At 37.9% G+C, this 72,089-nt stretch overlaps 4 protein-coding genes across 13 annotated transcripts in view; 1 reads left to right on the top strand and 3 right to left on the bottom strand.

The window, feature by feature from the left end:
• Window positions 1-23,437, bottom strand: part of LOC111870414 (SCY1-like protein 2) — a 27,082-nt gene extending 3,645 nt beyond the window's left edge. Inside the window, exons 1-16 of one of the 5 annotated variants that reach the window (XM_033753872.1) lie at window positions 23,202-23,437; window positions 22,588-22,730; window positions 21,489-21,647; window positions 20,369-20,514; window positions 18,859-19,063; window positions 18,631-18,775; window positions 17,340-17,489; window positions 15,519-15,737; window positions 13,316-13,432; window positions 11,712-11,854; window positions 9,633-9,792; window positions 7,971-8,207; window positions 6,794-6,926; window positions 5,678-5,897; window positions 4,455-4,661; window positions 1-2,378 (exon numbers count right to left, since the gene is read on the bottom strand). The exon at window positions 1-2,378 is cut by the window's left edge and continues 3,645 nt beyond it. In XM_033753872.1, coding sequence (XP_033609763.1) covers window positions 1,880-2,378; window positions 4,455-4,661; window positions 5,678-5,897; window positions 6,794-6,926; window positions 7,971-8,207; window positions 9,633-9,792; window positions 11,712-11,854; window positions 13,316-13,432; window positions 15,519-15,737; window positions 17,340-17,489; window positions 18,631-18,775; window positions 18,859-19,063; window positions 20,369-20,495 — 2,562 coding nt within the window. In that variant the 5' untranslated portion in view covers window positions 20,496-20,514; window positions 21,489-21,647; window positions 22,588-22,730; window positions 23,202-23,437 and the 3' untranslated portion in view covers window positions 1-1,879. The remainder of the gene's footprint in view (window positions 2,379-4,454; window positions 4,662-5,677; window positions 5,898-6,793; window positions 6,927-7,970; window positions 8,208-9,632; window positions 9,793-11,711; window positions 11,855-13,315; window positions 13,433-15,518; window positions 15,738-17,339; window positions 17,490-18,630; window positions 18,776-18,858; window positions 19,064-20,368; window positions 20,515-21,488; window positions 21,648-22,587; window positions 22,731-23,201) is intronic. The other 4 variants (XM_033753877.1, XM_023862698.2, XM_033753874.1 and 1 more) reach the window with 4 other exon arrangements.
• Window positions 23,438-26,166: 2,729 nt separating this feature from the next.
• On the bottom strand, window positions 26,167-32,194 carry LOC111870519 (uncharacterized protein C1orf131). 3 transcript variants are annotated; one of them, XM_023862885.2, is made up of 3 exons: window positions 32,106-32,194; window positions 30,225-30,725; window positions 26,167-26,268 (listed from the first exon to the last, which is right to left on the bottom strand). In XM_023862885.2, the coding sequence occupies exons 2-3, from the start codon at window positions 30,699-30,701 to the stop codon at window positions 26,239-26,241; spliced, it is 507 nt and encodes a 168-aa protein (XP_023718653.1). In that variant the 5' UTR covers window positions 30,702-30,725; window positions 32,106-32,194; the 3' UTR covers window positions 26,167-26,238. The 3 variants fall into 3 exon arrangements, with proteins under 3 accessions (XP_023718653.1, XP_023718644.1, XP_023718660.1); XM_023862876.2 differs by lacking the exon at window positions 32,106-32,194 and adding an exon at window positions 31,807-31,975; XM_023862892.2 differs by lacking the exon at window positions 32,106-32,194 and adding an exon at window positions 31,435-31,757.
• Window positions 32,195-36,064: 3,870 nt separating this feature from the next.
• LOC111870432 (sec1 family domain-containing protein 2) lies at window positions 36,065-64,432 on the bottom strand. 4 transcript variants are annotated; one of them, XM_023862742.2, is made up of 13 exons: window positions 64,315-64,432; window positions 58,534-58,757; window positions 55,985-56,227; window positions 54,979-55,125; window positions 53,759-53,974; window positions 53,480-53,652; window positions 50,206-50,278; window positions 47,543-47,740; window positions 46,597-46,725; window positions 46,149-46,344; window positions 44,751-44,850; window positions 43,691-43,846; window positions 36,065-36,373 (listed from the first exon to the last, which is right to left on the bottom strand). In XM_023862742.2, the coding sequence occupies exons 2-13, from the start codon at window positions 58,708-58,710 to the stop codon at window positions 36,148-36,150; spliced, it is 2,034 nt and encodes a 677-aa protein (XP_023718510.1). In that variant the 5' UTR covers window positions 58,711-58,757; window positions 64,315-64,432; the 3' UTR covers window positions 36,065-36,147. The 4 variants fall into 4 exon arrangements, with proteins under 4 accessions (XP_023718510.1, XP_023718503.1, XP_023718517.1 ...); XM_023862735.2 differs by lacking the exon at window positions 64,315-64,432 and adding an exon at window positions 60,404-60,672; XM_023862749.2 differs by lacking the exon at window positions 64,315-64,432 and adding an exon at window positions 60,404-60,672 and having other exon boundaries at window positions 53,759-53,971.
• On the top strand, window positions 60,781-63,238 carry LOC111870457 (40S ribosomal protein S23). Its single transcript, XM_023862769.1, has 4 exons — window positions 60,781-60,873; window positions 62,091-62,250; window positions 62,699-62,883; window positions 63,108-63,238. The coding sequence occupies exons 1-4, from the start codon at window positions 60,870-60,872 to the stop codon at window positions 63,188-63,190; spliced, it is 432 nt and encodes a 143-aa protein (XP_023718537.1). The 5' UTR covers window positions 60,781-60,869; the 3' UTR covers window positions 63,191-63,238.
• Window positions 64,433-72,089: the final 7,657 nt, after the last annotated feature.

Genomic DNA, 72,089 nt, shown 5'->3' with positions numbered 1-72,089 from the left:
TACCTTTAACAGTATTCCTGCACAACCAATATAGTTTATTTTTAAATCCTTTTGTGCTCTCCAAGAGCCAATCTGAAGTAATGTACCACACAACAATCCACGCTATCAACAGGATTCAAAACTGAAGTAAACCTTCTCGTTTTATGTTATCTGGAATGTACAATTACCTAAATCTGAACCTGCACATATATAAAAGATTATAATTGCACAAATACACTTTGAATTATTTAATTATCCCTCCCCCGCAAATTCCAGACAAAAAATATCAGACGTCACCATGGCGAGACCAGAGAAAACCCTCACTGGTGACATCAAACCCATTCAATATGCCAGCCATCATTTTTCCAGATATAAAAATCTTTCACTGATTGGTTATTAAAACCACACATAAATATAAAATTTCAGCAGGGCTGAATATTTTCAAAGTACAAGGCATTACACTTGTAACGCTATGAAAATGACTAATCAAGATAGGTTCACTGAGGAATGTGATGGGCTTACGGCAGCATTTATACAGTGAATACTATGTATAACTATTCTTAGTCATGCAGATTCTGAAAGAAAACAAACCTCACCGTAGTACAGACTTTCTGCCTCTTCAAAACTATATTTGAAAATTATACAGAAATATGGTCAAAAATATTGTGACATGTAGACCCACTGCCAGGCAATGACCATGAAATAAGCAGCCATAAAACAGCCACTGATAGGTAATGACTGCAACAGACATGCAACAATGGAAGGGCAGCTGGGGGCAGTGTTCTCTGCGTGGTCCGTACCGAGATTGTATCAGCTGCTGTTAGAAGAGAGTCTTGAGATTGCAGTGAGAAGAGGAGGAGGTTGGTGTGAGATGGCCGCCAACCCGAGAGTTAGTTAATGGAGTGGAATCAGCTGGCTGGTGAGTGAGTTAGAGGACTGCTGCATTTCAGTCTTTGTGCGCTGTTTCTGTTAGAAACTGGTAGCTAAGGGATAAGGACAGTTCAGGAATCCACAGGAAGTGGGAATGTCTGCCATTGGAAGCTGTGACCAGCAAACTGATGAAGACAAAGCAGGATGGGAAAACTTTAGTGTGTGCTGTAGTAAATTGCAGAGTGTGAATTAGCAATAGCACTACAGTTACTTGTAGTTACAAGTTGTCTGTACTCATATAAGTGTTCAATAAATCCAATTACCAATCCAAACTCTGTCTGCTGTCACACTTGTATACAAGTGGAAAAAATAATGGCAGACATGTACATCTAATTTGCACATAAACGTTTCAATAAGCCAAATATTATATGGCAATGCTGAATGACCAGAGTTAAATTACTTCATTTTTGATCAAAGATTTGGCTAGATCAATGTTTTTATTAATCACATCACATTACAAAATTTCAAACACCCATTAGTATGCCACAGTCAGAATAGCTATGTCTGAGAAACATTGGCAGACATTAGGTCATCACAAATTTTTATCTCAACAACGTTTCTGATCTTTGAAACAAAGAGAGCTTCTGCTTATGACTATGTGTGAAACCTGTTCACAGTATGGATGTTTATGTGTAGAACATATCCAATCCATCGATTAGCTCTGAGATAGCACAAAAGGATCAATGATAAATTATGTTAAAATGGAATACTGCAATTTATCACTACAGTATTAAATTAAAATACAAGTGGTAAGCAATGAACAATCCTTTCAATAAAGCACTATTTCAGACAAAGACAGATGACTTCCAATTCTTTCTGGCCAACTATGAATAACACAGACAGTAGAGTTGGATACTGATAATGATATCTTCACTTACCTCACTTAAGTTCTGTCTCCGTGCTGTCAATAGTACTAGTGGCTCTTCTAAAAAACTGGGCACACAGCCCAGTTGCTCATTGTTAGTACAGGCTAGCTAAGGAAGTCATTGATTTCAGAAGATGAAAGTGCCTTAGTCTGCTGCTGTTGTGGCTGCTGGAATGGTGACACTGTGATGAGAGGCTGTTGCATAGGGGCTTGCATTCTGTTCATTGGAAGTTTATCTGCTGTTGGAAGAAGTGAATCTAGGGAGCTTTTCTGGTGTGGAGATGTGAACACAGATTGCTGGGGTGGCATGAAAGATGGAGGTGGTGAGTGCCATTGCCACTGTGCACCAACAGGAGCAGTCTGAAATGCACCAAAGCCTTGTGGTGATGCCCCAGGTCTGACAGCATTCTGCCATCCAGTGCCCCCCACTTGGTCTCCTGTTTGTATGTGTGGCCGGGTATATTTGATCTGATTTAAATTACTTTCAACTAATGTGGCAGTGAGATCCTTCACTGATGTCTGTGCTTTACTTTGTGCTGGAGCTGACGGAGTGAGTACGGGCTGAGCTTGCAATCTTTGCTGAGTCTCTTGCTGCATGACCAGCCTGTCAAAAATAGGCATTAATGGCATTAAAAGAAAATTCCAAACAACAGACCCAGACTTTTAGAGGAGCTTTTATACAAAAATACCAAACTCTTACAAGGATCAAAGAACAGTTACCAGTTATAAGCAGACTTCTTCCTTTTTGCATGTTTTTATAATTCCATCACTCTCTAATCTTCATTCATTGGAGTCCAGTGGTGCCATATGCTGACGCAAGCTCATGTCTCATTTAGAAAACAGAGATGACAGGGGGATTCAACCTAAGCAAATATCTTTATTTGAACTTCATTATTTTTTAATATCCCAATCCCACACAAAGATATTGCTTGATACATTTTAAAAGCACATTTCAAATAGCTGTAATCTGACATGTTTGATATATACAAACTATAGTGGGAATTTCAACAAAAATATTATATTTCTGGTCATATGTATGTCTACATTTTTCTCGTTCATATCCTAGAATTACTGGACAACTCACAAGAGTGCTCAGACATGACAGCTGTGGCACTCAAGAGTTCCAAAGGAACGCTGTTTCTTTTAGGGCTATCACACACATTCAGAATCCAGCAAACACACTATTTGTGCATTTAATTTTGTTTCAAAACTGTGAAATGGGTACAGATGAAAACCTAATAAATTAATAATCCATATCTTCCAGAAATGGAAGGTTGTTGTCTACATAACATAAGAAGTCACATCCATCCAAAAAGACATCTTCCCCCAGCTTGTGGGTCAGGCGAGCAGTTAAATCCTTCAGTGTAAAAAAAAAAAAAACAAAAAAACATGCAAGTTATATGCTACACACTGTCTTGCACTTGGATGGCAGGACAGGGTCTAGAGGCAAGCTCTTCTGAATGTGGTAATGAAACTTCAGATTTCATAAAATACAAAGACTCTCTTGACCAGCTAAGTGAGTACTAGCTCATGAAGATGGATTGTGCTCTGAATTAGTTAAGGATACTTAATTTCTCTCATCAGCACCAGAGTGTACTCCATCCAATGTCAATGGACCTGGGGCCTTTTTACTAAAGGTAAAGGCACAAAAGTGTGAAGCTAGCGACTTACTTTTATTAACTCACATTTAGTGGTGGTTTATTTTGCATTCACTATACACCTTCATGGTGTGATGCTTAGCAGTAGGTGTGACTTTACCTTCTTACAAGTTTTACTGTAACTGTCCAATTTATGGGATGGTCAATTGATATTTTGTGCATGGTTAGGGTTCTGTGAAATTACTCACTTTAGTCTCACAGTTGGAGATTCNCCCCCCCCGAGACACACAGCAGGTAGCTTGGGTCAAGCTTGAAGCCAGCTGCCCATCCGTAAATCAGTCAAGTTAATGCGTAACATGAGGCGGGGTTCTTTAGAAATTCAAAACATTGACAGGGGAAGTCATAATTTTAGCAGAGTCATTTTATGCTACCCCAAGTTCCATATTGACAGCCACGCAGCAGGTGGTAAAGTTCACCCCTAAACTCTACATGCATGGGTATTTCCTTTTCTAATTAGAGAAGAAAGATTAAGCAACCTCCCAGTCTGCCCCATCCAGCCATTCATAATTTGAAGTGGGATGTCCTTTGCCCGAATTTTGGGTGACCAGGGCAGATATTTACCATTCAGAGTGTGCTTGGTGAAGAACTCTGAAATTTACATTCACTGGGGGTACACGTGTTCTGGTCCCTGTACATACACTCTGTAATGCCTATTGACTTGTGTGTCTTAGTGAACAGTAAAGAAGCCTAAATCCACAAATCTGTTAAGTGGATCACTACAGCGCAGTTGTCATTGAAAAGTGCTGTTTGAATAAAGATTTTAATCAGCTAATTGGTGTTGAGTATGACTTTCCTATACCCAGAGACTCACTAATCACCCAAATCGTGGCCAGTCAACACAGCCTGAAATGAGGTGAATTTCTCTATCTGAGCTAGTAGCAATAAAGAATGGCTAGATTACTTTAAATTCCTGAAACTTAATCACACAGTTCACACTGCACAAGGAATGACTGGCTGTTACTATAACACGACAATTTCACACTTCTCATACGATAAACTGTCACTCAGCAAACACTACATACCTTTGCTTATCTTGTAAACTAAGTGATGTACTGGAATTAATATTCCCATTGACTTGGGGAGTCTTTGAGGTTTCATTTTTCTCATTTCCTCCTATAAAGCTGTCCAACCCTAGGCCTGAAAACATCTGGTCCAGCTCTGATTGAGGCTGAGGGGCAGGCACCAGCTGTGACGGATTGTTGTTGGTAGAGAGATTAATAGAAACTGACCTGCACCAAAATGTATCCATGTTAATTACTTCTCCTGACAAATCCTCCATAAAGAGTGCTTCCTTCTAATATGTAACAGTGTGCAGTTTGATAGAGGTCCACAAATATTCTGGAAGACTTCTACTGGACTACATAGCAGTACATCCTAGGAAATAATACCCTTCACACTCACTACTGTGAGAACATCACATCCACAAATTTTGCATTTGAACATAACATGCCAATCTTACAAAGCTAAGTAACTTCAGTGCACATAGCAACTAATAAAGTATCATTATTGGTGTGCTTCTGCCCCCATCCAAGGAGTGCCTGGAAGCTCTTTCCCTTCTTTCAAACATTTCACACTCTGATTTACTCCACATCAGTTCCCCCCCAGTCTATTATGGTTTCTCATGTCCCAAAAGTGTGTCCCTTGAGACCCCTGGCTAGTTCTGTCTTACAGGAACCCTTGTTGAACTGTGGAGCAGCTTCAACTACTGTCAGATATCTCTGTTTGAAACAAAATCTTTTGGACACTCTGAGCAGATGACTCTACATAAACTTTCATTTGAATTCTGATTCTTACCACAAGCACAACTGGTTAAAACAGGATTTGAGGCAGCAGAAGTGCGGAGCTGATAACTAAGTGCAAGGGCTAAGAATATGTGGACCTATGGGGCTTAAAATGCTGTGAACCTGCTTAAAATATACAGCATTGAACATGTATTATCAAACTGACATAGAGTGCAGTCAGAAATTAATACTGGCCATGCTGTAATTAAATTTGGTTAGGCCAGTAGAAACGTCTTCTTTAATAATACCAAGGCAATACTTAAAAGGTTACAAAAATACTGTTCATATTACTGACATGATTTCCTGTATACTTTTTTCTTAGAACAAAACACTTTCAAATATTGCATCTGTGAGTCCTTGCTATGTCCCTCATGTGAAGGGTGACAGTCTCAAACATTGGGTAACACTTAACTTGCATCTTGGGGTGGGTATCCAATGACAACATTGTCACAAATTATACATACTTGGATTCTTGTTGAATGGAATTGAGCTGCTCCAACTTTGTACGATGTTCTCCTTCCACCCGGCTTACCATCTCTTTTATCACAGTCATCAATGCATTGAACTGATTCAATGTCAGTCCATTCTCTATACTTAGTGGCATAAGAAATGGAAGAATTTTTGTTGCCATCAGTTCTTTTGTAATTCCAAGTTTTTTGTGTGTTAATGCTAATTTGTAGATCCCTGGAAGCCAAGTTATTTGAAGTGACATAAGTTTTTATCGTATACCAGAAAACCTCATTCATAGTTATAATACTTTAATTAAATCCTTTCTCAGGCTTATTTGGTATGGCACATACTACATCAGAATGTTCAAAGTTCAGCACAACACTTCTTAATCCAATCTTTGTCAGTCAGTCTGACAGTCTCAGCAAACAGCACAAACTAGTCTGTGCTCTATCACTATTTAGGAACCTTCCTTCTTCATTCTATATCAACTGCTTGAGCATCCTGTCATTCAATTACAGTAAAGGCAAAATCTGTTCTGTAAAATTAACATTTGCAACAACACTGTACAAACTGATGACCAATTTTAAATCCCTTACAACACAGGTGGCAAAATGCAGCAACTCTTTTGAAAATTTAAAGGACAATACTTATAAATAACAGCTCAAAAGACAAACTTTTGGATATCAAACTACATTAAATACTTGCAAGAATACACAGAAGTCAAAAAAGGTAATATGATGATAAAAATATGGAAATAAATAACTTGTTCACCAGTCAAGGAAACACTGCCACAACCCTAGCATTAGCCTCAGAAAAATAAATGAATATGCCTTCTAAGATAAAGGATTAACATATGACAAAATATTTAATTTCATATACAGATGAGCATTTAAACATTACCACAACTATAATACGAGGTGGTATAGGAAACTTCCTGGACTATTTTTGCTGTATCTGCCTTGGTGAAAGAAGATGAGAGGGGAGGCCAAGGTCACACTCCCACAAGCCTATTGCACCAGTCTACCGTGTGACACCGTGCTGTGAACAAGCACTGTTTTTACACAAGTGCTTTTTCAACTTCATATTTCATATTTTCTTAATATTCTGTTAAGTACAGTAACATATCATACCAAGTATTCCCATTAACACAGCAGGTTCTCTGGAAGGAATCTGAGGCAGGAACGGAAGCACTTCATCAAGAACCAACCACTTGTCTAGGTGCTCCAACAGCTTGCCAACACATACAAGACAATTCACACGCACCTGTGAACATTATAATAACATAAAAATGACTGTTAACTTCATGAAGGGGAAAAACCACCACACTTTTGATTCACATAATAGGCATTTAATATTAGAGAAAATGGTGACAAGACTTTAATGCTTTTTATATGATTTTATTCTGTGAATTTACACTGAGGCTTATGAATGAAGAATAACATGAATTATAACTGGGGTGAAAGAAATCATATGCAATCTGATTCAGCCCAAAAATCCCCCCCCCCCCAACCAAAACCTTTAAAAATGGAAGAGTCATGCATGAAAGAAATGTCTGTTCTTTAACATACAGTGGAATACATTAAAATTTAAAGCAATATCACACACATTCTCATGGAATGAAAACATTTAATACATACTAGGGGAAGAGCCTGCTGAAACACAATGAATCATTTCTTTCCTACCTCCATTCTTTATCTTTTCATGCCTAAATCTCATTCCTGCAGTCATCTGTTAAACAATGAATTAAGTGACATTTTTATTCTTAAAATAGCACAGTTTACAACCTGCCATCTGTGTAAGATGTGAAATCAGTAAGACCTGTGAATCATATAACATGCATATATGCATAATCATAAATCACCTATTTTAAATATATGTGGGTACATACACAGTGACATTTCACTGTAATACTTTTCAATATTAGTTCTGAATGCAATTTAGAATTTGCCCACCTCTATTCTATTGCTTCCAATTGGTACACATTCCTAATGTTAGGGTCTAAAATAAAAATGTTATACTTTCTGCATAAAATATATTATTTATGGGTCAGTGTTATTCTGTACACAAAGTTTGTATCTGTTCTTAACTGTTATTTTTTTGTCTGTCACTTCATATAATGATGGTTTTAATTAAAAAAGATATACATACACTGTAAGACAAAATTCGCTCCAAATCACCATGCTAGTTATCAAATTTTGATGTGCTGAACTCAATCAGATTACACAGAGTTCTTACCGTTCTGCACTACAGTGCCCAACACAAGGTTCTGTATCAAAACAATTTTAATTTTAAGTGTAGGTAACTTACTGAGATATAGGAAGTAGCAATGCAGAGGCGCTTGATACGTGGCAGCAAGGCATTTTTCATGGCTGGATAATCAATAAGTCCCGCAAATGTTGGCAGCACAGACAGACATAGCTCTTGAATCTGTTGAGCATCTGACTCAAGTGCTCGATATAGCATCGGCAGTACATCAGTTTTGATCTCTTCTGCTGGTGTCAGTTTCAACAGCAGCTCCATTTTTTGCATAAATATCAACAGAATCTAGAGGTGAGAGACATGTAAGTGATTCATCTGTAAAGCCTGACATCTGCCACTATCAAACTGAAGTCATACATACTATGTACTTATGCAATAAATATATCAACAAGTTTGATAGGAAGCTGCCAGAATCTTCTGTGTAAGCTAGTTTTTTATTGTACTCAAATTTATATTTATTAAGCATTCCTTTCTTACTTCCTTATGGAACTACTTTTGTGAATTACTTAATGATAAAGACCTCTGTCATTAACTGCTAAGAAAGATTCTTTATACTTTATATGATTCATTTTGAAGTTTTGGTGTTACCTGGAAATTTTAATTAACATATTAAGGACTGGCAATTTAAATATTTAAATCACTCTGGGGCCACCATTATTAAACCTACTATCCTGACTTGTGCACTGTTCACTTTAAAAATTAATATAAAATCTCCTAATTAATTTTATGAACTAAAATTTTTGGAGAACACTTACCAACACTCCTAGAAGTGCTTGAGGGTGTGATATTTCTGGAAAAATTCCCCTTTGTGAAGTGGCATTACATAGAACTTGCAAATGTAGACATACTACTTTTTTTTGAACTGTGTAAACATGGCATTGCCTAGAAGGATGCTTCCCTTTGGAATGTTCACTCTTCAAAATTTTCACGAGGGTATGTTTCCGCATATCACCCGAGAGTCGCCCTGGGGGTTCACACGAGACCTGCGTGGGGTGGGAGTTGATGGGCCTGGTTGCACTAAGTCTGTGCCTGACTCTGGTTCTGCCGCCACCATCTGGTCTGTAGCCCAGGCCTTTGCCACATTCATCAGAAATACTCTGTATTTCAATTTTGAATCAGGGTTTAGATTTTTGTGATTTTTTACTGTCCCCACAATGTTAGTCCTCGCAAAGTTATTACCCCCATTATCGTTGGAGCTACTGTCACTTTTACTGTCTGTGGCCACAATTCTTTGTTCTCCCGTCACTGCCGCTCTCTGAATCACCATGACTACGCATCTCATAAGGCAGGACAGCTAGCTCATTGTTGAAGAATTTGTCCTTGTCCATACCCCACCACTAACTACTGGCTGATACCTACAGCTCGAAGAGCATCAAAGCATTTTTGTTTACAGTGGCTTAAGAAAACAGTGAGGTCAAGTTACTGACAAATAACCAAACATTCCAGAGTTTTATTACACCACTGCATGCAACTTGGGTGGTGCCAGAACAAGGTATAGTATGTTACAACCTAACGTGTCCTAAAATCATGATATCATGCGATCAGTCTGCCATGTTTAAAAGCCAAAAGCATGTTATCATGTGACCGGTCCTCAATGTGTTAATAAATCTGCCCAAGATAAATTAATACTACTGAACTGCATACACAAACAAATATTTGTTTTCATGTATTCTCCTTCCATGGACGGGGAGATGTAAACATGCTGGTTACCTGAATAGGGTCCTGCATCTTCATGACAGGCTTTAAATGTGGAAGGATATGCTGTGAATACTCCTCTTTACTGCAGTTCTCTGCCACTAATAATACATTTGGTAGAACAAATGGAACCATGGTTGGATTCACAAATTCTTTCATCAAACATGGAAGTATTCTAAAACAAAATATGTATTGGAAATGAGTAGAGAAACAATTTTATTAAACAAGAAACAGTGATTAGAATATGGTAATATATCAAAGTTACTTCTCGTAACGTTCCCACCTCATGACTCGTAGTACGCGGGTTCAAATACCCGGCAGAGGTTGTCAAATTTTTAAGGGCAGAAAAATTCAGGGAACAAGACCTCCGGGAGGGACTTTAAGCCGTAGGTCCCGTGTCGTAGCTTTACGGCACGTAAAAGAACCTCATATCTCCAAAGGAGGTCACCGAGCCAAATTAATGGATGTTTCCCACCCAACAGCAGTCACTAATACCTCCGGTAGATGGGGGAAGCATTATAGATACCTCTCAGCTAGCAGAGCCGGTCTCGCTGGCTGGGCGGGACTGATGGTAAGCACCAGTACTGGTAGGATATAGAGACTGGTAGAAATCATGGAGGGAAGCACAATGGAGCAATACGGGTCTCAGTGCATGGGGAAACCCACCCTCTCCAATAACTAACTAACTAACTAACTAACTAACTAAAGTTACTTCTCAATAACACCAGCAACAGGATCTGGGGGTATAGACTAGGTTCAACTGACTCAGAACAGGGTCCAGAGGCATATATGCATGAACTCTGTATTAAAGCTTTACATTTTATAAACAGTAGGTATTTCCTGACCAGCTGAACAACTGTCACCATATCAAGGAGAACTCTGCTCCACTGAATAACTAATCAACATATTATACAAAAATCAGTACTGTCAACTATATAAAACCAAGCAGAGCAGGAATTTGATTATACGTAAGTATATTACCTGAGTGTCTTTTAGATAAGCCATGTCCTAAATATGAATATAATGATCATTTGCACAGGACCCACCTCTCATCTCTTTAGGTCTCTAGGTGTTTCAACTGTGGTTGCATTGGGCCTTCCTACTACCTTACTGCAAGCACTCAAACTCTCTTTCCTATGATTTTCAGGTATAGGTAATCCACCCTATATGAACTGCTTCCTCATTCACACAGTATGCCTAATCCCTCAATCCATTTTCCTATCAATTTTTAATGGTTACTTCAGAGAACTGTCTGACAAAGCTGCTCATTATACAGTCATATTCAGAAACATTGTGCATATGCAGTATTTCATTTAGATGCTCAAGACTTTGTGGGAACTACCCACATTCAAGCAAACATTACAGTGAAAACACAACTATCACTGCTTAGCAATGGTGTGTAAACAGCCATTGCTAGCCAAAGCCTACAACAATACGGACAGCGATGTGTTTTCTATGTGGTCTGATGCAATGTTATATAAGAGGAAGATAAAGCGGCCTCCGTAGTCTAGGGGTAATGTTCCCACCTCATGACTCAAGGTACGTGGGTTCAAACCCGGTGGAGGTCGTGGAATTTTTAAGGGCGGAAAAATTCAGGGAACAAGTCCTCCAGGAGGGACTTTAAGCCGTGGGTCCTGTGTTGTAGATTTATGGCATGTAAAAGATCCTCATGTCTCTAGGAGACCTCTGAGCAAAAGTAGGCAAGTTTCCTGCCCTAGTAGTTTCCAATGCCTCTGGTAGATGGGGGAAGCATCAAGGTACTGAGGGCCGACGGTACTATCTAACAGACCTTATCCATGAGAACATGGTTTAGTGTAATGATCTCCATGCTGTGGAAGACGACACTACTAGATGCCACACAGAAAACAGTGAAGAAGAAAGCTACGATATTGCCAATTATGAGATCATGAAAAAAGATATCGAAAAACAAGAATGGGGAGGTTTTGAAAATTAAACAATTTGTGCAGCTTAGTAGTCATCTTGAACTATACAGCCGCTTTTAAGAATGTCAGCATTAGAAGAAGTTTAAAGAAATTAAGTGCAAGTTCACTTCTCATGTTATTAGAGTATTGGTTACTGTTCGTTTCAACTTACCTATATATACAGACTCGGTGTGGCAGATTCTGTATAATCTGGGGCAACCCCTTGTAGAATTGAGACTTCTGGAGGTTGTCCCATTGAAATAATGAGTCCAAATAGTTAAGAGTTTTTACTCCCACATCTTCAAAAAATTCAATCTGGAAAGAAGTGAGGTCAAGTATAGTGAGGTATAGTCATAACTAACTGTATGGAGCAGAGTTCTTCTTGAGAAGGCTATACTCACACAGGCAGGCAAGAAATCCATTGCTTTCCATGAAACCCAAAGGTTCACTACAGCGTTCACAACCACCTGCCAGTGGACTTATCTTGAGTAAGATGAATACAGTCAGTTATCTTCAGACCATGTTTGAGATAAATCTTGAGTAAGATGAATACAGTCAGTTATCTTCAGACCATGTTTGAGATAAATACTGTCTTCCTATCTATGCTTAAATTTCCCACATGATTTTTTCTTTAGATTTTATGCCTAAAATTTTGTATGCCTTTCTCATTTCTCCTGTGTGTTACTTGCCCCACATATTTTATCTCCCTTGATTTGGTTATCCTGGTAATGAGTACAAATTATGAAGATCCTCATGATACAATTTTCTCCACACTCCTGTTATTTCCTCTCTCTTAGGTACAAAAATTCACCTCAGCACCCTTTTTCTCAAACACGTTCATCCTTTAGCATAAGATCTCAGAGTATTCTGTTTGTCTGTATTTTTACTATGTTTTCAGCAACTCAGGCTGTACAGCATCAAATGACAGGTTGATAGTGAACAATGGATTGGAAAGGCTGTGGAAGAAAGAGGTCACAAACCAACTGAAGGTATCATCCTGACATTTGTCTTGAGCAGCCGAGGAAAACCATGGAAAACCTCGGTCAAGATAGCTGGCATACTAGCTGAGATTCAAACCAGGCACCTACTGAATTAAGTCAGAAGTGTCATCACTTATGCCCACTTGCATGGAACCTATGGGCAGATACAAGGATAATATTAAAATGGATCCTAATGTAATAGAACAGCTCAAGACATGCTTCAGTGTTGGACCCTTTTGAATGTAGTAATGAAAAACTGGGCTTTATGAAAGGCGAGGAATCTCTTGACCAAGTGAAAGACAGTTAGGTTCTCATGAATGATGATACACATTTCACAAACTTTTCCGTATCAGAAGTGGAATTACAATTTTTTCATGAACTGCAGTAGTTGTCAGTAATGTGTAGGCTATACGCTGGAGAACCAGAGTTTGATTTTAGGTAGGGTAAAGAGGAGTTTTATCTTCATCATATCCAAAATGGAACTAGGACCCAGCAAGTATCCTATCTAATGTGTATTAAGGGCTCATTCCCCAGGTGTTAAGTGAACAAAGCATATATCTGATCAGTAACCTCCATCTATCACTGAGGTTAAGCAAATGTGGAGCTCTGCCTAAGCAAAACAGCACTATTATATTTTTACTACCTGTTTGGAGAAAAATAATGAATATAGAATTTAGCTATTTAAATATCATATTTATAAATCAAACAGCTTTGTTCCTTATGTCTCATATACATGTGCTAAAACAAAAGGCATGTTAATACCAACATTCTAAACTGAACTAAATTTTGATCATACCTTGGTAAATTGATGTGCATCAGGCCTCAATTCTGGTGTGACATTCAACATCATTCTGACAAACTCTCGTAGTCCATCCGTTACACACAACAATCGTGAAGCAGGCAGCTGTTTTAGCTAAAGGAATAAACAATATCATTCAATTGGCTTTTCTGGGCAGCCTGAATAAGTATGCCCACTGTCAAAAATATGCCTGTCTACACTAACAGAGCTCAAACAAGTTGGGATGATCTCACTGAACATTTCTTAAGAGCCAAATTAATGAAGGTGAGGATGCTGGATATATTTTAAAACTTCAAAGTTAATACCAACTACTTCAGAGGTATGGTCTCATAAGCCTGGACAGAGCTTTTATACAATCATCTGTTTCTTATGACAGTCACTGCTGGAATTTATTTGTGAGTAAATCACATTTCACACCAACAGTACAGCATGGATACTATCCTGTATTTGTTAGTGGTCTTTTTTTTTTTAAAAAAAATATTACTGAAAACATATTCTTCTGTTGTGACTTTTAAAATTATAAGAAAAAATATATAACAGGTATAATACATTTTGAAAGAATACAAAATAAATACTTTTGTGACATTCCACTCAAACAATATTAAAGCACACCAAATACTGTGGGAAGAAACAAACAAACCATGCTAAAATGAAGTGAAAATTCAAGGGGATTTTGTTAGACATGCAAATAAGTAAAGGCTCTGAAAGAGCAAGAGGAATGAAAGAAACTTTAGATGGCATGCTTTAAGCAATGATGAACTACGCAGAACTGCTAAGAAAACTTACAACATGTTAATACTTGCTCTTGGAGGCGAAGCAATATAGTACACTCGTGCTTTTCAATAGTTTTTGAAGTTCAGCAAGTTTGGATAAGTACATACATAGCATAAGATTTCTAGAATACTCGCTCTCTTAATGTTTTTAATTTTCAGTTTATGAATGCAACCTTTAGATGCTCTGTTATAAATAGTGTAAAACTGATGACTAACAAAAATGCATTTTAAATACCTCTTTCCACTCTTCACAAATCAGACACAACAAAGCCAAAATCATGCAAATGCAAATAAATAAGAGACTTCAGTATTCTTTACATATGTTCAGTGTTTGTTGTATGTATGTAAGTCAATAAGTAAGTTACAAATGGATATAGAACTTAAGCAAATAAGAGTACTGATTTGAAAAATGCTTTTATTTCTCAACATAATCTCCCTGCACATTGAGGCACTTGTCCCATCATTTCACAAGGCCCTGAATACCAGCAGCATAAAAATCTTTGAGCTGCTGTCGGAACCAGGCGGTGACTTCCCTTTATACAGCACCATCGTCAGGAAAATGTTCAGCCGAAAGATGAGGTTTAAGAGGGCTGAACAAATGGAAAACACTTGAAGCAAGACTCATCACCTGTGACAATTTTGGCTAGCATATTGTGTCCTTCATCATGGTAGTGACTGAGATGCTGTAATGCGAGACCCATTCTTTGCATTTTGTGTTGTGGGGTCAGCATGTGCGGCAACCATCATGCACAGACTTTGTGAACACCTAACCTGTCATGCGACTTCCATTTGTTCGGTCCTCTTAAACATCATCTTTCAGCTGAACATTTTCCTGATGATGGAGCTGTAGAAAGGGAAGTCACCGTCTGGTTCCGACAGCAGCCCAAAGAATTTTATGCTGCTGGTTTTTCAGGGGCTTGTGAAACATTGGCACAAGTGCCTCAATGTACAGAGAGATTATGTTGAAAAATAAAAGCATTTTTCAAATCAGTACTCTTATTTGTTTAAGTTCAATATCTATTTGTAACTTACTTATTGACTTACCTACATATGTATTAATCAGGAATATATATATATATATGATGCACCAAATGACCAATCCAAAGAGAACCTGAAATGGAGTGACCATAAAATTTTCAATATCAAATTTAATCAAACTCAGTTTATCTATTCTTGAGTTTTTTCAGGCATATGGATGGATGTATACATGGAGTGATTTCAATATGTGTCCTTGAGAATGCAAGTGCATCTAAGAATGGGACAACTTCTGTAATTCTGACCTTTGTAAATAAGTCAATGACAAAATAACTTATAAAGGATTTATTATACAAATAAGAAAAACCCTGCATTACCTACAGCTTGCAAATGAAAGAAGTGTCTTAAGTAGTTTCTTTTGCACCCATTATGACAATGCATTTCACACGTACCTCACAAGCATTCCTTTTGTAAGAGCTCCAGTCACCATTATTGTTGTTGAGAGGCTGACCTGAATTGTGCAGAGCCAAGATGAGCATTCCAAGGGAAAACATGTCACTGGCTGGAGAGTGGCTCAGAGTAAGGGCATGCTCAGGAGCTAAGTAATCAAGAGATGGCTGTGCCACTGGGTGCAGTGTGGGGCTGTATTCTACAAAGGGCCAGTATGGCTCCAAAAACAAGAAATACAAATTAGCACCAAAGTATCAAATTAAAAAAATTCTAGAGCAATAACTACTGGCCAATCCTAATAGCTATGAGAATTAATTAAGCCAATGTTATGGGTAAGAAGGGTTACTACATGCAATTGGCTTCTTGGTGAATATTATGAAACAGGAACAGGAAACAACAGATCAGCTCTGGTGTATAAAAGAACAGGTAACGTAAAGCTATCCCTGTAAGAGGACGTCAAGGCTACCATATTTTCTAGACAACTGGCTCGCAGATGACAGTGAGGTTGTCAGCTTTACATGCCAGCCACCCTTTAGCCCCAGGAAAATTCCTGGTACTCATTTCTGTTACAGGCTGAGTCAATCCCAGGTCTATAGTGTGGCTGGAATAATTAGCTCAACTGAAAAATCCAATATCATCAGGAATTGAACAGCCAACTTCCGGCTTGTAGCACAGTGCCCCAACCATGTTCATGTCCCCCACCCATAAAAGCATTTTTTTTTTTTTGCAAAATGATTACTCAAATAGGTTTCATGTCAACTTTCTTAGAAGAATCACAGATTATTTAACAATGCTTTAACAACTGCTTACATTATTTAACGCCAAATGAGATGAAAGAATGATCCTGTTTATGGAATCTAAGAGGATTTGGAAGGAAGCAGTAATGGTTTGTTTCAAGATATTATCTCAGCAATCACTGATGGGAATGAGAAAAATCACTGAACATCTTAGTCAGGCTAATCAGAATCGTGGCTGGGATTCAAACAAGGCACCTCAAAAATATAAGTTTGAAGCATAACTGCTTGACACAAATTTAAATTTTCGAATTACACAAAACTGACAAGTCTTTCTACAGAAAACCTGCATAACATTTCCAAAAATGCACTAAAAAACTAAATTATATTTATGCAACAAGCTCATTCTGGGCTTCTGCATGGCAGATAATTTCCTTTCAGAAAGTGAAGTGTTTATAGTATCACTTAAATTTCAAAACAAACAATAATGTAATTGGAAGTAGATTTACACCATACTGTGACTCTGCCACACAAAATGCGACTTGAGATTCACATTCCAATACTACATTATAATGCAGCACAGGTTTTGCTCTGAAAGTGACTGCATTATGATGGGTCCTTAATGCATTGCTCTCTTCATTATTTTACAACTTAAGAAGCACTATCCGGTATATAATTCAAAGAAACATAAATGTGTGCAAGAAAACATATGCACATACTATTACTGTTTTCTAACCAGACAGCAACACGAAACCTTCTACAAGGTAAAAAATTTATGAGCTTCTCACTGGTCTTACCAAATATCATTAGGGAAAAAACTAAGTCCTTCACAAATAAACCCTGAATTGGTTCCACTGAAAATGTCCTTTTATTCAGAATGCATAACTATACAGCAAGGTGGCAGTATGTAATTCGGACTAGCATCTAGCACAAGCACTAAGTTGGTTCCTTCTTAATATATGAAATTGTTTATTCCACATTTCGAGAAGTATTTAGAAAACAAGGGCTTTGCAGCATAAAGAGACAGCACTGGATTCATGAACATGGCTTCATTAGCTGTGTTTGAGAAGAACAGTAAAAAAAAATTACCTGTGAGTCTTGTGTGTTATGGTTGTGTATGCAGAAGTCAAAGCCAAATATCTTCCAGGCACCTTGCTGGTTGACCACAATTACTTCAGGACAGATATTATGATGTAAAAGTTTCACATCACTGTGAAGGAATGCTAGTCCCTCCCCTACCTAAATAAAACATACTGAAGTAAAATACAGTGTCACAGAGGGCACACACTGTGTGTGTGTGTGTGTGTGTGCAATGACCAACAAGAAATTACAAAAGATTAACTGAAGAATACTTATAATCAATCTTCAGTTACGATCAAAAACTCTGATAAAGAATGATAAAATGTTAGCCATTTACAAGTTACAAATGGACAAAATTCCTATATAAAATGAGGTAAAAACAAGGTCAGATAGATTCCAGACTGGTTCTCAATTTATTTAATGACATATTTTCAACTGCAGAGATTATGTAGCACTGAAAGCTGGGATCTGTGAATGGTGAATTCATAAGGATATGAAAGGAAGTACTGGCCTATTTTAAGATATCAATTCACCATTTGCCCAGAAGAAGTGTGGAAAATCTTAATAAATCTCTGGAAGTACATCCAGTGTCTGGCATAACATGTGAACCTGGTATCTCTGAATAAAAGTAGAGTCCTAACCACACTCAGTGGGACACAGCAAGAAATACAGAAATACGAGGTAGTCAGAAAGTGATTTAGACATGTAGAGGGTATGATGAAAGATTAGCAGTATCAACATCTTAACTGAAAATTAATGGGGCATGACTAATAGAGAGGCCAAGAGAAAACTGGAAGAACCATACGAAGAAAAAATAATAGAAACAGGGTAAAGTCAAAGTGGGATTAAAGAATACGAATAATTGGAAGAGTGTTTGTGGCACCAAGATAGCCAGTAGCATTTGAAACAGATAATAAAGGGATAAAGTAACACTGCCTGTTTCTGCCTTTCTTGCTTCTTCCTGACATGTTTCAGTCTTAACCGAAGTATAATTAACCACCACCACCACTGCCACCATCGTCTGTGAAATAAATAAACAGCAATGGCAATGTGGTCAAGGGTCAAGGGAAGGTTGGTAGGTGTTGAAGGGTTAAGGATCTATGGTGATAGTGCTCATGGGTGGTGGGTGATGATGGGTGGTGATCAGTAAAGAGATGGTGGTAATAGGTGAAGGGTCACTGATGGTGCTGACAACAGAAACAACCAAAACATAAAATCAAAACTTTCAATGTAAATGTAGCAACATTTCAGGCTACCATTTTTTATTCCAGCATTAAACATAACAGAAAAAGTTACTTACCTGCAGGAGACCATATTTGATTTCTACTTCAAACAATTTGTAATTTCTAAGGTGTGTGGGAGGAGGAGAAGGCATATTCTCTGTTGAGCCCAAGATATTAGCAAGGCTGGCAAATACAGGCTCTGTAGCAAATGCCAGACTCTCCCTGCATTAAATAAAAAGAAAATTATTCACATAAAGAAAACAATTTGCATCGTGTTAAGCATATCAAGTGAACAAGTGTTTTACCGAGATTCTTCCAATGGATGTTGAACAATTAGAATCTGAGGATGCCTTAGTCTGGTGAGTTGTGAGACCCCTCTTCTCAGTGTTTCCAACATAGCCTCTCTGTCGCCACGAGGCCATCTTTCTAGCTGCCGCTTTTCAAAGACAAAGATAGCTGCTTCCTGTTTAGTAGATTTCTTATAGCCCTGGTATATTTTCCACAGCAATCCTGCTCAAGAGAGAAAAACACATTAAAAATAGTGAATTCATCATCCAGGCCTTAGATCTAGTGGCATGTTATGGTCTTTTATTACCAGTGTTCTGGAGTCATCTCAAAGATCTTCAGCCCTTTGGCTGGTAATACAGAATTTGGAATGATGAATTCTGAAGTCAAAATCAGTTAAAAGAGTAACATATGAATCAACACGTTAACAATAATTCAATTTCAAATCTCAATAACAGAAGTACGGTGAAACTTCCATTTAAAATTTCTTTGGACAGTAGTGGATTTGAACACTTCACTGAGGAAAATCTTAAACGAAGGTAACAGTTAAATTACTGATCTGGGACCATAAATGATGACAGACCTTAAACTTAGGAACATTAAATGTGAGCTCTTATTTCAAAAAGTGTGCAATAGTATGATAGTGAAAAATGTACATAGAATGTCAGACTTTTCCTCCTTCAATTCTCATCCATGTATGGCCAACATGTGGCATATAATTTTAGAATTCCAGAGGCATTTAATTCTCTGCTTAACCCTTTTTGGTCCTTGTTAGACTAAGCCCACCACTCAAAATTCCGAGTTCTGGTCCTATGCCAGACTCAGTTAACCACATTTTTATGTTATACATGAGGGAGGCAAACAGTATCAGCATACAATTCAACCCTTCATCTGTGCAGTGGCGTTAAACAACCATTCTTTGTAATACTTTTGTGAACTTTATAACAAATTTTGCAAAGGAGAAAAACGAAATTGCATAACGAACAGCTTCACAATTTCTACTCGCTTCCAAATATTTTCAGGGTGATCAAATTAAGGAAGATGAGATGGGCAGGATATACAGCTCATATGGAGATGACAAATGCATGGAACTTATTAGAAGGAAAACCTGAAGAAAGGAAACAAATATTTAAGAGACCTGGGCATAGATGGGAGCATTACATGAAACTGGGGTTTAAAAAAGTCTGGTATGATGGTGTGGACTGGATTCAAATGGTTCAGGATAGGATCCAGTGTCTGGTTCTTGTGACCATGGTAATAAACCTTCAGGTCCCTTAAAACACATGGGATTTCTTGAGCTTAGCAACTATCAATTTCTCAAAAAAGGATTCCGTTCCATGCAGCTAGATAGCTGAGCCCATATGCATCATGTGTGTGAATTTCTTTTGTTCAAACAAAATTGGTATAACTGTAACAATTTTTGCAGCAAAAAAATTAACAATTCTTATCGGAAATCTGATGCAACAACATGCCTGCACATGTACAACACTTGTACTGAAAGGCTAACAAGGATATGCATGAAAAGATTACCTGGACCAGCACTAGCTATGTGGCAAGTGGCTTCAAACTCTCGAGTCACTGGGTTTCCTGGGAGAACACTCGACAGCTGTGATACTGTACTACTGACAGTAGAACAGAGTTTGTTCAAGACATCCATTGTGATTAATTTCAGTTACCTACAGGGGAAGGGGAAGAAAGGAGAGAAGGAAATATATGTTTAAATACAATATTTTAAATTCTCAGTCAATTCTGCACTTTACTGAATCTATAATGTCCAATCTAAAGCACCAGAACTGAATTCATAACAGAGACATTTACTATGTTGTATCTTAGCATCCTGTTGCACTGATTCTCATCCATGATATGTATGTAATGGCCGTCTTGTAGTGCACTCAATTTCACATGTCACTTCACTACATGTTTCAGCAAAATTGTGCCATCCTCAGGTGCTTTATTTACGCTAAGCTACTGCACTGCTTGCCATCATGTGTCTTTCATAAAATTATTAAAATGTACATTCTTCATCAACTATAATAAAATTTGTATACACTAAAACTTGTTAAGATTATTCATCTTATATGTCTTAATTGAAACTCACATATTGTATGGTTCTTTCACTACAGGAGTTGTTTTTCCTATATTTTTTTTTATATTTTTTGTATACTGTGTCTTAACAAGTTTTAGTGTATACAAATTTTATTATAGTTGATGAAGAATGTACATTTTAATAATTTTATGAAAGACACATGATGGCAAGCAATGCAATAGCTTAGCGTAAATAAAGCACCTGAGAATGGCACAATTTTGCTGAAACATGTAGTGAAGTGACATGTGAAATTGAGTGCACTACAAGACGGCCATTACATACATATCATGGACATTTACTATATATGACAAGATATTAAAAAGAAAAAATACTAAAAACTGTATTTGAGGATGCAACTCTCAACCATTTGAAACATTTGACTGGTTTGCTTCCTTTAATGACTGCATGCAGGAACTACTTGTTCACTTTCATGCTAAGATTTGTGAAACTGTCAAAACATGGACTCTCTTATGATACATGTCGCATGATTCTCACTCAGCATGTGAGAATGAAAGCATTAGCAAATTTGCCAGCCAGTCTCAGCAAAGTGTCCAGCTTACTCACCATTCACCATATATTAATTCTTGGCAAAAACAATAATTCACTGGTTCTCCATCACAAAAATCACTGAGGCTCTTTCCTCTGATGTAAGTTAAAACACAGATTAAAAAGATTTCTAGAAATGCCAATATAAAAAGTCTGAGACCAGGAGTCACTCATAACCTACAAGAAGAATAACATGCAATAGGAGAGCAGGAATTATTGTGTATAATCAGACAGAACGAGACAAATTGGGCTGCTTTGATATTTAGTTTTTATCCTAAAAGCTGACTCCCAGAACCATATAAGTGATTCTAAGTACTGTCATCAAAGTACCTGTTACATATTTAGCTCAAAATTAGGAACCGGTCAAATTTTTCTATATAAGAGTACAGAGAAGCAGTATACTTTCAGTTTATTCATGTTTCCAGATCTCAGAATGGACATGACACCCACATGAATATACATGAGTATACACAAAGGACTGGTCACTTTGTAAACACAGAGTATGCACAGAATCCTTTTTCTCTTCACTTTGATGGACATAAAAGTAGTCCACACATTCCAATATGCTTCTTCCCTAAGCATCATTTGTGAAATAGGATATAGCTTGCCTATTAAAATTAATTACAGATTGACAAATGTTTCTAGAGTATCACTATGGTTCTTCATTCAAGTCTAACACAAGCTGCGTCTTAAACCTGTCTATGTCCATATTTAACTTAAGCACCAAAGCAGTCCAACTTCAACCCGTATTACAAGACAAAAACTAGAAGATATTACACTTCCTTTCCTGAACCATATAAAATTCCATTAAAACGACCAGATACTTGAAATTCAAATATATAAGGGAATAAAAACGATCATGTTATACATAAAGTGGTGAAACGTTTGCACACTCTACTGTGTCAAAAGTGTCATATTTAACAAACTCTCGTCAAATATGTAATTTGGTTTTAATGGTTTAACTCAGTCTCTCCAAACATATGTTGGTATGCTATGTTAAATGTGGCCATAACCACCTATTTGAAGTGTTATTACATAAATCAAGAATAAATACACACAGTAACATGGAAGTCAGGTGTTGGGATTCCTTAAGTCACACATTTCCATTTAAAAATACCTTTTGGTCAGATGGATTAAGCACAGCAATACAGCTGACAGTGTATAATGTCACTGTTTATCATTAACAAACACTGTCCTCATTTTTATTGAATTAAGATGTGTAATCCTTCAACTGCAAGCATTCCTGCAAAATAAATGCACCTGCATGAAAATCAGACGAGAATAAATGTACAAGTGGCTACAACTTGAGCTCATGAAAATTTCAAGGTTCAACATGAGTGCATCATAACCTCGAATTATGAAAGAATCAAAAATGAATTTCACTAGATCGATAAAATGACACTCAGTATTATAGATTATGTTCAAGTGAAAAATGCTTGCCTAAATCTGTAACATTAAAAGCTTTACGTGTACAAGATCTTAAATTTCAAACTTTGCCTCAACACCAGACTTCAACGGCTTGTAACACCAACTCTAACACAAGTCTTGCAGGGTTAAGCGGTGTGCTCCATGTCACGGCCTACTTAGCAATCGGGGAAAACGCCTTATGTATTTAAGACGTAAGCTAGAGGTGTTCGGTAGTGATGATGAAAAGACAAATTCACAACTTCACAACCCTCCCATGTTTCAACAGCGATGCTACCTCGGCAAAATTCACACATATGGATTTACCAATTTCTTTCGTTTCTATCCGAGAGCACGGAGAGTAACTGGCTAGGATGGGTACCGTACATCTGCCACCTTAAATATTAATGTCAATCATATTTTGAAGTGGTTTCGGAATTTCGTTGTAATGATGCACGTATGCTTCTACCACCTGATTCACTTATTTATCTTTTCGCCTGCTGATCCATTCCTTTCTTGCCAACCCACTATAAAACACTAATAACGCTAATAACCACAATAACGTTCACCAGTCTTCCTTTTCGTCGTGTGCGCAGACTGATGGCGACGCTCACGTACTCATAGCATCACTGCTCCCTCTATATTCAGCTGCAAGTCTATTGCTACAAAATGGCCGCCGCCAATTCTGAGAGCACGGTCGGTAAAAATATATTCTATTATACCACCGGTCAACGGTTTATATAAATCTGCCTATAAGGCCGCGCCATAGCTCAAGCGGTTAGTCGCTGGCTTCCTACCTCGGCGGCCCGGGTTCGATCCCGGGTCTGGTCAAGTGGGATTTGTGGTTTACAAAGTGGAGTCGGTGCGGGTTTTCTCAGAGTACTTCCGTTACCCCTGTCAATCTTCATTCCACCAATTGCTCCACAATCACCCTCACCTATCATCTGGGGCTGGTACAATAGGCCAGTAGTGGCCGCAGTACAAGGGACTTAGTCCCACCCCACTAGCAGTAAAAAAAAATCTGCCTATAAAAATAATGTACATTGCTGGTAAGTAGGATTTTCATCAAACAAGCCTAATAAGGTGACATAGATTGCATTTGGAAAAAACAGTACATGTACCCTGTCACTTAAATTTTTATTTAAAACTGAAGAAAAGAATTTTAAATGTAATATTAATGTGGGGTATAGACCCATTGCTAAGCTAACTGTAAACAGCGGCCGTTGCTATGTAATGCCCACAACATACACGCATGTAACAATAGAAATGCTGTTTTCTGTTGATCCATGCCAAGATTTTAAAAGGGGAACAGAGTTTGGGGGCTTCAAATACCTCCACCATGACCCTGAGAATCATAGGAGGCTACGAAAAGGGAAGTCTCAGATCTGAGAGAGTAAAATGTGGTTGCGAGTCCCAAGGGACTCGGACCCAAGAAACACTATGCTGGCAAGGCTCAGCAGCATATGCAAAAGACAGACCCATCCTCTCGTTAGAGAGGGCACTCCACAAAAACAAGACCGTAACTGTCAAACAGTAATAAATATCTGGTCATGAGCCCAGCTGGGCCTCAACACCAAGACTTACTGACTGACTGACCGTCAGTATCAATGTGACTTTAACTTTGAGCTTAGTTGAGTAGTGGGACATTCACCAGTTTGATCATTGCCAAGTTTAAGCCTCTTATATTTTCTATGTTTGGCTTCCCCTTATCCTATGCCACGAACATATTCATTCTCCTTATTTGTATGACTTCTGCTTGTTGCCTGCACAATTTTGTTACACAACTGGATGTGTGGGAAGGTTGAAACCCATGTGCAAATCGTGGACCAGTGCACACCTAGGAATTTCCAGTGGTGCAGAGAACCTTGTTTTGCAGGCATTGCAAACTTATGAGGTAGGTGTTCGCTGCTAATTCCCAGGCAGGGAAAGCATAAGTCATTACTGATCTAACCAGTGCTCTATGGAGAATTTTATGGTGGCACTTAAAAACTCAATTTTGAATATGGAGTAATTTCTAATAAATTTTCAGAAGACCTTGGCTTAAGTAATTTCTGTCTGCAGTCTCCATGTAATCCTCTTATCAAAGATTACACAGAGATATTTTACATGACTGATAAAGGGGATATTCCTTCCATTCAGTAAAGATGAGCCTCAGGGGGCTTAAGTCTATGAGAAAAGTAGATGGCCTGAGTCTTTTATCTTCATTGATGTTTATGTTCCAGTGCTCACACATCTCAACAGCATGGCTCATTGCAACTTTCTGACTGGTCTGTTGCTGCTGGTTCTCACTATATAGCCTTGGCAAGGACCACACAGAAAACAATGTATCCTCTATCACTGCAGAAACATGTTTACAATACCACTGCCTAGCAATAACCATCTCACTATTTGAGAAGTTGTAAAGTTGGTATTACTGATGGGAGGGATTTACGAATTACACCACTGAGATGGGATCAGGTTCCATGATATCTGTCCCAAGCTTCATGTAGATTGGTTCAGGCATTCTGAAGTTGATGTAAAGTGATACACATGTAGCAAGGTGATCTCATATGCCTACTTTTATTTTTTCAAAAGAGGGGAAAAAACTTTTCCATGCTAAAAGAATTAAGCATTATGCCATGAAGACATATGGGGGAGTGGATGTATAGAACCACATTTTCCCAAAATAGGGAAAACATGATAAAAATGAATATGACATAGTTTGAAACCTCTTGTTGGCAACTGTTATATCCTGGAAAAATACTGCGAGTTTAATGTGATGTCAATATACTATTTCATATATCACTATACTTGTGATTGTGACCAAAATATAAGAGCAAATGAGTATGTTTCTGGAAGTTCATTTGTTAAAATATACTAATAAAGATTTAATGTTGTGGTTACAACAAGCATTGACTAAAGCATATAGTGTTTAATTTTGTGAGAATTATTTCATTTACTATAGACTCATTTCTCCAAGACCCAGTGCAGAGTTGTGGGTCCACTTGAAATTCAAGTTAATAATAATAATCGTGGCAATTCTGTCATGCTGAAGGATATGGAACAGTTGTAGAATAATGAAGGGGGGTTATGAAGTACTCAAGTCATATGCCAGTGCATTCCAACTACATAATTCTGTCAGTATTTCCAAAATGTATCTTGGTAAATATATGCTGCAATTAGAGTTCTGAAATGCTACTTGGCTTGACTTGGCACAGTTCAGTTCTCTCATATGCACTCAGTTCATCACAGGACTTCCAGTTTTATACAACATTTTACAACCTAAGTCCTTTTTATTATAAAATATACATACATGAAATATACATTTGAAGTTACAGATATAAATGAAAATAGACATTTTACGTGATTTTACCATTCTTTACTATCACTTCCTTACTTTCCTTGAGGTGAGAACCTGAAACAAATAATATGTATAAATTTTCAGCAAATGATGGTAATGAACAGTGCCACATGCACCCTATCACAATCTTCACACTATACTATAAGCATCTGTGTATTCTATCAGAGAGGAAATATTATACAATACAAGATTAATTTTGAATGCTGTCATGTGGTAGGAGTAAATGGGTTTAAAAGCATGACATCTACAGCTACCTGTGTCTGGATAAAAGTCAAGGTAAAAACACCTTTTACCAAACAAGGTTAAAAAATTAAATACAATTAAACACTGTTAAACTGTACAGTGGTCTGACTAACAGTGTGTAAACTACAAAATGAATCAATGTTAAGTAACTGAGTTGAAAGTTATGATAAACAGGCTGTATATGGGCCAGTGAAATCCTCAAACAACAATGAAGATGACTTATAAAGCGGCAGATAAAACAATCAACCAAATAAATGTGTCTACCCCTATATCATGAAGGAATTTTTGCAAGATAACGATCCTCTTTAATTCTGTAACAGACTATCGTTATGTTTCTGCTGTTACAACATACTACTGACAATGGCTTTCATTCCATAAGCACTTGTTCCTACGAAAGTTTGTATTTGGGCTAGAAATGTTTCTGGCAAAATAATCCAACCTTTCTTTAATGTCTAAACTCAGAGAAGTAACAAGTTTTAATCATTTTTTAGATTATGTACAAACATAATTCTGCTGTTGGTGAAGTCACTTTAATTATGGTTCAGTTATTCCACCACAAAAGGTACACGGATGGAGTTTTTAAAAATGAAAGATAAAAATATTCCAAGCAGAGTCTGAATTGTGGAATTCATCTGTACATCCAGGCCTGTATTTGTCATCTACAAAGGCAGTGCCGCTGAACAGCTTTCTTATTTTGTATGCAAATATTACACAGCCAACCCAACTGTATAGCTGTGACTGATAACACTAAAAACAAACTCTGTGGCTTTAGTCTGCAAGTAAACTATACCACCCAAGCGGCCGCTGCCTGTCAGCGAAGTTACTGCCAACTTCAGTGGATAGAGGGTGTTCCGTGGTCAGCACCAACAAATCCCAATACCTGTTAATTTCAGATTTCTAGACCAGAGCTGCTACTTTTCCATTCAGGTAGTTCATCAATTACCTTCAAGAGACTGTGTGGGCCCTGATCCAGACCTACTACTTCTCAGAAAATCTGATAGTGCTGGGAATCGAACCCAGACCTCTGGATCTGTAGTCAAGAACTGTCACCACTAGACCACAGAGGGAATGACAACAATGTGTAATATAAAACGTGACCACTGGAATGATGATATACGAAATATATCTCATCACTAATTTGCAACAAAACCTTTTATGGTAATTAATTTGAAACGAGTTATGACCTGCAAAGTATACAACAAAAGAGATTTGTTGATAACAAAGGAAGAGGGGAAAAATAATAATTTCATACAAAAAGAAATCACTGCTTCAGATGTGCATATGACTCATCCTGTCCCTTGTGTCTGGCACAGGTAGATCTCAGGTCCAGGTATTGACAGTGAAGTGTCAAGTCAGCTACTGAAATTGAAACCATGGTAAATGCACCTTTGACTACAAGACTGCATGTTAGCCCTAGTAATTCATATGAGTTTCACACTTTTTTTTTTTCTTTATATTCAACTCTGTGATCTAGTTGGACCTCCTTGGATTTTGAGTCACCTTAAATTCCAGTAAACACTAACTCTAAAACTCAAGAAAACTGGTGGTTCTGACAGAAACTGAATCTTGGATATTTTGCACACCAAATCATTTAGGTGTTAACATTCAGATCTAAAATAGGTTAATTATAGCATTTTCATGTTTTTTAACATTTAGTGATGGGTTTTAGAGCTTACTCAACCATAACAATCAATATGACTGTCAGCACATCAAATAAATCGTTTTCATTAGTGAAAGAAATGCAATCTTTCATATGTATGCATCAAGACACTTCATCCACACCACTCTGAGAGAGCAATAATGAATACATTTATTTTACATATACTGACTGCATACTGCTCTTGAAACTTTTAGTCTAAATCAAAGTGAAAGGAAGAATAAGGCTTCTGCCTGCTAATCTAAATCAATAAAGAAGCATCTATTTTTTCAAAATTCTATCAAAAAATTACCAGCTCCTTAAACAGNAGCTGCAACTCCTCCCCGCGACTGCACCTGTTCTGCGGTGGTATGACTCACGGCAAATTGCAGCCGCGGCGCGCACTTGATTGTACGCACTGTATATAACAATCTATCCTACGGTATTATCCACTTCTCTCCTTTTCTGGCCTAGTTGCTAAGCAATCACAACCATTTACAATGCAAAAATTATGTATGTTAATCACTGCTTTACTGCCTGGAAATCAATTCATCAAGCAATCAATATGCAGTGCCACGGCTGTAAATAATATAAAATTAGTCAATACAAATATACAGGGAGGATTTTTACTCTGTTGACCAGTTTCATGACACTGCGCTTCATGGTGACTGAGGCGCTGCTTGCTGTGAAGTGCATACAAATTTTGCTAATGAATCAGCATGCTTGATGACTAGTGACATTTGGGATGAAGTAGTTAGAATTCAGAGATCATAGGAGATGCTGAAAATGATGTCCCTTTACACAGATTTTTTTAAATTAATTGTTTTGTTAAAAAACACAGGTACAACAATCCTTCATGCACTTACAGCACACCATAAGCCAACAGAATGGTGCAGGACTTCGTGGGTTAGGTGTGCATTCTATGAACTCCAGGGACAATTATGTTGCATATTTATGTATCCATGAAAGTGAAACCACTCTTCCCCAGAAAATAAAGTCAACCGCAGATCAATTTCACCTTCTACGACAGACTGTACAAACCAACTGCAAAAATGAACTCTGCTAGCTGGATTGTGCAGCTGCAAGGCTTGCGTGGTTTACTGTTGTTTTATAGGGTCTAAGCTTCAGCAATTATGTTGCTGTTCTTGCACTAGACTTTGACATTCCAGTCTCTTAAGCTGAACATTTCAGTGATTTCTAGATGTATGCTCAAGTCTAGCCCATGTCATCTAACTTCTCTTCAGTAAGCACTCAGCGCTTAATGTGTTTGTTTCTTGTGTACTAAGAGTCCTATTGTTCTAAGTTTGTTCATCAAATTGTGAATTGTCTGTCTGCTGGGAACTCTTTTATCATAAAATTTACATCAAAATTTTAATTGACACTTTCTAACAGATCTGTAATTCACATAGGTGTCATACAGAAATACATGTTTCTCTAAGTATACCGCACCAGGATGTAACACACTGCTCACTAACTGTAACTGAGAACAAATAGATAATGGAGCCAATAACTGCTGACAAATCATAAATAAACTCTCACACATGAACCACACTGCTCATCATGAAACATAATGCTGTCAAGCAGTCCACAAGTTAATTACTACCCTTCATTCTTGAACGTTACCAGCCATCAGGTACACTGATTCATAGGCAACATTCATATCTGCCTCATGGCAAGCAGTGCACCGGATGCCACAAAGTGCAGAGCCATGAACCAGTCAACAAAGTCAAGAAACTCTCTGCATATTCACAAGCCTGTCATAATAAAAAAAAAAGTTTCATTACTTCAGTATACAAATATTATGTTTCTGGACATCATTCACTGCCCAGTTTTAGATAAAAACAGGATGATGGATATGTAAGATTTGAGGCTTTCACGGCGGTGACTATGAAGAAAGCAGTCTTCTGGGATTTGGCACCGTGTATATGTAGTGTTAACCGACGTTTCAGAGGAACGTATCGCCTCCATCTTCAGGGTAGAAGATACGTTCCTCCGAAACGTCGGTTAACACCACATATACACGGTGCCAAATCCCAGAAGACTGCTTTCTTCAGGATGATGGATAATGTGCAGGAATGAATGTTAATAATGTAAACCAAAAAGGTACATATAAAGGAATGCTACAAATTACCTCTCCTGGTTTTCCATATGGGTCTAAAATTCCATCCTTATGTTTATCCCTCTTCCTTCTCATAATTTTTTTCTTGCCTTTGGTACTTGGCTTCCCAGTCTTAGTCTTCCCAACGGCAAGCAACTTCCGCTGTTCTGACTGTTCTTTTAGCTGCTTCTCTTTTATACACTTATATTCTTTATAATTGTAATATTTGTGTTTAGGTGGTTTAGCTCCTAATTTGATGGCTAGAGCTACTTTAACTTCTTCCTTCTTTTCTGCTTTAAAGCCTGACATTCCAAATTTAAAAACTTCATAACGAACCTTCTTCATGTCCATTTCTTTTTTCTCTGCTCTGTTATCTTTCAATTGGTCAATGTGAAGAGGTTTTATATTAACATCCTTCTTTTTATTTTTATGGACAACTATTTGGATATTACTAGCTTCTACATTCTGAAGTGTTGAATACCTTGTAGGAATAAGAGTGAGCTCTTCCATTCCTGCTTATCAGCAAAGCGTTTTCTGTAAGAAATTATAACATACACAAAATTTTAAGTAGTTACTATAGGATTCTGACGATGGTGTATAACACACTGATATGTTGGGATTTTGGACTTTATCCATTGTCCTGGACGATGGATAAAGTCCAAAATCCCAACATATCAACAAAATTTTAAAATTTGTTTCAGGCTGACCATAAATCAGTTGCACTGCTAATCTGTTTATTCAGTACGGGATCATAGGTTGATCTTGGAAAAAATGACTTGGAAAGGCTGTGGAAGTGGTTATGCCTAATTTAAGGTAATATCCCAGCACCTGACTGGAAGGAATGATGAAAACCATAACAACCTTCAGTCAGGAAAGCCTGTGTGTGGGCCAAGATTTAAATCCTGGGCATCCAGAAAACAAAGAATCTAGAAAAGTACATAATCACACATACTTATTATCACACTACACTTTAAAACTATATTAATATTGCAGAACATATTGCTTGTATAAGCAACACAGCACACATATAAACTACACCAGTAATAACAAGAACACATCACCAAAAGGGACAGATGACAATTCCACCACCAAGGAAGATAAAACACGATCCATACTGGTTCACAAACAAATTTCTTAACTTAAAAATAAGTTTTCAAACACATTCATAACATAATTTTAACGTAAAGGAAGGCTGCTGTGGTGAAACAAATTGAATTTTATATACAGTGCAGTGGAAAATTACATTTTTAAACTATCCTTTATGAAAGTGGTTGCAACTACGTCACTTATAAGTAATATACTTCAAGAATGTTCATATTATAAAAGTTTACATCAAACATCTATTTCGACAATGGAAAAATGAACAACTACATATAGTGAGCATCATGAATGTTTTAAGTGTAGACAGTCTTATAAAAACTTTTACGTATTGGTGGGTTCCTGATCGCAGTAGTATACCTCGGATGATGATTCATTAAGAATCGAAACATGTTAGGTAACTAACTGCTGAAAGCATTATATGTCACACTGGACTGAAATAAACTTCATTGTAAACCTAATAGTGTGACGGACCAGAATGAAACAAATCAAATTTATGATTTCTTGTTTAGCTTACTCTTCTACCCTGAAGGTGAAAGCGATAGCTTCCTTCGAAACGTCGGTATCTCTCCGAAATACACAACGTTGCAACAAAAAGACCGTACTCTACCACAAAATATGGATTTTAACTTCTACATGATCTACACGACATTCCACTATACCACAAAACTACCTATGATTTACGCATTTGGTACCCCTGATTTAGTGTTCCCAAGGTTCCGAATTATACCACCCTAGGATGCCTAGGACTTTCTGCGCACCATACGAAAATTCCCTCTGCAACATATGTGAAATGCTAGGTACCCACAAACGTACATGGTTAGTCTTCAATGTAACAGGTAAAAAATCATGTATTATTTTTGTGCGTTACTTCGCGGAGGCGCTAGTCCCAGCTCACTGTGCTCAGACATCGCTCTCTTCCACAGGCGCCGCCCTTATCTGTTCTTAATTTGGTGATTTGGTGTAACAAGCGAAAAAGACACATCTTGGTGCAATAACATTGACAGCACACGCAGAAAATAACACACACACACACACACACACACAGATCATCCCATATCATCGAGTATCATGTGGCTCCAGAGGTCGGTGATATACACATGGTGTGATTACGTGGGAAATTTGAGATATGCAGTACTTTTTGTGCTTTACACGTCTGGGACGCCATGTTTTAGTTCCAACCTTGTAAAAACAGTTTAAAGATGAAGGCGGCAAATATTTAATTGCAATAAAAGTGCCATTGGTTTGGGTCAGTTCTTAAGTGAATTTCACGCTCGAATATACGGGAGTGTGTTTTACACGCTACAGTGATACAAAAGACAGTCGAATAATTTCATAGACTTTTGTGTATTTTCCCAGAGAAGTTAAAATCGTAAAATGGACTACCACTGTAAAGCAGAAACTGGAGTGCAACTGTTAGCAAGATTAAGTTCAAGACCGAGTTTGACTAGTTTAAACGAGACGCTTTTTCCTGATGGTTTAAACTTGGGAAATGTAACTGAGATAAGCGGGAATTCAGGAAGTGGCAAGACTACTCTTATAACTCAGTTTCTGGTGAAATGTTTATTACCAAAGACTTGGAATGAATTTGAAATTGGTGGTCTTGGTGCAGGAGCAATTATTATAAACACAGATCATCACTTTCAAATACTAAAGTTAGTTGGTACAATGGAATCTTTATTGATGAATTGCAGAGAATCCAGTAACAGTGAAATTCAATACCAAAAGCACATTGACTCTAGTACAATAGAGAAGATTATTAAAGAGTCTCTGTCAAATTTAATAATCCTAAATTGTTATGACAGTCTGCACTTATTTGTCACGTTCCACTCTCTTGAAAATATCTTATCTAGTAATGCAAACACAAGTTTAATAATCATTGACAGCATAACTGCATATTACTGGCAAGATGCTGCTGCTGCTGGTGGTATCCTTAAGATGAATTCATATCTAAAGAAGACTTTAAAAGCTCTTCAGGCTTGTGTTGAAGAGTACAAAGTTATAATAATATATACAAAACAGACTCATTTTCAGTCTAAGGTTAGTTTTACAGAAGACACTACTGCCACACCTGGGCTAGGCAATATTACATACAAGATCCATTTGAACAGAGTGGAAGGCAAGGAAACTGAAGATTTGTTTTTTGCAGAAGTAAGCACAACAGCCACTAAACATGTCCACCAATACACAATTTCAAAAGAAGGTCTTCTGTGGGTTAAATAAAGCTAATTTTAAAACAAGTATGTTACCTTACAGTGATGAACAATTTCATGAACATATAATAGAATATTAGGATTATAAATTTTGCCTTCATTTCTGCTTTATATGAAAATTTATCTGTAACACGCATAAAAATGTAAATCCAAGTACCAGAGATTCTAATCATGTATGTACTCTGACACTGATAAGGTACAGAAGGTAATATTAGCATTGCATTAGATGCAGTGAAGTCTTCTAAGGCAATCAACTATGTGGAAATGTTTATAATTGAATGTTGTAGAGACCTGCTTCCATTATCATGGGTTGCTGTGTATTTATATATATACAATGGATAGCTGTAATATTCATCACATGAACTCCAGATGATGATGGCAGTGATAGTTCATAACAGAGGTACAACTTCTTTCTAGGCATGGCATATTGTTCAAGAATTAAAATGATAATGGTCTTCACTATAATCATAATATCTCATCTCCAATACCATCTTTGTATATGAAAATCAATGTGTCACAGACATCTGGTAGTTTTATTTCTGGAGCATTATACTGCTTAAAATAAGAAGTTCTGGGAAGAACTAACTGCCCACTTCTCTTCGATACAATGCAGACCACACAGGAAATGATATATTCAACAATTCTTCTATCGTCATGTATTCATTGCTGCAGGAATTTATTCACCAAGCTGTTACCCAGCAGTGATAGGGGGGGATACACATACAGACACATAGGGAAAGTAGTTTAATGACAGAAGAACTAATCTGATTGCTGTGTTACATCTGTGCAACTCTAAGAATATATACCCATTCAACTGTTTATTAATAATCACTACATGTTTCAAGCATCCAATTGGTCATCATTAGGTGATACAATACTTGCAAGTGTTTTTGAATTGCAGCCATTTTAACTAACATATGAGCCATATTTACAATTGTTTCTGTCTACTATCTGTGCTGGACTCATTGATATGAATCATAAAGTTATATAAGTATAGAATTGCTACATTGTAATGTAGAGTAGGTAAAATTGAGCCTGTAATATTGAAGTAAAATGAGGTAAAGAGTGGCGTGAGTCAAAAGTGCTATAAGGTTGTAGTCCCTTCTTCCGTGTGTTAGCTTGGTGCTCATTAGCATTCATGATACTTGTGAATAATAAGCCACTCTTGCATAGATGAAACATGGCGATTAGTTTGATCACGCGATGGGATGTACTCTATAAAAAAAACAGAACTGTTGGAGATGGTGTTTTCTTTGTGGTCCAACCTGATGTACAGAAGAAAATTCTCTGCTCGGGGCTGTGGCTAGCAGTCAGAATGCACAGAAACTGAGCTGGAAGGCCTAATTACCAAGGCACTGACTGCAATCACCATCTCCACAGTGCTTCTCTGCCCTGTTCTGGCTTCCAAGCATGATATCACATATGTTTATATGGCATTGTAATGACTGCCTCTTCTGGCTCCACTGTTCATGCTTTCAGGTGATGCACAGACAATAAGGTGATCGCATAAGCTTCCTTGTTTTACAGAATATACTATTTTTAAGCATAAATAAAACATTTACTTTATGTAACAGAATATCTAATACAATAATACTGGTTATATAACCTAAGAGTAAACCAATTTCCATATGCTGTTAAAGCAAGCTGTCTCACCTTTCTATCCACCGTTGTGTTGTGGACGCCATGTCTAACTATTGCTGGCAGCTGCTGCTTGCTTGACTCTTTCTCACCCATCCTCCTTACCACCCCCTCTTCTGGTTGTCAGATAATTAGTAAAGGGTTAGGTGCCAGTAAACTTATGGAATTCGTTTACAATTTTTATGAAAGAAAGAAGGGATGCTGGTGGTGAGGTGCTGGTTCAAGTGGCAGAGATGAGAATCAGACTCAGAACGTTTAGCGGGGTCTCACTTAGGTAGGGGAAGGGGGAACAGTCACCTTTTTTTCCTTGTATCCTATGCGATGCTCTTAAATATATAAATCTCGGATATGAGCTACTGGTTACAGAAATGTAAATTTTATAGGTAATTTTTTTGTTTTTTTGGGGGGTATTTTTTTTTTTACTTTTACGGGTATTTCTTGTCATTTTTCGCCATTTTAGGGAATTTTTCTTCATATATTTTCTGAAATGTGAATAACATGGAAGCGAAGTGTTCTTTCTTTCTTCTCTCTTTTAGGTCATTTTTTGAATATTTTCAGGTCATCAAAATCCGGGCCCTACATATTACATTTCTGGGTCATATTTTAGGTCATTTTTCTGAATTTTTTGGTAATTTTATAGGTCATTTTTTAAATATTTTCAGGTCATCAAAATCCAGGCCTTGGTTATGACAATGGGTAGTTTTCAAAGATGGTTACCTACATTTCTAAGGAGTTTGCTGCCTCAATCTTCTGGGTAGGGCAGAAACTTATATCCTGAAGATAGAGGAAGCAGGTCCCTCTGAAACACTGGTAACAAACTACAAAACTACATGATGGTATAATCCAAAAGATCACAATCTTAATTTTCACTGCCATGAGAACCTCATTAAGATATATCAGTATGAAAATTGTAATTTAAACACATTTTCAGAAATACACTTTTTCCTTTTTCATTTATTCCACACTCTGCAACATAACAATATGATAATACTAACAGAGCACCATTCTTACAATGCTTGTTGCATAAGTGGATCTTTAAAAAAGATGGCTTCCACAGTATCATTTGGTGAAAGAAGGCGTGTACCACCAACTAGAACTTGTGTTTGTTGTCCAGAGCTAATCACCATGTCCTGAACTAATTTAACTTCTTGCGCAGTGATGCCACCCAGTATAAACACAATCAACTGTGGGTTATCTAATGGATGCTGCTGTCTTGGTCTGTTGAGCAGCAAACTGTAATCATAACATTGGAAACCGGTTCTTTAAATTAAAGGCAAAATACAAGGTACAGTTTCTACAACATATAGTTCCACTCTCATTCTTGTGTTTTGTTACTGTTTAGCAAAGGAATGCAAAATCCTGGGAAAAAATGTAACAGTGAAATGGAGATTCTGCTTTCATGTCTAATTTTGGGAAAACCATAATCCCACCCCATTCACTCTGCAATTACATTGGTCAAACACTGCATCTCTAGTCGCTCAGAAATTATCCTTTCAAAATGATTACATAATAGGATTCAATTAAGTTGTGTACTTATACAAATCTATTAATAATGTCAATTATTAATTAACCTGTCAATAATGACAGGTAACAGATGTTTTGAAAATGTGGCACTGTTCAAATATTTAGGAACGACTGACAATTCAAAACCTAATTCAGGAGGTAATTAACCTTCAACGTATGGACTTTTAAATTGCTGGCAGCTCTCTGTGGCTGCAATTTAAATCGCCCTAATTCTATAACATTGCAAACTTTCAGAAAAAACTACATATTTTCCGTTCTATGCAACATAGAAATACGAACTAAAGACAATCTGAGAGACAATAAAATTTTCTACATATATACACAAAAGAGCAATTTTTACAAACGAAAATTAACTGTGAATATTTTGTCATGAAATGCAAAATATAATCTTTATTATGTTATGAAATCTGTAGTTTACCTTGAGACTTGGTGATACTGTAAATATAATCACACTATATACAATAATATTCTGTTCAGACTGTCCATGAGTTTGAACTGCATCACTTCACAGTTTACGATATCTCACACTCTGACGCGCGTGCCACTTCTCAAAGCAGTCTGCGACACACAGCGCAACATCACACTTTTTGCAACAGAAAATGGTACTCCTGCTTTTCTTATTTAGCAAAACACACATCTTTGTTTCCCTTTGGTTGGCCAGTGTTGTGAATGTTTCACCTCCAGTTGACTCAGATGGGCCCCAGATAACCTTGGCCTTCCCCAAGAAATGCCAGTGAATGTGATATTCACCTTGTGTGTGACTGAAGAATCATCTTGGGGGGGGGGTTCCAGCAAAATTGAATAAATTATGTCAACTGACAAAGCGACACTCACCTGTTAGTAATACTCGCAAAATAGTGATGCAAAGTAATTATAATACTAGTCGAAACGAGTGCCAGTCCAACACTGATACCTAAAGTCACAGTGGGGAAGATGCCTTTTACTCACAAAGTTATACTGGCTCAGTAGGTTTATACCTCTTCCAAGACACAAAATAAAAATGATATATAAAGAAATATACGAGTCTGATACTGACTTCCTAACTGATAATTCACTACTGAAAACCAATCCCTGAATCTTCACACTTCCTTGAAAGCTCTAGAAGCACTAAGCGAGCACAGATGAATATTTAGTCCTCAGTTCTCAGAACAAAGCTGGCCTCTATTTGGCTAACCAGGTCATTAACAGTCATATCTAAACATAAACAGTATTGAAAACCCTACCATGATAAACGATTTCATTGTTCAGAGCTAAGGAATGAACCACTGACATGACCATGACTGGGTTTGTTTTGGTTTCAAACCCAAGATCAAACTGTCAGCACTCCCAAAGAGAGCACTTGTCCTGCCTCATTACAGGGTGTTGCTTCCTGCATATACAGGGTGTCCCAGGAGGAATGTGCCAAACTTCGGGAGGGTGTTCCTTATGTTAAAGTATGCCGATATAACCCAAAACACCTATGTCCAAAGTTGAACGGTTACGGAGATAATGGCCCGAGAAGTGTCAAACTTTGACCGGGGTTACACACTTGTTGATTACAAAATACATATTAAAACTGGCAGGAATATGTGGATTCTGTAATGTTAATAATGTACGTAACATCAAACCAACTTGTGAGTGACGGAAAGCCATAAAATTGAAGTACAAAATACTCGCTCGCCATGTCATAATTGTCCTTAGGTTTCCAAGCAGTATACATAACACATGACTGGCGAGCGATGACGTAACGTGCTGACTGCGCGTTCTGGTATGAGCCAACTACATAAGCACGGCTAGGGAGTATCATCGCACTCAAGGACAAACATAGATAAGGGCTCTCAGCTGAGAGGTACAGCGAGGTACAGTGCTTGGACCTGCCAGAAGACCACACTTTTCTTGGGCCATTATCTCCGTAACCGTTCAACTTTGGACATAGGTGTTTTGGGTTATATCGGCATACTTTAACATAAGGAACACCCTCCCGAAGTTTGGCACATTCCTCCTGGGACACCCTGTATATATATTGTAACATGCTGCGCAACGGGGAACCCCTCCCTACCCAGCAGCAACGTGGCAACTCAGGCCACAGGCGCGTGGCGGTAACGTAGCGCTCCCTCCCACCCCTCCGCGGTGACGTAACGCGCAACGCTACGTACCCGTAATCAACTTCCTACTGTGAGGTGGAACGCAACAGGCACCACTGCGGCTATATAAGGAAACTGCACAGCAGCTACCAGTTAGTTGTAGCCTGGCCATCGCCGAAGACAGTTCCGAGTTGTAACGCAACAGTCGCCGAGTCGACTTGTACTGTGACAGTCGCCGAGTGTGTTATCAACAGTTCTCCAGTCAGCCGACTACTGTTGGAGTATAGCAGCCGTCGCGGAAAGAAGATCCGGACGTGTGTGTGATTGTGTAATTGGGAGCGTGTGATACAGTGATACCTAGCTCCCCTACTGTCAACGTGTAGACCACTGAACACAGAGTGACCTGATTTGCGCATAGGGTTATAAATCGTGAAACCCCGCAACAGTGTTAACAGATTAATGCGATTAGGGTTATAAAGTGTGAAACCCCGCAACTGTGTAATAATTAATTGTAGCCGTTACTTGTAGGTTGTTGAATAAACCAATTAACGATCTCTACGGCGTATTCTGTAACGAAACACGTTACAATATATAACATTCGTCAGCTAAAGGTCAAGAGGAGATTGAATGCTGGTAATGCTTGTCTTCTTGTCTGCTGTCCGAAAGCACAAAAATTAGAATATACAAAACTATAATTTTGCCTGTGGTTCTGTATGGGTGTTAAACTTTGTCTCTTGACATTAAGGGAGGAACACAGACTGAGGGCGCTGAGGAGGATACTTGGACCGAAGAGAGATGAAGTGACAGGAGGTTGGAGAAAACTGCATAATGAGGAGCTTCATAACTTGTACTCTTCTCCAAGTATAATTAGAATGATCAAATCAAGGAGGATGAGATCGACGGGGCATGTAGCACGAATTGGGGAGAGGATAGAAGCATCTAGGATATTGGTGGGAAAGCCAGAAGGAAACAGACCACTAGAAAGACCAAGGCGTAAGTGGGTGGACAATATTAAAATGGATCTTACAGATAGGATGGAATGGTATGGTCTGGATCAATGTGGCTCAGGACAGGGACCAGCGGAGGGCTCTTGTGACATGGTAATGAACCTCTGGGTTCCATAAAATGCTGGAAAGTTCTTGAGCAGCTGCACAATTGGCGGCTTCTCAAGAAGGGCTCGGCTCCATGAGCGACGAATGCATAATGATGCCGTGGAACTCAGTTTACATATTGTAATTTTAACATTTCCTTATCAGTATGGAGTGGAGGATTTTGGTTTCTGATGAAGGTTTTACTTCTGCTCATTATATCTCAGGACAGTTATATACTGGCTTCTCATCATAAAGGCCCAAGATGTGTGGAATCTGGGGCAGGCTTATCCCTCAGTATTTCAATCTTCCCCTGCAAATCATTTCACAAATGCTTCCTACTCATCACTATTCCTGTCATGTAGCATATACTGGACCAGAAAGCATGTATCACAACCTCAGTTATAACTTCATTTCTCATCTGGTACTTGTATGGACTTATAACATAGAACTTTGAATTTTGTCATACAATACCAATTTTATACTATCTATATCAGGAAATATACAGCAATATTGGTACATATTGCAGAAAATGTTCATTATACCAATACTGTGGAATTCAAGACTAAGTTTTCACTTTATTATACATGTTCCAGTTTCAAAAGGACTGTCTTCAAAGATAGGATTTATAACAGAACAAAGGGATGACATTTCTGAATGAAGGTGAAAATTAACAGCACAGCTGCGCAAGAGAGAGACAAAGCTGGAGCATCAATGCACTTATCTACACAAATGTTTCTTAAATTACATATTGCCATTTGTAGGAGTGACTACAGACATGGTTTGGATTGGATATTGGATTCATCGACCACTTTATGCTTAATGACAGTGCCATCGCTGATTTCCACACTTTTCAGATCATCAGTGCGCATGCTAAGTCTTTTCCAGCACACAGTGTCTTCACTAAACTTTTCTTGGTAATGGCATTAACCATGGCTAATTCTCTGCTCCCGGGTTCAAGTCCTCTCTTAATGGTGGCTACCTTCCAGCGGTGAATCTTGCTCAAACTAAGTTTTCTCTTCACAGACTAACTGACCAAGCTCTAACCTTGTACCTTGCTTATAACATCTTGGCATAGACCACGTAAAAAACACTGTTCCTCTGTTGCATGCATATCCCTTGCTGCAGCAATGCGTTTACTGAGCTATTCCCTAGCAGTGGCTGTCTATTCTTGCTTATTAAGAACCTGCTACCTAGCAATGGATGTCGTTCTGTTGTCTGTTTCATGGCAATTGCCTAGAAAAAATGTGTCAGTGCCATTCACTAGCAACAGATGTTTCTGTGGCTCCATGGTTCTTGCTTTGAGCAAATATGCCCCACTACTTCCTCCTTAAGGCTATTCATCCCAAAGAGCCTACAGGCTCAAAATCATTTCTTCTTTTCCAGTCGGTGCAGGCAAAACTTCATAGAGTGGCTGGCGCTCTTACATCTCTGGCTCTTAAGCTGTGTGCAGTTTCTTCTTTTGTTTCGAAGGGGACCAGCTCCTACACAATGTTTTGACACTCATTTTTCAAATCCTGATAAAAGGCCTGACTGTTTGCTTCATTATCTTCAGCCTGATGGTTTGTCTGGGGGCCTCATAAAATGTTGCCATGCTTTCCATCTGGTTGTCTTTTCCTGAAGTCCGTCCTTTTGAGGTTCCTCTTGAAACATCCCTCATCTGATTTTTCCATTGTCCCTGCTCAACTGACAGTCCTGTATGACTGTATCCCTTATACCATGCTGCTCCTGCATGGTGGGTCATTATTTGCGGGCAGCAGCCTATTTCTTCCAGGAACCACCCTTGCCCTGGGTCCATTTCTCAGCTGTCGGCAGTGCCCTACGGTTAGATCCCAGTCCCTGTACTGTTCCTTCAGTGCTCTGACAGTTTTCACTGCAGCCTCTTCTTTGGGGACTTCCTCATGCACCACTACAGACTTCCATTTCCTCTGGATTGGCTCCCATCTTTTCTGGATAGGTCACTGCTACTTCTTGGTCAGCCTTAATCTCTCTTTTGCCAGGCCCTAATTTCTGCCATTATCTCCCTGTGGTGACAGAACATTTTTCCTGCATGGCAGCTATCCTGACCAGCAGGCGTTCCATCATCTTTCTGCCTTTTGTTCAATTTTTGTAGGCTAATAATACATCTATCTACTGCCATGTTGAGTCCAACAATTCAATCCAATCCCACTTCTGACACCAGTTATAATGTATTTAGAGTGGCATTAGCCAGGGTTTTGGATTGGATACTGAATTTATTGACCACTTTAGCACACAACTAGTAATTACACTTAATTATAGTGCCATCACTGTTTCCACACTTTACAAATCACTAGAGCACATGCTCGCACTCTTTTCACTAGTAGTTGCCTGGTAAGTGTTCCAACAATGGCCATTCTTCTGCTTTTGAGCTCAAGTCCTTTCTGAATGACAGCTCTCTTCCAACCGCTTCTGTTACAACGGACTAACTTCCAGGCTGGCAGCCATTTCACACCAACCTCCTAGTCTTCTCTTCACAGGCTGAATTTCAACTGACAACTCAGCTCCCAGGCTGGTGTCCTTGTTATACAGTGCGTACAATCAAGTGTGCGCCGCGGCTGCAATTTGCCGTGAGTCATACCACCGGAGAACGGATGCAGTCGCGGGGAGGAGTTGCAACACTCCCCGCGACTGCATCCGTTCTGCGGTGGTATGACTCACGGCAAATTGCAGTCGCGGCGCGCACTTGATTGTACGCACTGTATAACCCTTTTGCACAGACTGAGCTGAAAATACTGTTCCCAACAGTCCTCTATTGTTGCATGTTGATTCGTTGCTGTGGAGACATTATTCAAATCATTTCCATGTGAACGTGTGCATTACCTAGTAACGGCTCTACATGCTACAAAATGAATGGCACTGAAAACCAGAATCATGGTATCTTCATGTAGTAAATGTTTTTGTTCACAAAGTAATTTACATAATATTACATAAATTAAGATTTTACTTCTCCTTAATTTTAATTAGTCAAGTAATGTATTTCCTGGCTGTTACCTCTCCTACAGTGGTATATTAAACACTATAAAAGGGTAAAAAATGTAAAGTTGTCCCTGTGCTTAATTAATTAAGCATGGCACCATGAAGATGTATTGGGGAGTGAAAGGACAGCTCCACCATTCTTGACCTCTGCACTAGCTGGTGGTAAGTAGTCAGCTTCACACCCCAGCCACTTTACCCCACAGGAAAGAACCCCTGTTACCTACTGGATATGAGGCTGGATGAGTGCCAGAGCCAGTCCGGACACTTGCCCCTGCTAGGAATTGAACTTATGGCCATCCAGCCCATAGTCCATCATTATACTGACTGAGCTATTCCAACTTCCTATGTTTGGTAAAACTGAAACTTTGCTTACAGTTCTGGAGAACTGAATCTACACTTCTCTGCAAATTCTGCAAAAGGAAATCCTCATTTCACAGCATGCATGCATGCAAGAACACACACACAAAGTTTTATCTCATGTGGGGTTCTGTGGTTACAGTTCAATTATCACAATATTAGATATTTTGTTTTCTCAGTTTCATGTTCATAAGCTATAAAGTAAATAACTCCATACATCACAGTCCCTGAGATGGTAATGGTCACCTGGATAGTCAAGAAATTTCTGACCATTTATGAAACTCTAGGTTCATTACCATGTTCATAACAGCCCATACTTGGAGTCCATCTTAAGACAGATGACTCCAGTCCACGCCTTGACACCTATTTCCATACAATGCATATTAATATTACCCAGCATACTGTTATTGTCATCACCAAATTCCTCATAAATACAGCAAAAAGTGTGTTGTCATATTCATGTGGAGATTGTTTAAATGTTTTAATTGAAGTTTTATAAAATATGTTTCTACTGGTAATACCTGAATCCGCTTTTCAGTAAGTCTTTCAATCCTGTAGATTTACATGTCAAGTCAGGCAGATCTGGACAATCAGGATGCAGAACATCAGCCATGAGCTGATGAAGCAAACTGTGATAAGTGAGTGGATGTGATGGAGTGGGCCGAGAGAGAAGAGTTCTGAGAGAAATAACAGAGAAAAATATTAGGGAGGGAAAACATGAATAATTACATTACAGGATGCTAAGCTGTCAACTGCAGCCAAGTTTCTACACAGAAACAACACACACACATATATATATATATATAATCCCTCAACTTGACATGCCTATAGAGAGATTTAGACCTACATGCTGTACTACAAAGTTTCCACAGGTAATGTCACTGTGTGAGTAGAATATCCTACAGTTCAAGGTACTGGACACACAAGACTGCAGATGCAATGAGTCAGAATAAAGATATTCCCAAATACTTAAGATTGTGACCTGAAACATTCCCAAATGTTTCATTACATATGGTTATATTCAATGTTTTTTTATTCTGGAATAAAAGATAACTGCACTCAAGTCAAGAGCCAAGAATTATTAAAAGAGATAATACATATGCTCTGTACTGCATTATATGTGTCATATTAAAAAGATTCAGTATATTGATCAACATGTAATACTTTTTCAAAAATGTTATTAACTTGTTTTTAATAATACATTTTCTATATTTAAAAAAGTACTTGTATTGCTTACAGCCTCATACTGAAAGGCAAAAAGCACTGGTTTTATTTAGTTGATCATTTGATTTAGGGTCATATTTCTATAACTAATTGTATGAGAGGAATTTTTCTTGAGAAGTTAACAGCTACTTGGCTACTCCAGAAATTCCCCACCTTTTATATAACAAAAAGGTTAACTGCTGTTTTCATACACCTCATTTTTATCTAACTTTTAGGCCAGTTTCTTTGCTGAACTAAAGGAGAATATCTGGACTATTGTTCACAAGTATCTTCTCCCTCAACATATTATCACCACATCTGATAAAAGTGTAAACACAGTTGCTGGTGTCATTCCATAACAGCTGTTTTAAATCGTACCTGTATCGCACCAGAGCCTTCCTTGCTGAAGCTATGTACTGAAGTTTACTGAAAATATCTCCTGCTATTTCTGCAAAATCATTTTCTGCCATTGAATTAACTGCAAAGTTAAGGAAAATAAGAATGAGAGTTATATGAAAATAACAACATACTAATACATTATAAGAGAAGGAAAATAAAACATTGTACAAACACTAAAGGAAATCTGTGTTATTTTTTATTTTCCTTACAACTTTAAAGAAAATACTGAGTACACTATTTACAAATGTTATTCTTCAAAATACTGAACAGATGCATTAATATATTAATTATGCCATAAGGCAAATACATATGAACATGCAAATTATGGATAAAAATCGACAGTATAATCCGAAAAGAATTTGAATCCCACACCTTCTAATCCCCTCAGTGTTTGTTGTTGGAATATGTTAGATACCTCAAGTTCAAATTTTTTATGTTGTCTGTTTCGCTATACTTTAACATTACAAACTTCTGCTATGAGACTCATGGAAGGAATACAAATTTTAAGGTGACAGTAAATGTAAATTACAAACGAAATGGTCATGGTCAAGTTTATAGAATTTGTCGGATACACTGAGGAGAATTGCTACAATATCATTTAAGTGTGGCCAACCTAAGAGATTGAATATTGGATTTTCTAAATGACAAGTAAAGTGGCAACTACTATAATGCTTGGTAAAAAATATCCGTCAAGGAAGATGAGCTACAATGCATCCAACATTAACAGTAGTGTCTGTTGTCTCAAGGGTTTTTATGTTTAATCATGTCACAACATAAAGACAAACACCACAGAAGCAAGGCTACAGAAGTAACTGGAATGCGTTTAACTGTGTTAAAAATTGAAAATCTGAGAAAACTCAAGTTGGATTGTGAGTGGAACTGTTCACATATTTCAAGAGCTTCATTTTCTTTGGAAGGCATAAAATTTTTGTAGGAGAGTTACGTACTTCAATTTCTTCATGGAAGAATAAATCTACCATCTTAAACTAACAACACAATTACAGAGCTCTTATAAAATCTTGTTGCTCATTGGCTATAGTCTTAACTTGTAGTCTATACTACAACTGTATGGCCCGTATCATCCTGCAATATGTTACAACATTTACTGTAAGAGTAACAATCTGGTCCCTGTGGCGAACAGGCAATATCAAAACAAATGCCAGTTATTTGACGCTGAGTGCAAAATGATTTGTCCCATTTAATCTATAACAATGTTTTGATTTAATAAATTTATTCTTTGTATGAAGTATCTTATAGTTAGACAACTTTCAACACTATGTGAAGTTCAAAACAAATATCACCAAATATTTATTTCTATTTTATATGCCTGAAAGTCTTTCTCAACGAAATATAATTTGACCAATGCTTTGTAGTTACCTAATTCAGAAAGATTTCCTTGTAGTTGCCCTCGGTCTTCATATAATGCCAGTTTCAGAGCATTTAGTAGATGACTCTGTTCCATTGCTGGGAACAGGAAATCAGTGCCTGCCAAGGAAAAGAGATGAATCAAAAGCCCAAGGATGTCTCGCATCAACAGCCCTCGTTCACGACGAGTTCTCAGAAGCTGTGTCACCTAAATGTAACAGTATTACAGTACTACATGTAAAATCAGCACTTGCCGGAGGGCTCAGGATGTCTGACAGTAAGAGCCTTCATTAATGATAGAACTTCACAAACTGTATCACCCAAACAAAACAGCGCTAAGCAATGAGTCCTGTCATTTTTGAGTCACCTGAAAATGTGAGTCCTATAACAAATGTTAAATATTTATTAAAGCCCCAATTAGGCATATGGTATATTTTCATTTGTAATTGCTGCTATTTACCTGAGACAATATTCCAACTCCATCCTTAGCGCAGCCCAGATTCTGTACTAGCAACTTTTCAATGCTAACTATGGTGTCCAATTGAGATGAACGAGGAGCTCTTAATGTCTGTGTTACAGCCAAAGCTTGCTGAAAAAAGTTATCCCTTATAAGTCTAGTATTTTAATTACATTTAATTAATTAAAAATGAAGTTGTAGCAAAAAACAAGCCATCATGTTAGAAATTTATACAAGTTATGAATGTCTAATGTCTGTGTTACAGCCAAAGCTTGCTGAAAAAAGTTATCCCTTATAAGTCTAGTATTTTAATTACATTTAATTAATTAAAAATGAAGTTGTAGCAAAAAACAAGCCATCATGTTAGAAATTTATACAAGTTATGAATGTCTATATTGAAGTTTCCTTCCCAATAAACATAGAACAATTGTGGCATTATATTTGACAATTAAATAACCATATTATTTCTCTAATGAGAATATACACACATTATCATTAACCATTAGTGACTGCAGTTTCATTTTGACTGTATGTGCACATTCCATCTGGGACATGCCTGGAAACACTGCTGGAAATCATTTTTTTTTTTTCAGTTCTTTCCAATACGATGCTCTAAATGTTTTCACGTGATCCTATTTTCATTAGCATAATGTAAACTGAAACTCAAAATGTATTCCTCACTCTACACTGTAACTACTTAAAAAAAATATTTAATAATGCTGATATATGAATAATGACCCTTTAAAGCATTGTGTGTGTCAAGCAGAATAAAAAATATCACCATGATTCTATTGTGAACTTCGAGCAATATAACAAATAAAACATTAACTCTATGTTTTGTGCATATTCAAGTAATACTGATAAAATATTTCACTGTGAATTTCATATTCCAAAATAAACATTCTACAACCTATACTTCTATAATATTGCAGCAACAAACCATAGTTACCTGCAGGAGACCACTGCACTGGTAGATTGCTTCTTTGTGCCCCCTGAAAAGGGCTACTTGCTTATCAATTGAGTGTGGTGTGACACGTGTCAATTTTCCAATTCGATCACTCCCTCCACCTGGTGCTAGTGTACTTAAATGGTGATGAAGACTCAACAGAATATCTTTCTGTGGCTTGTTCACAAGCCACTCCAGCACCTACATCATCAAATGAACCGTATGTATACAGAATGGTTGGTTTGATTCTTAAGCCATTTAACAATACCATTCAAACTGACAAAGACATGAAGATGATCATGAATGGTATGTAGAAGGATCTGGATGGACGTGGTTGTGGTCTGTTTCAATCTTCTCCTTCAACTTAACATAATAAAATTAAATGGGCCTGCCTCTTCCAATGATGTCAAATATATCCTCATTCAGAATTTAAATATCCATAAAAAATTAGGATGACAGCACTACATATGAATACTTAAATAGAACGAGCAATTAATTATGGTATTACCGAGGTATTCACTTGGAAAAGGTGGGGGAAACCATGAAATACCCGTTAGGATAACATGTAACAGGACTGAGATTTTAACTGTGTACCTCTGAATATAGAACTGGAGTGTTATTAATATACCTGGTTCATTCTGATTGCTGAATGTCACTGTTAAGCATTCTTGTTGAAATTATCACAGGTACAGTGGTTACAGCACATTTTTAAATTAATTACTGAGACTGCAATGGTGAGTCAGGAAGCATTAGTTCAGAGTATTAATTCATTTATGATGTGATAACAGAATGATAAACACACCAAAAAAATTCCATGAATCAGTCCGTCTTTCACTCGGTAGATCAAGAACTTCCCACCTTTCATAGAGCCAAAAGATCATTACCACGTTCACAAGGGTCCTCCACTGGACACTATACTGGGCCAGATATATCAAGTCCATGTCCTCACACCATTCGTTTATGATCTATGGTCCTTTAATATTATCCCTCAACTTATGCCTTAGGTCTCCCAAACAGTTTCTTCCTTTATGATTTTCCTTCTATTGCTCACAGAAATATCTGGTGCAGGCATAGATCCAAATATTCTTCCTAGCACACCTTTCTCAGCCACTCTCAATTTGTGTTTTTTCCCCCTCAGAGTGAGTGATCAGGACGTAATCACAAGGTGAATATGATGATTACTGTCTTCTGGCATGCGACACTGTGTAGTCTGGTAGAAAGTGAATGTTTCAAAATAACTTGTTGCCCCCATCTTCAGGTCAAATCTTCCACCCTGAAGATGGAAAGAGCAGGTTCCTCCAAAGTGATGGTAAATTTCTACTGCATTATATGGCATCACACTGCAGAAGAAAGCGATCTTCAGATAAAATAGATTTGTATTTTTTTTTTATAGGAGGTGGAAGAAATAAATGATGCTGAACTGAACAGTAGAAAGCATTCCCTGAATTGAAAGTGCTCTTAATTTCTTCGTGAACATAATTTTTATCTCTTACTGTCACTCTTAAGTATCTGAATTTGGCCCAGTTTCTAATGACATGTCCTACAGTTTTGAAATTAATGGCAAATGACTCAGCATACTGTATCCGACCGCCATCTAACAGAGGACACCTGTAATAATTATCGCAGTGTGATCTTACAGTCAACTGGAAAAATCTTTTGACCACACAACATATCCATACACAGTACACTATTACATTAATAAAAAACGTCCCTGTGCTCAATGAATTAATCACTACACCATGAAGATGTATGGGGGACTGGATATATAGATCCACATTTTCTTGACCTCGGCACTAAACGGAGGTGATTGGTAAGCTTCACGCCTCTGCCGCTTTACCCTGGGAAAAGAGCCCCGTTATCCATTGTATAGGAGGTTGGGTGGACCCCAGAGCTGGTCTGAACAATTTGGAGTAGAGAAAATTCTTGACACTACCTGGACTTGAACTCCGGCCTCTCAATCATCCACCCCGTAGCCAGGCACTATACCAACTGCGCTATCCCAGCTCACACTATATTACTAGTGGTGATAAAATTTTCTTGGATGGTAGAAACAATACTAGCAGTGGTATAAACAGTGCTAGTAACATACATCCATGTCATTCAGCGCTCAATGATTCTGCTTATCTAAAAATCCTTCCAATTAACACTTATGATTACAGTCTGGCTGTGATTTAATGATCCTTTGTATAAGCACTCAGCTTTGGAAACCCTGAAACACCAATGGCTGTCTCCCTCTAAACACAACTGGATGGCAGACACGTGGTGGCCAGGCATGCGGTCACTTGTATGGTTTATTTGTGATCTGTGTCCTGCTACAACAATGTTCCTCGCAGCAACTGCATGCTTCAATCAGTTGAGCTCAGATGAAGATTTGACAACAGTGCTACTTTCTCAGACTCAAGCTGGCAGTTGCTATGTCACATGCAAACTGGACCATGGATCATTAAAATGTGGCTCCACGGTAGTAATCAAAGAGCACAACTTCATACTGAAATGACACTAGAGGTATTCTGAAGTTTTATTATTCTTGTGATATGAATAATACATCCAGGTCACTTTCCAAAACAGCAGACTGAAAAACTAAAGAAATGACGGGACATGGAACAAGAAAATTCACAACAATCATGATAACTGTCAACTGATTGTAATGCATCCACATTACTTACCTGTGAACAGAGATCAATATTTGGATGTGCAAGACATCCAGGTGCCAAAACAATGTTTCCCAAAGGAGAAGAACTGAAACAGAGAAGTGCATCATGCAATGAATTAAAACTGCAGGTTCAAAACAATTCTAACAGTTACTTAGAGTTCATATGTGAAGTCACTAAATCAACCTCCTTAGTGCAACACATCTTTCTAAAACTTGTAAGATTAGAGGTTTTCACGGCGGTGACTATGAAGAAAGCAGTCTTCTGGGATGTGGCACCATGTAGATGTGGTGTTAAGCGACGTTTTGGAGGAACGTATCGCCTCCATCTTCAGGGTAGAAGGAAAAATAAGAAAATCCACAAGTGAAGAGACTGTGAGAACCGGTACAAACAGACCAGTCTCTTTGCTTGCAGATTTTATTTTTCTTTCTACCCTGAAGATGGAGGCGATACGTTCCTCCGAAACGTCGGTTTATACCACATCTACATGGTGCTACATCCCAGAAGACTGCTTTCTTTCTAAAACTTATTTAAGTTTCTCCACATCACAATTAGAACTTATTTAAAAGTTTCTCAACATCACACTACACATTTTGACCAATTTCGATCATCAGCAGGAGTTCAAAATTGTTGATGAAAACTGCCATGATTCCATTTTTGTAGTTTCAGTATTTGATATGTGTTTCCATCTATGCACTTGTGTATCTGTAACATGTATTAATGTCTTATGTTAGTATTTTTTTATATAATATGTGTTAATCTTCTGCATGATTACTTGTTTATGTACTTACCCCAAGGTAATGGGTAGTTCTTACTGTGTCGTGTCTCTTTATTACGAGTGCTTGCTAAGCTAGACTGATTCTATCTTCTGTGGTGTGTATGTGTCGCTATCTAGTGTTTAATTCTTTCAATGTTTCAAATAGTGGGTTATAGATATCAATATATGCATTATTCATGTGTACTCTGTTTTTACTAATTTTATATATATGATACTTTTCTAATGTATTTAAATGTTTTCTCTTTTTCTCTATTTTACGATTTTCATCGTATCAGTTGTATTCTCCACATGCATGTCCTGTGTTTAGTATGTGATTCAAATATCCTGAGTTACCATTATTATTCCTTATTGCTTGTATGTGCTGTGTGTCTAGTATAAAAGATTCAGCCTGTCTGCCCTATGTATTTTAGTGGGAAATCCATACATTTCATTTGGTACACACCATTTTTTTATATTTCTCTATTTGTGGGTGATGTTTTACTATGTTTTTTTTTTTCAAAATGATATTTTTATGTGTGTCTCATTAAAGAGTTTGGTAATTTTTTTACTTTCTTTTCCACTGTATGTGCAAATGGCCCATTTCGTTTTCTGGTGTTGTCAAGCTGTGTTTTTGCTGTGTTTGTGTTGATTTGGATATCTTGTGCTTAAGTTTTTATTATATTCCATTACTATGTAATGTGTCTTGTATAATATTAATTCCTTTTCCTACATACTGGGCCAGGGCACATGGTAGCATAGTTGGTTGAGACAATATTGAGCCATGCATTCTACTTATGGCTCCATTCAGCAGCTTCTCTTCCTACCCCCCTTTTTTTTCTTCAGAAGTTCTAGTGTTTTCAAAAGTTGTTCCGTTCCATGCCTACCATGTGACCCCCCACCCTCCAGCAGTTTCTAACATGGTCAGAGTAGGAAGGTGACTCGGTAGCAGTTGTAGGAGGAGGTAATGGACCTGCCCTTCCAAGGCCGGTGAAGGAGATGGTGAAATTCTGTTAGTTTGGGTTGGTTTGAAATCCAGTTGGTTTTCTCTTTTGGGCCATGCAAGTAGTGTCCCTCCTTGGGGTTGAGGCCATTGTTTGGAGGTGCTCAGTTACTGCAGTCAGAGGAGGAGGTACCAAATTCCATTTGGCTTTTGTCAGTCTTAAATTCTGTTTGGTTTCTTCTTCCAGCTGGGGAAGGGTAGCATGTCCCTTGATTTTGGGATGAGGGTTGCTAATTTCAGTGGTTTCTTGGGGCGTGTATCTTGCCTTGCTTTGGGATTTTGTATTGGTCCCAACATTCCTTTGAGCTGTGTTTGACTTGTTTACTAGTGTGCACTTGTATCTCTTCGAAGGATTGTTTTTCTAAGAAGGAGTGCCTCGCTGTCAACATGGTGAGTGTAATTTTGTTCTGGGGTTTTGTTTTTCCTTCTTTTCAAAATTCAAGTTTCTTTTGGCCCTTGAATTGTTTTACAGGCTGTTGATGGTGAGGGATCTCCCAAATATGCAACATCTGTTTTATGGCATCACAAGGGGAGTTTGTATTTCATGGCATTTTTATTGTACTGTATCTGACTTATTTTTGTTATATTAAATATTTGTTATTGTTGTTATCTGGAGATTTTTCTGGCTATTGTCAGTCAAGGCATACAGCTTGGACATCCCACTCTATCTCACGAGGCATAGCGAAACAACGTAAAGGAACCGGGGACGATAGCAGCGTCTTCCCCTTTGTAGTTAGGTTATGAGGGGAGGGGCTGCTTACTATGCTACAAGCCAGAAGGTTGCGGGATCAAGTACTGATGAGGTCACAGGATTTTTTTTCAATTTACCTAACCCTTCTGGCTGCACTATGGCCCTGGGATCGACTCAGAATCTAACAGAAATGAGTACGAGGAATTAATTAAATAATTTTCCTGGGGAGTAAAGCAAGGCCGGCGCGTAAGCTGACAACCTTACCGCCATCTTTGAGCAGAATGTCTACATAATGTGGGACCCTCAACGTCTCACAACCCTATGGGCCTTCATGACCTGTTACATGGATAGCTTTACTTTTTATATATCAGGCCACTTCCTTCTGCCTCTTTCACCCACAAGATGGTGACTGCAATATACAATGAAACACTGAAACAGCTTCAATACACAATGCAGCTATACCCAAAAAGCATGAACTACACTTAAAGACACAGTCCACAAAAACCAAAGACTGAAAACACTGGTACTCTGGGACTGTGCACTGGGAAGTCAATACTCTTATATCCTTTTCCTAATTTTAATATAATTATTTTCCTTTTCAGTTACTATACAAAAGGTAATTTATTTCTTAAAATAATGTGACTTACACCATTCTATCAGTTTCTTCTGATACTGAGCCTCATAACATCAACCTTGCCAGCCCCCTCCAAGCATATAAAGAAATATCTACAAATATCACTGCCTCTCTCTCTTGTTCATTATTTCTGAAGTCATAATATAAAATTATAATGTGGTTTGAATTACTTACTTCTAATAAGAAACATTATTGAATCGTACCTACACTTTGGCGTCACAAACAGGCGACATATTGACTGCGACATCACTGCTGTGTCCAGGTAAGCGTGGCAACACTGCTAGAATCCTATCTAAAAGTGACTCTGTATCGTGAGTTGTCACACTTGCCAGATCCAATGTGCGGTCAATCAGAATTAGTGAACAATGATTAGCAGCTGTCTGAATAAGGAAATCATTTAATTAGATTCAAATACTCTGCAAACTCTGCATTTAAAATTAAAGTTAAATAAAAATGAACTGCATACACTGAGACTAATACACTCACTTTACGTCTGTTATTTGCTTCTGGGAGGATTTCCAATTGGTTTGCCACAAGCCCACTGAGGTGCCCAAGGCTATATATGTCCTCTCGAATCTCAAGCTGTGTAAATAAGGTGTGCAGACAACCCACGAGGTGATGGACAGATATCTGTGCCTCCAACGGAAGATGTGTCAGCTCAACAGAGGACAAAGAATCCAATGACTGGCTCTTAACAACCTGCTAGTACAAATTAAATATTACGAAGTAATCAAGAGCACAAAATACACTTATGGTATAGCCTTCCCTTCTAGCTTACATTCCTAAACCATGTTGCTTATGGGACCAGAGTACACACAGACTGTTTTCTCACTGCATGGCAAGTTATATGTTATCCTATCAACCAGAATAGAACTGTAGAAACAGACAACAAAGGATGAAAAGATTTTATACATATGATTATGATAGTGATGACATCTTTGACACAGTTCTTTTGCAAAAGAAAATGTATATGATAATGAATTACCAATTTAAATAAGTTCTGAAGCACAAACCATAAACAATCGGTAGGCTACACCATGGACTATCTCCAGCTCCATGAATACAACATTAACTATTTGGATCTTGCAAATTACTTTAATAGATAAAATTAAAAATGATAAACATCAATTTTATAAAATTACCTGTCATCACCTAAACATTGCAAGTAAGTAAAATTATAAATAAAAGAGACAGAAGTTTTGTAAAATTACCTGTCATCAAAAATACTACAAACCGATGCCTAATGTACAGCATTCACATTATGATCAGTTAAACAAAGAATGGAATATCATTTTCTGTGTTGTAAGAATTCTTCTAGACCCTTCTCCTATATGCAATTTCACCAAAATTACCATTTTCCTAGACTCTATGCTCTGTGTATGACAAAGAATTGCAGCACAGTTTAAGAACAATCTGTACAATATGAATTATAACATATACCTATCACCAGATTAGTCAGCACATGTGCATGGGCGTGGAAGTCTGAGTGCATTCATAGGAGAACAGATTATTTCACAATTATTCTTTTTTATTTTCAGCAATTAAAATGTCACGTCACTTAACACTCAACATTCACTCCTATACACATACACTCACTAAAGAATTAAACAAACAATAGCGTTACATCCCTCCAATAACCAAGAATTACTGCACAAGTCAGCTATGGTGATGAGAACAACCATACAATACAAATACTGTACATTCACCTTATGCTGAGAACGCTGTAGCTCCCTGATCCGTGCAATATGTGCATCAGTGATAGGAAAAACATTTCTGAATGTTGGGGTGAGGAACATCATCTCAGTCAGAGGCACTATGAACAGTGGTGAATATATCACCTCTACAGCATAAGACTGCAAAATGAAAAGAATATATAGTTCCCTGACATCAAATAATTTTGTACACACACAGCACTCATGCTTTAAACATTTTTATGTTGCATGTGCAACGATTTGTATTCCTGATACACTGGGTGCATGGGCAGAAAGTGGCCAAACATCAGAGCAGCTGTTACTCACGTGATTCTGAGCAAATATGTTATATCGATATGTGTCCTGTTCATAGCATGGGCCCTCCTTTCATTTAAGGGAAGAAATAAATTACAAATGTCTGCAAACAGGGTTCTCAGAAAAATATTTGTACTTATGAAAAATGTACATGGGCAATTTAGAAAATTACATAACAAGGTCACTTAACATTGTTTGGATGGTGAAATCTAAGAGGCTACAATTACTTAGTTGTGTAGATAAGATAACTTAGAAAAAGATTCTAAATAGAATTTTGGCAACCTGGAAAATCACCACTTGAAATAGGATATGAAAGGATAATATTAAAGTGAATCTTATGGAAGCAGGCTATGAGGACAGGAAATGGATGTCTCAAGAGTATGTACGAATGGTAGGAGTTACTACTAACAGAGTTGAAACTTTAAGTTTGCTTACAAAGCATTAGATTGTTAGTAAGGAACTAACTGTAAATACACTGAGGTTGCTTACGCTACATTACATTTTCTTGTCCTATTTCATAAATTTTAACTTCAGGACAATGAGTTTAAATACTTATTGATTTACAACAAGAAAAATAAAACCAACATCTCACATAGTTATTCCATTAAAATGTTAAAGAAAGCTGGATTCATTTAGTAAATATATTTTCTTGTAAAATTCTATCACTTAAAAAACTAACAGTGTCGATACATATATTTCTATGCACCTTGTTCCCCATCCACTCAAGCATCTCCTCTTCAAGAGCATGAAATATGAACATATCATGAATTCCTTCTTGGTGGCCACCGTACTTGGCAAAGTGGTGAACTCTTGCATTAGCTGATGTAATGAGCACACAGTAATCAAAGCTACTGTTCTGTATTATATCTTGCAGGATAACTTTTGTGGTGCCAAATACAGGAGAACTTAAAATGAAAACTGCCTTTTTATGCTCTTTTTCTTTATCACTCTGGAAAAATAAAGATACTATATTTAACGTTCCATATTAAATAAAGTGATTTATTATATTGTCTGGAATATAACATACACCTTTTCCATGGAGAATGTTACCTAAAACTGTGTGTCTCTTACAGTATGGGGTATAGCAGGTTTACCCCCCCCCCCAGCATGTTCTCATTAAAATTTTGGTGTGTCTAAATTTTACCCTTCAGATATTTCGGATCCACATATTTCCTTAGAACTTTATTTTCAGATACTCATAATTTATAAACATTACAGTCTTCCGTGATGTTTTATTGTTTTGGAGGAACAGTTTGCCTCCATCATCAGGGTAGAAGAGTAAGCTGCATGGGTAAAGGAAGTTCATATACAGGAAGTTGAGAGAGGAATTGGGGCTGCAAGCAGGAGAGCTAGCCCTTAAATGGGCAAAAAATGGAGGAAAAGAGGTGACATGAACTCCAGAGAAGTGCAAACAGAAAAGACAGGTTGGTCCAGGGTTTCAGAAAGCATGCCAAGACCAGGCAGACTTCTCAATAGACTTATCCATACAGACCCATTGAACAACAAACAATTTTGTGTACTGCCAGGTGAAAAGAATGAAGGGACAGAAGTCACTTCACAGAGTTACACAAAAGGGCAATAGCAATGTATGCAGATGAATCTCTGCATCACCTGCTGAGAAGGGTATAAGAAAATGAAGGAAGAAAAGGAAGCAGGTAAATACACAGGGTCACATAAATGTGCAGCAAAATGAAAGGCAAGTGCAGCTGTGTGTCACCAGGTGAAAAGGGAATAGGAAGGAAGTATGGAAGTAGGTTAATACATACAGCTTCAAGGAGGACAGTAACACTTAATATGGTCATACCTGTGCACTGTCAGCTAAAGATGGGATTAGAAAAATGAGGAAAGGTAGGGTACATATGGTCACATATGGTCTCATGAAAGGGGAACAGTGATGAATGCATGGAAAATGATGGAGGAAAAGACAATCTAAAAAGGCAATCACCAAAAGGCCCTAAAAAAAGGTCAGTGTGAGGAACCACTCCTTCCTCATTTTTGGTCCCTATCTAGGTGTCTTGTTACCTCACGGCTTACTCTCGTTATGTGCTGAGGATGCAGGCACCATGTTCATCTGAAACTTCCTGAAGACCTCAACCTTCATACTCAACACTGTGAGAATAACAAATCTCACTTGTAAATTAAGTCCCACCTGCATAACGGACCATGTTCCTCAATCAAACAAAACAACCGATAAAAATGTTAAGCAGCTTAAACTACAGTATTGTCACAAGCTGGTAGCAGTTCATGACCCAAAAAATAATTAGAAATTTCTGGAATTTATTTTCTTAAATTAATTGTGTTTCTAATTTGTTCTTTAATGTTTAATTCCAAAGTATTTAGGCTCTGCAAAATTTCCAAATTATTTATCATGTATAGTAAAATCATCATTAAGTTGCAGATTTTTGTTTTGATACATGCTTGTATACTTTGTATTGTTTAATAAATGCTGAAATTATTACAAAGAAATATATTATCTGACATCAACCCACAGCCTCCTTAATTTTCAGCGGATTATTTTCATTTTTCACTTTATTTTCCTTGCTGTCTGCTCATACATTTCCATTTCAAAATCAAAATAACCTGCCTACTCTTCAGCACATCGGAAGTATACTATTAGTAAAATGGCTGAGGATATGAAGTTCTGAGTTGAACTTACATAGAACAACTGAATACAAAAAAATGTCTGATCATAACACGTCAACTCAGAAGATAAATAGCACTGTACATATGAACTCTCAAGCCACATGCATAACTTCCTTGGGTTATCACTTACAGCAAAATAACCCTAGCCAGACAAATCCTGTCCACACCTTATTTCCATTTAAATATTATCCACTGATCTATACCTACGTTTTCCAAGCAATCCTAGGCATGCCACATTATTTTTCAGCTTTCACAGACTCTGTCACTGAGCTTGTCAGTTATTCTAAACTTATATTAATACTGCCTCAGGTATATAAACAGATCCCAACAATATTTAAACAGTAAATACACAGGTAACAATTTAACACAGAAACATTTTTTTCATTCCTTCATCCTTCACTCCTTTTTCCCATTTAATTGATCTCACTTGCATATTTTTCTCATTCCCTAAATTCTGCCTTAAAACCATTAATTAAGTTTATCCTTCAGATGGCTCAGTTTCAAATGCAGATCTGCCATAGCATGTGAAAACTACTTTGGCATGAGAATGACATAACATGAACACATGGAGATCATAAATAGTGTCCTACTTGACAAAAACAGATACCACACCTCAAATGCTGAAAACTCCTTCACAGTCAAAGCACCAGCTCGCATCATTAGCATTAGTCCTCCATTCCAATGCAAGCATTCTGCACATTCATTATCAATATATACAACAGCTTTCTTAACTTTCTTACATATTTCTCTCCATCCCATCTGACTGAACTGAAACAGCGTCATAACCATTTTGATGTGTGAACCAGTTTTCTTTCTTCAGTAAGCACAAGATTCATCTGAAAATACAACAGGGGAAAAGTGACTGTCAACACTGTATCATATGCATATTTACACTTCAAAACATGGACAGCACAGTGTATTCCAGTGTTTTACCTTATTAGAAATGTTAGCAATTTCAAAACAAAATAATATACAGAATACTCCCATTATCAATGCATATATTATTTGGTTTGTGGCTTTTCAGGAGCACTTTCTTTCCTGTGGAACAACTATTAAATTCTCTCAGGGTTTCTGTCCGTCTGTTTGTGCAAATAACTCAAGGGGGGCTGGAATGGATTTTCACAAAATTTTCTACTGAAGAATTTTAAAGTCAATTATTGAACCATATAAATTTTCATTTTAATTGGACAACTTTAACATCCACTTTACCTTACAATCAGCACGCATTTCAATAAGTATATCAAGCATAACTCACTAAACATTTTTAAAGCTAAAGGTAAAGTTTTTCCTGTGCTTAACTAATTAAGCACTATACCACAAAGTTGTATGGGGGAATGGATGTATATATCTACATTTCCTTGACCTCAGCACCAGCTGGTGGTGAGCGTTAAGCTTCACACCCCAGCTGCTTTACCCCCAGGGAAAGAGCCCCCCTGTATAATAATAATAATAATAATAATAATTTTATTTAACACTCATCACAGTTACAAATTGTAACTCTCAAACAAGTCACATACATATACAACTTTTCCAGTCTAATTGGCCTCCTGCCCAATCGATTGAAGGTCATCATATATCACATAACATAACATTCAATTACAATTAAAATCACACTCTTGGTATAATTAAAATATATTAGGTATAATCAAATTTATGACTACCTTCCATTATAAAAAACAAGGTCATCTTACTATATATATCTTAATTACCACCGTCACATTCTTAAACTAAAAACATATTATATCAAAATAATCCACAAAAGATAAAATTCAATTTAGATACTGATTAAATAATTTGGAGTGCAATCTCTCTTAAGACTTCCATTCCCTTTATAGGCTGAATCATATTAAAAACTTCACCTAATTACTAGTCATTTTATTTACACTTAAATGTATTTATCAAGGAGACTCTTATTCGTTTAACTGTCCTTCTGAGAAGAACTCGTGCAAATTATACAATGGGTGTTCCAGTAAATATCTTTTGAGTCTATGTAGGAATTCTCTATCTGCTTTTACCATTCTTAGTTCCAAAGACAGTCTATTATAAAGCTTAATAGCCATATTTGTAACACCCTTCTCATATATTAAGGTATTATAACTTTGCACGTGAAGGTCCTCTTTCTTTCTCGTGTCATACTTATGTAGGTCAGAGTCTTTTGTGGTGTAAATGTTATATTTCATGAAATAACGCAGTGTACTCTGGTAGAAGTTTACCGAGAATTCAGAGGGACATACCCTCCCTATTATCTGCGATATCACGGTTGAAGATTGGCCTGCTTGGAGTTTTCTTCAGCCTTGACAACGGCGGCAGTATGTCCGTTCGAAACTTGGAAGTTCTGTCAGATTACATGGCGTCACACCAAAAGCGTGACTATTCTTAACATAACAGATGTATTACATGCAAGGATTTTTATCCCATGCTTGTCGTCATTGAATCAGATTCTGAGTTTAACACTCTACAATAAATAATAATAACTTCATACCTAAATTAGGCCATAACTATCACAGATTCCTGTCGCAATCCAATATGAAACTTCCTCTTTAACCTCAAAACTAGTAATGTAATTACACAATGCATTCCAGCATCATATTCGAACTTTAATCCGCTATGATAGAATATTAACTTCGTATTAATTAATCATTTCACGACTGAGTGAGAGATTGTATATTACTAGTATTACTAATTGACGCGTCACATACACCAATCAACATAACATCCCACCAACATTCTTCGCCTAGGAAAGAGCACGGATCACATCTATCCTTCATGGTGTCCTGTTTGACTGTCATTGACCGTATGCCTTGGTTCTATCTGAAACGATCTGAACGATCTGAACACACCCTAAACGAAATTCTCACATAGTCCTCGTCGTCCTCGTAGTGAACGCGAAACGGAAATAACATTTTACTTGTTCCTTCTTGTTGCTGTTGGAAGGCGAACAATCAGCCATGGGTAAGTATAGTTTATTATACCAAGAGTCCACTCTCAGAACTTAAAAGTTGGGTTTCAGATTATACATATTACATACTGTAACCTTAAGAAAATAATGTAGTGATTAATGTTGCCATAAGCGCAATCCGAATATTCCCGTCTTTAATTATAACGTGGTTGCGTATGCAACACGTGTTGGAGAATGTTATGTACTCATTCTTATGATTGTCGTAACTTTCGAACAAAATAATGTTTTCATCCCTTGAATTCTGGAAGAGCATTCTTCTTAATGTTTAATTAGTGGGAATTCGTTGTGAGATACGTATAACCCGAAATGAACATGAGGCGTATTCTAAAGATGCCCGAAGCAATATACGAATACTTATTTCAGAAGTACGTAGCGAAATGTAGTTAGTGCAGGAACCGTTTTTATCCCCTAAGGCAAATTAAGGTACTAAACAATATTTTAACCAGGATGGAGCATTTGGAATAAAAAATTTTCGGAAACATGTTTGGGACCCATATTGTACTTTTTTGGTGCTTTGCGGAATTAGTTGAATCGTTTGGTGCTCCAAACTTTCTGTGGGAGTAAGACAGTTCCCTGGAATTTAAATATGCCAAAAGGAAGCAGTTGGGCCTGTCCTATTACGGATGCTGTTACAAGTGTTTTAAATCTGTTAATCCCAGTGTTAGTTGTGTTTTTTAGGTTTGGTCAGTTTAATTTGTTTGTTATAGGCTTACAGATGTTTTTGTCCTCTAGTGGAGTGTGGATTTGTATGACAGTGTTGACAGCTTTTATTTATTTGTGTGTGCCGTGCCCTGATTACTGTCCAAGCTTTTGTGTGTATTTTATTTATGTAAGTTAAAGATATATTAGATGTGTTTGCAAGGAGCTGGGATAGCACAGTTGGTATAGTGACTGACTACAGGCTGAATGACTGTGTTCGGAGTTCAAGTCCTAGTAGGGTCAAGAATTTTTTCTTCTCCACGTCATCCAGACCAGCTCTGGGATCCACCCAACATTCTCTCCAGTGGGTATGAGGGGCTTTTCCTCTGGGGTAAAGCGGCAGGGGCATGAAACTGACTGCTCACCTCCAGCTAGTGCTGAGGTCAAGAAAATGTGGATCTGTGCATCCACTCCTCTGTACACCTCCAAGATGTCTTGCCTAATTTGTTAAGCACAAGGACAACTTTAATTTTTTAACTTTTTCTTAAGATACATGTATGCTTTTATTTAGGTAAGCCTCGTGGACTGCGCACTGCTCGTAAGCACGTGAATCATCGCCGAGAACAAAGATGGGCAGATAATGACTACAAAAAGGCTCATCTTGGTACGCGATGGAAGGCTAACCCCTTTGGTGGAGCATCACATGCAAAAGGAATTGTGTTAGAAAAAGTGTAAGATAAGCTGCATTGTTCTGTTTTGATAATTTTGGTTAAATTGTTGTATGTGTTGTCAACTCATCATCCTTTCCTCTACCAGCGTCCTGTCCTACCTGTAAGTGTAAACATTATTTTGAGTGTATTGGTGGAGTGTGGAGAGGCACTTCTGACTGTATATATATTATTATTACTACGTGCATTTTATTACCATAATCCTCCAGAAAAATTACCATGCACATAAATGACTTGGGGACATTTGGTGCAATTTTTAATGAAACTCCCTGATCCCAGCAGAATGATTAGAACAGTCACTAGCACTTTCTTAGACACTTGCACTGCAAGTTCTTTGCTTTTACCTGATGGTGTTTGAGATTGACAGTTACTTCAATTTTCATACTGCAACTCAGCTCTGTTTTATATCTTGTGTTTAATGAAATGTTTTCCTGTATTCATGAATTTCCAGAGGTGTTGAGGCCAAACAGCCAAACAGTGCTATCCGTAAATGTGTAAGAGTTCAGCTGATTAAAAATGGAAAGAAGATTACAGCATTTGTTCCTCGGGATGGTTGCTTAAACTACATTGAGGAAAATGATGAGGTGCTTGTTGCAGGCTTTGGTCGAAAAGGACATGCCGTGGGAGACATTCCTGGTAAGTATGTGCTGGTGTTATAAGATAACTGGTATATTGTAATGGTGCTTCAGGATTTCAGAATAACAAATTCCAAGTCCTTTCTCTTAGATTTAAGCAGCATTTATAGTTTAAATCTATAAAGTTATTGCTTTTAACCTCATCCCTTGAGCGGGTCAGTACTGGGGGGTAATATGTGGAATGTATGTTTGAGAGTCTGTAACACTTGATTTGTCATGTTTCAGGTGTGCGGTTCAAGGTGGTGAAAGTTGCAAATGTTTCACTCCTTGCCTTGTACAAGGAAAAGAAAGAAAGGCCAAGATCCTAAAACTTTTGTACTATGACATATATTTAATAAACAGTGATAAACAGTAAACCAGTTTTATTTTATGTAGCATTACTTTCCAGATTCTGTTATCTGTTTGTGTTGTTACTTGTATAAATAGTGATCATTTTCCCATTTTATTTCAAATTCATTCTAACAACTTAGACCACATTTGTAAAATGTGTTTGCACTAATGAAAATTTTTCCTGGAATGGTTTGAAGAACATTTGATATTGATACACATAGAGGCATAAACAAAAAACAAAATCCGTGATTTTAGTCTGCAAGCAAACTATACCAACCAAGCGACCGTCGCTTGCCGGCAAAGTTAGTGCCAACTCTTATTTAAGTTCCATATCCATTTGTAACTTACATATTGAATTACCCTCGTATACTGACTGGAATTTATTTCAAAGAAAAAATCTTGTATGGAACCTCATCAGAACTTGTTAACAGAACTGCAGAAATTACAAAATTTTACTTAGATCCATGAATAAATTGGCCCTTACATTGAACTTAAGTGGCTTAAACTTGCATAGTAATATTAATAACATGTATGCATATATAGGCCCCTGAAAACCAGTAGCATAAAATTCTTTGGGCTGCTGTAGGAACCAGCCGGTGACTTCCCTTTCTACAGCTTCATCGTTGGGGGAAAATGTTCAGCCGAAAGATTATGTTTGAGAGGGCCGAACAAATGGAAGTTGCTTGGAGCAAGACTCGTCACCTGTGACAATTTGGGCTAGCATATCATGGTAGCAATTGAGATGCTGTAATGCCAGACCCATTCTCTGCATTTTGTGTTGTGGGGTCAGCATGCGCAGGACCCATAGTGCACAGACTTTGTGAAAACCTAACCTGTCATGCGACTTCCATTTGTTTGGCCCTCTTAAACATAATCTTTCCACTGAACATTTTCCTGACAATGAAGCTGTAGAAAGGGAAGTCACTGCCTGTTTCTGACAGCAGCCCAAAGAATTTTATGCTAGTGGTTTTCAGGGGCTTGCGAAACGATGGGACAAGTGCCTCAATGTACAGGGAGGTTATGTTGAGAAATAAAAGCATTTTTCAAATCAGTACTCTTTTATTTGTTTAAGATTATATCCATTTGTAACTTATTGACTTACCCTCGTATACTGACTGCCGACTCCTACTGTAGCATCCTCAGGAAACTTCGTAAGGCCATTCAGCGGAAGCGAACAGGACTCACCAAAGGCATGTTGCTCTTGCATGATAACGCGTGTCACCATGCTGCCAACAAGACAAATGAGACACTGTGAAATTTTAAGTGGGAAGTCCTTGAGCATCCTCTCTATGACCCGACCTTGCTCCAAGTGACTTCCATTTGGTCGGCCCTCTTAAACATCATCTTCCGCTGAACATTTTCCCGATGATGAAGCTATAGTAAGGGAAGTTACTGCCTGGTTCTGACAGCAGCCCAAAGAATTTTATGCTGCTGGTTTTCAGGGGCTTGTGAAACGATGGGACAAGTGCCTCAATGTACAGGGAGATTATGTTGAGAAATAAAAGCATTTTTCAAATCAATGCTCTTATTTAAGTTATATATCTATTTGTAACTTACTTATTGACTTACCTACATAAAACACTCTAAATTGTATGTTCTTGGTTATCTTTCGGTTCCTGTTATGGGTGACTGGAACTTCTCTGCTATTTTAAAAATGTCAAAGATTATTCAAATATACTTACCTATGTTCATTTTTGATGTTCTTCACAGCTTACTGAACATTACTCACAGAGATATGTTGATTTAAGAGGGACAATTATTTTAATATAAGATAGTAGTGAAGGGTTTTACTGGTAGCATTTTATGGCTGGGAATTGATTTCTTCTCCTGTAACACGTACTTGCAAGGACATATACAAGATGCATTACCAGAAAAAAATAAATGTTCACGTTCGTTGGAGTGCTCCAGGAGTAAAGTAATGTAAAGCAACAGAGCTACAGTGGAAAAAGTGTCAGAAGTGGAAATGCAGCAGCTTTCCCTGTAGTGGGAAACAAATTGAAATAATGTGGCGCGCTCAGACAGCACGAACTGTCAGGTTAACTACAGATGTTGAAATTGTGAGAAATGAGATGATAATTAAGGATGACATGTTAAAATGAAAGACAGATTAACCTGTGTTTGTAACCTGTTTATTAGAGTAATAAATTTGGTGTTTATAATTCAGTTTGAAAACTGGTATCAACCAGTCTGCTTTCCAAAACACTGTCAAGGCACACAAATTAATTTTGTCAGTTGTTAGATATGGAAGCAAAAGTCTCTTATTTTGGGAAAATCGTAGCACAAATGCCTGGCAAAAGTTGTACTCAGGAAAATATTGGTACCTAAGAACAGTAAAGTAAGTGAGTAATTCAGAATTAGTGATGAGGAATGTCATCTTTACAGGTCACTTGGTATTTCAAAATAATGAAATTTAAGAAGCTACAGTGAGCTGATTGCAAGGTAACAGTGGGGAATTTGAGTAGATACAGAGAATTTTAGTGGGGAAACCTCTTGGAAACTGACAAGGATGTGGGATAATACTAAGAATATTGTCATGTGATTGACTATAGACAGAGTTTGGATTAATTGAACTCTACAGAATGTACCTTGGCCCTAATACTAAGAATACTGTCATGTGATTGACTATAGACAGTTTCGATTAATTGAACTCTACAGAATGTACCTTGGCCCTAATACTAAGAATACTGTCATGTGATTGACTATAGACAGTTTCGATTAATTGAACTCTACAGAATGTACCTTGGCCCTAATACTAAGAATACTGTCATGTGATTGACTATAGACAGTTTCGATTAATTGAACTCTACAGAATGTACCTTGGCCCTAATACTAAGAATACTGTCATGTGATTGACTATAGACAGTTTGGATTAATTGAACTCTACAGAATGTAACTACAAGTAACGTTGGCCCTAATGCTGATTCACACTTTTCAGTTCATTATAGCATGTACGCAGTTTCTCAGTCTGTATCTTCACTGGTTGTCACATGGCTTCCTATATTGTAGCTTTCTTAGCTTCCATGTTCATGTTGTTACTGGCCAGCGGCTGTCTCACAGCTAACTCCTACTCTGCTAACTACCATCTTGAGACTCTTGTCAGAGTCAGAGTTTCTTTACAAGTGGCAGTTTACCACCGATGAGTTCATCTTGGGGGCAAGCCCCTTGAGACTAATGACCAATATTTTTTTTTGGCTCAATACTTGCAGTCAGTCTTTCCTATGTAACATCCTAGCCTAGCAACAAGTGTGTTTGCAGAGCCATTCCATAACAATGAGTGCCTGGTGGCTTTACAGTTCTTGCCTTGAGTATACATGAATGTCAGGTTTTTTCTGTGTTGTGTTGCAATAGTTGGAGCCCTTACAATGGGCTGATCAGGCCACTCCCACATTTTTCTGGGTAAAATTTGGTTGAAGTTGTCATCAGTTCTAAATTCCTAGTATTTCGGTGAGATGTGTTTCTGTCTGGAACTCGAACCCAGTTCTACTTATCTTCTACTAGATCCCACATGGACTCCTGTAGGATTGAGACCTGGTCTTTGTGGTGGAATGCTGGCTTGTACTCTGCCTGGGCTTAACATCTGTAGTAGACTCCGTAGACACACCCGTTCTATAACTTGGTTTTTCTTATAGGATTTCTACTTTCTGTGATTTATCACAATGAATTTGCAGTTTTATGACGTTAGTCCATGTCTTTGTAGTCGGGCATAGTCACCATATTTTGGATACGCACCTGATTTTGGATACCGTGGTTTTGCAGGAAGTAAGGGCAGCTCCACAGTGGTGGGCACAAGACCTTATACCTCCTACCCGTCCAATTTCTCAACAGTGGTAGACTGGATGTTGAAACAGCACTATTGCTTTACCATCAGCCTTTGTTTTTCCTCCAATTCTGACGTAACATTTTCGCCTACAGAGCTAAGGTTTCAAAACTATATATGTTTTTTAACTTGCAGATTGTTTATATGAAATTAATCATGTATACACCTAGTGTAACGTGTATAATGTGTTTCCATTGCCAAGGAGGCCAAGGCTCACCCAGGGCTGTAGCGCCGAGTGGTAGGTAGGTAGATGGATTTTGAGAATCATGCGGTAGCGTAGTTGGTTGAGGCACTATGCTACAAGCCGGAAGGTCGCGGGATGGAATCCCGATGAGGTCATTGGATTTTTTTCAATTTACCTAATCCTTCCAGGAGCACTATGGCCCTGGGGTCGACTCAGCCTCTAGCAGAAATGAGTACCAGGAATATTCTTGGAATATTCTTGGGGGTAAAGGGCGGCCGGCGCATAAGGCTTACAACATTACCGCCATCTACGAGTCAATTTTCTAGAAAATATGGGAACCTCGACATCTCACAACCCTATGGGCTTCCACGGTCTGTCACAGGGATACCTTTTCTTTTTTTTTTTTTTTTTTTGCTAGTGGGTTGAGACTAAGTCCCTTGTACTGTGGCCACTTCTGGCCTATTGTACTAGCCCCAGATGATAGGTGAGGGTGATTGTGGAGCAATTGGTGGAATGAAGATTTACTTTACTTACTTCAGGACATATTTTGAATTTTATCTTCATCACGCGAAATCGAATTCTGTATGGTAGAATAAGGATCAGAGAGATTCCACAGTATAAGAATGGGATAGCCCTGCGCCGCCCCTTTCAAAAATGATTTATTTTACTTTCCCAGCTGATTTTAATGTTCTCTTTGCTTTCTGGTCACACGACGATGAGAGAAATCCTCAGTTCCCTACTAGAAATCAAACAAGAATATCCAAGCTGAAGCCAGTCACTAATTGTGTGACAACAATGACGGCTGATTAGCGTTTGTTTTTATCATCTTTATCATCACTATCGTCACCTATTCTCATAGGCCGAGTTCATGACCGTCGATCATTGCAGTCGCACCAAAGATTCCTCGTAACCACTGTGTTTTGACTTGTCATTCCACGTTTTCAAATTGGTTCCAGTGAATTTGTTGTTTTGGCACATCGTGAGTCTATTAGCTCAGTATGTCTAGGTATTTGTTGTTCTACGACATTTTCTTCTTACATAGTACACCTATGGATCTGTCTTCCGTATTTTTCGATCATAATTTACAGTATCTAATATGATTTGCCGAATTCGTCCGTTTTTAAATCATTCCTCGAGGTGATTAGACAGATTCTTTGTTCAGTTCGTTAAATCATGATTGTCTACATAACATCCCGCTACTGTAATGACACAGTTGACTCAACAAATACAAGTACTGGGGCTTGGTGCGTTACATCAGCGCTAGTATAGTTCTGACCCGGGGGATTATGCTACAATAGGCTAAGTCCTACTAAGCGCAACAAATGCTCTGCCATCATAGCGTGGGACAGCCATTCCCTTTTTGATAAGGGACTAGTGGAGTCTAGCGCTGACAAGTCTCGGTTCTGCAGGTTCCGAGTGTGTGTGTCCGGGGGAGGGTGGTTGCTCTGCAACACTCAGTATATTGATTGTATAGCTTCGAATGGTAAGATGATGGATGAAAGAGAAATTTGGAAGGATTAAAAGGAAGGAGTCGTGGCTTGGGTGGGGTTTATATTAATATTACCCTGGATGGACTGAGGAAAATCACGAGAAACCTCAGGGAGGATAGCCAATGTCGCGATAGAATACCAAGTCTACCCGAAATCTGCTAATACTGTGTGAGCCACCGAAAGAAGTAGCCGATTTTAGCCATTTTGACGTTTAAAAATAATCGCGATTTATCCTATATGAAGTAGCCTTTGGTACCTGTTAGTCACTAGCTCAAAACAACCAATGTATGGAGAAAGCGTATATGAAGCAAAATGTCTGTCTTGTTCTGCATCATCTGTTCCTATCAAATTACGCTGAAATAGCGGATTTCATCTTTAAATGGTCTTCACGTGTCTAACATTCCTTTGAATTGCACTGGAAACTATGTTTTGATACGGATGGTTAACTGTGCGTTTGTTTGTGTTTAATAGTTAAATATATATTTAATTATACATATTATTGAAAGCAATCCAGTAAATTTTTAAGGGAACTTATGACCGCTGTTCGAGTTCGAGTCCTGGTAGGGTCAACAATTTTCTCCATTCAGTCCAGACTGGCTCTGAGATCCACCCAGCCTCCTATCCAATGGGTACCGAGGGTAAAGCGGCCGGGACGTGAAGCTGATCACTCACCTCCAACTAGTGCCGATGTCAAGAAAATATGGATCTGTACGTCCTCTCCCATCATACGTCTTCATGGCGTAGTGCTTCATTAGTTAAGCACGGAGACAACTTTACCTTATGTACGTACGTACATAGTTTAGAAAGACCAACTGCCGTAGCATGTTGAAAACACCGGTTCCAGTCCAATCAACGGAAAGTAAGCAATACGGGGCGTGGTTAGTACTACTTGGATGGGTGTCCGCTTGTGAAGACGAAGTTCTGTTGGCATCCGTTTCTATGGAGCCGAGTTGGTGCAGTCGGTATGTCGGTATAGCGACTGGCTACGGGCTGGACGACCGAGGGGTCGGAGTCCCAGTGGGGCAAAGACTTTCTATGTCATCCAGACCGATTCAGGGGCCATCCAGCCTCCTATGAATTGGTCGCGAAGAGCCCTTTTCCCGGCGGTAAAACGGCAGGGCTTGAAGCGGACCACCTCCAACTGGTGCCGAGGAACATGTGGATCTGTGCATCCACTTCCCCATACGCCTTAATGGCGTAGTGCTTAATTAATTAAGCACAAGGACAACTTTTACCTTTTTTATGGTTCAGAAGATTTATTGCCACACTTTGTTTATGAGCTGTCGTCATGCAGAACTTAGCTCAAGTGGTTTAGTAGCTATGAACATCAAACCGAAAGCTAAATATACTTATCGTAAAGTATACAAACAAGAAGTTCTAGGAAGAACTAAGCGCCTACTTTCCCTTCTCTTACACACATCATAATTTCTTGATGTCAGGACGGTCGAATGACAGCTCACAGCGTATGATCACACTTCAACTTTATACGAGTAGTTAACTGAGATGAATTTATCTCCTATGGTTAGAGCTTGGTGTTTGTCTAATTAACTTATGTTGTCCGTGCCATTTGTTGACACCCTTTTATTGTGCGTAGTTTTCAAATAGCCCTTGATTAGAGCGCGATCAGCAAACAGAGATCCAATATAGATTTTTATGTGTCTTCTGAAGAATGCAATTCCGCCAGTATACAGCCAGTCGGGCTGAGCACTCCCACGTCAGATTTTCGTGTGATATATGCGATATCGGATCACAAAACTAACCATAAAAGCATAATGGGATGTGTATTGTTGTGTGATATGAAGTCTCTCCCGCGTTGTAGTTCAGTTGCCCGTAGGCGTTTGAGTCCAGAAGTCAGCAATATTATCTGTCGTCTTTAGCTTGGGCGCAGCTCCAGTATGAGTAACCGAAATTGGATAAGTCAGTCTCTTTAAATTCCATTTTAATTGTATGTGAGGTTGGGGTTCTCACAACGGCGAATTGACTGCGTTTTTCTTGGATGTGACACTGTGTAATCCGGCACACCGTCTGTTTACCATCTAGCAGATTACACGGCGTGACATCCCCGAAGACCGCATCCTTTAACATTTTAATAACATTCTTCTATTAACATTTAGATCTCTTAACTTGTCTCTTCCTTCAGTATGCTCGGACTAAAATTTTGTTTGCAGTTCTCACCTCCCCATTGTGCGTTACATTCATATATCATTCCAGCCTCGTCGATTATATCTACATAACAATATATGAATATATTGAATAAGCAGTCGCGGACAGCCGACAAGGGGTGGGCCTCCACCTTGGGGGTTGGGTGTGGGGCTAACAACTTCTCGCCGTGAAAAATAATTTTATTACGAAATTTTGCAAGAAGCATCGGACCTGCACAGATCCTCTGGATAAATAATATGTGATGAAGAGTACAAATTATGAAGCTTCTAATTATGTAGCTTCCTCCGGTCTACCGTCGGCACTTCCCTCTTCGGCACCCTCAAACTGTGTTCTTCTCTTACTCTTAGGTTGCGAGACCAAATTTCGCGCCCATATGAAAATGGGGTAAAATTATGAGTTTATATGGTCAAAAGTTTACAGGAGACAGCAGGGAGAGGATGGTGAAATGAGTGATAGAAATTTTCCCCGAATGTAATTTCTCCTAAGTTCCTGGTTAATTGAACTTTGTTAATGTCATACTCGTCTGAACTTTTCTTTGTTTGGATGCTATATTTACACTACGATTCTGCCCTGCTTTCTAATGATGAGGTATTTTCGCTGTGTAGACTTCTAGACCATCTCCTTACCGATAATTTATTAAGATTTTGTACCTTTATGGTATTTATGTTGTTACCTAATAGAATGATACTGACACAGACCACAAATTGTGTCCAATTCATTTCCAGCCCCTTCTGATTCTCTGGAGCTTCCTAATGACGTTTTGCATATCAAAATTTAAAAGCAGTGGTGATAAAGCATGTCATTATGTAGACTGTTCTCAATAGGATATGCATCAGACAAAATTTCAACTATATTGAGTTTACTGTAGGTTTTGTTTAAACAAATTTAATTAGCCTAACTTGTTCCATATGCTTACCAGAGTCAGTGATAATCCAATACAGTACGTCCCTGCTGAGTTATGTGCCTTTTAAGATTCGATTAATAGCTGATGTACAGAACTGTACTGATTTTACTCCCACCTTTAATCTGTTGTCTAACAAACTATATGATCAGTCGTTTGTTTGTTACGTCGAATCCACGCTGAAGCCAACGTTGAGACAAGAATGCTGAATAGAATTTTGTGTGAAACGAGTAAGAGTGATGTTCAACACAGTCAGTGTAGTTAGTTTTATATTCCTGTTTATCTACAGGAAGACAACGGTAGATCCCTTCCGCTGCTATGG

This window comes from Cryptotermes secundus, unplaced genomic scaffold (genome assembly GCF_002891405.2).
Source record: "Cryptotermes secundus unplaced genomic scaffold, Csec_1.0 scaffold1674, whole genome shotgun sequence".
NCBI lineage: Eukaryota > Metazoa > Arthropoda > Insecta > Blattodea > Kalotermitidae > Cryptotermes > Cryptotermes secundus.
The sequence above is the reverse complement of the archived record's forward strand: the minus strand, read 5'-3'. Positions and strand labels throughout refer to the sequence as shown.

Excerpts from the sequence above, each read along its gene's own strand:
- LOC111870519 (XM_023862885.2), bottom strand. The coding sequence starts at position 30,701 with ATGGAAGAGCTCACTCTTATTCCTACAAGGTATTCAACACTTCAGAAT. Across the intron at positions 26,269-30,224 it reads CATATGGAAAACCAGGAGAG|GTTCTCACCTCAAGGAAAGT; the intron begins GTAATTTGTAGC and ends TATTTGTTTCAG.
- LOC111870432 (XM_023862742.2), bottom strand. The coding sequence starts at position 58,710 with ATGGTTATGACGCTGTTTCAGTTCAGTCAGATGGGATGGAGAGAAATA. Across the intron at positions 46,345-46,596 it reads GAGTTGGAATATTGTCTCAG|GTGACACAGCTTCTGAGAAC; the intron begins GTAAATAGCAGC and ends TGTTACATTTAG. Across the intron at positions 36,374-43,690 it reads TTACTGAAAAGCGGATTCAG|TTTGCTGCTCAACAGACCAA; the intron begins GTATTACCAGTA and ends TTATGATTACAG.
- LOC111870457 (XM_023862769.1), top strand. Across the intron at positions 62,251-62,698 it reads GGAATTGTGTTAGAAAAAGT|AGGTGTTGAGGCCAAACAGC; the intron begins GTAAGATAAGCT and ends ATGAATTTCCAG. Across the intron at positions 62,884-63,107 it reads TGCCGTGGGAGACATTCCTG|GTGTGCGGTTCAAGGTGGTG; the intron begins GTAAGTATGTGC and ends GTCATGTTTCAG.